Raw genomic sequence first — 70,383 nt, 5'->3', positions numbered from 1 at the left:
TACCTGCTCAACCATAGAATCAATTTTTCTTCTTCTGGCACCAGCCATGAAACTCCTTAAAAGATAACATTCCTTTCTCAGTCCCCTAAGGGGTAATGATGACCCACTCACCTCACATGTGTAGCCATCTTTGGTGAATTTTATGTGCAAAGCCAATATATCATCTCCATTAAAGATAGAGATTGGTGGAGTTCCCTGGTGGCTCAGTGGGTTAAGGACCTGATATCACTGCTGTGTCTCAGGTCACTGCTTGTGGTGTGGGTTCAATTCCTAGCCTGGGAATTTCCACATTCCTGGGGCAAGGTCAAAAAATAAATAAATAACTTGAAGATAGAGGCTTCGTACAAAACGGACTGGTCAGATGACCTAAGGAGATACGAGGCCACATTTAATGGAAGTCCTTAGCTTAAGTACTTACTTAAGACCATATTAATGTTACTAACTATATTACTTGTGCCCTGCCTTTTTTTTTGGGGGGGGGGGGAAATAGCTATATTGCTTTGCCCGGCAAAGGAGAGTCACACCAGGCTAATGCCTCAAAGACTGTGCCTCCCTTAGGAGAGATTGGGAGGTGGTTTCATAGTTTGGGAAATAAGAAAAGAGGACTGCAGATAAGGATCAGGGTAGAGGCAAATTGCATTGTTTTCAAAGTTGGTGTTCAGTAGTTTGGTGGTCTTCTTTCTGGAATAAAGACCCCCTCATTAACATCTTCCATTTGTTGGGGGGTTTGCTCCCACACACAGGACTTACAGAGCTTTTTATCTGCTTGTTCATTTTCTGTCGCTTCTGGGGCTGAAGAGTGACTCTCCAAACATGTCCACTGCCTAATCCCCGACCATAACCTCCTGGTGTCTGGACTCACTGAGGTTCAGTTTCTTCATGCCTCTGCACAGAAGGAATTCAGTGAGAGACAAAGTGATAGGTAAGATATAGATTTATTAAGACAGGACGCTTGTGAGAGAGGCCCTGCCTATTTTATAAGATTATTGTTTTTTTGCAAATGATTAACTAACCCTCCAATTAAAAATAATGATGGGAGTTCCCGTCGTGGCGCAGTGGTTAACAAATCTGACTAGGAACCTTGAGGTTGCAGGTTCGGTCCCTGCCCTTGCTCAGTGGGTTAACGATCCGGCGTTGCTGTGAGCTGTGGCGTAGGCTGGCAGCTACAGCTCCGATTCGACCCCTAGCCTGGGAACCTCCATATGCCGCAGGAGCGGCCCAAGAAATGGAAAAAAGACCAAAAATAAAAATAAAAATAAAATGATGACTAGGTGACTTGAAATGATTGATAATATACAGTTCTATAAAATCAATTATTATAATAGTATGACTCTAGATATGAGAAGAAGCATCAAGAGAGAACCATTTCCTCGACCATAGAAGGCTAGTAACACAGGTGATCCAAAAGCTTTGGGGTACTGTTTCGTCCAGCAGTGGATGGGATTTTACATAAAAGGCATTCCCATTGTGGCTCAGTGGGTTAAGGATCTGATGTAGTCTCTGGGAGGATGCAGGTTTGATCCCTGGCCCCATTCAGTGGGTTAAGGATCTGGGATTGACAAAAGCTAAGGAGCAGGTCACAGATGCAGCTCAGATCCAGTATTGCTGTGGCGTAGGCCTGCAGCTGCAGCTCCAATTCAACCTCTAGCCTGGGAACTTCCATATGCTACAAGTGCAGCCATGAAAAGAAAAAAAACTAGAAGAGAAGCCATAAAATGGGAGAATATTTTTGCAAATGAAGCAACTGATAAGGGATTAATCTCCGAGACATACAAACATCTCATGCAGCTTTTCATCTAAAAAGCAAACAACCCAATCAAAAAATGGGCAGAAGATAAAAAGATATTTCTCAAAAAAAGACAGCCAAAAAGCAAATGAAAATATGCTCAACATCGCCAATTATTAAAGAAATGCATGTCAAACTACAATGAAGTATTACCTTACACCAGTCAGATGGCCATCAACAAAAAGTCTACAAACAATAAATGCTGAAGAGGCCATGGAGAAAAGGGAACCCTCCTGCAGTGTTGGTGGGAATGTATATTTGTGCAACCACAATGGAAAACAGCATGTGAGTTCCTTCAAAAACTAAATATAGGAGTTCCCATCGTGGCTCAGTGGTTAACGAATCCGACTAGGAACCATGAGGTTGCAGGTTCGATCCCTGGCCTTGCTCGGTTAAGGATCCGGGGTTACCGTGAGCTGTGGTGTAAATCGCAGATGCAGCTCAGATCCCATGTTGCTGTGGCTCTGGCGTAGGACAGCAGCTGCAGCTCCGATTCGACCCCTAGCCTGGGAATCTCCATATGCCATGGGAGGGGCCCAAGAAATGGCAAAAAGACAAAAAAAAAAAAAAAAAAAAAAGCTAAATATAGAACTACCATATGAGGAGTTCCTGTTGTGGCGAAGTGGTTAACGAATCCGACTAGGAACCATGGGGTTGCGGGTTCGATCCCTGGCCTTGCTCAGTGGGTTAACAATCTGACGTTGCCGTGAGCTGTGGTGTAGGTCGCAGATGTGGCTCAGATCCCTCGTTGCTGTGGCTCTGGTGTGGGCTAGTGGCTACAGCTCCTATTAGACCCCTAGCCTGGGAACCTCCATATGCTGCAGGAGCAGCCCAAGAAATGTCAAAAAGACAAAAAAAAAAAAAAAAAAAAAAAGAACTACCATATGACACTGCAATCCCACTCCTGGGCTTATATTCAGAGAAAACTGAAATTTGAAAATATACATGCACCACGATGTTCACTGCACTTCTATTTACAATAGTTAAGACATGGAAGCAACCTAAATGTCCATCAATAGGGAAATGGATAAAGAAGATGTGGAATATTACTCAGCTTTAAAAAGAACAAAATGGGAGTTCCTGCTGTGGCACGGTGGGTTTAGAATCTCACTCTAGCAGCTCAGGTCACTGTGGAGGTACAAGTTCAATCCCCAGCCTGATATCATATGGTATCACTTATGTGTGGAATTTTTAAAAACAATACAAGTGAACTTATTCACAAAACAGAAATAGATTCGCAGACATAGAAAACAAACTTATGGTTATCATAGGGTAAGTCATGGGGGAAGGGATAAATTAGAAGAATGGGAATCACAATACTACTAATAATAATAACTAATAGTAATAATACACAGTACTGTATAAAGTAGATAATTTGCAAGGACCTACTGTATAGCACAGGAAAATTTACTCAATAGTTTTTAATAATGTATGAGGGAAAAAAGAATGGATATATGTATATGTATAACCAATTCACTTGCTGTACACCTGAAACTAATACAAAACTGTGTCAACTACGCTCCAGTAATTTTTTTCTTTTTTTGTTTTTCTTTTTCTTTGTCTTTATTTCTTTTTTTTTCTTTCTTTTTTTTTTTTTTTTTTTCTTTTTAGGGCTGAACTTGTGGCATAGGGAAGTTCCCCGGCTAGGGATCAAAATTGGAACTGCAGCTGCCAGCCCACAGCCACAGCAACACAGCATCTGAACTGTGTCTTCGAACTACACCATAGCTCTCAGCAATGCCAGATCCTTAACGCACTGAGCAAGTACAGGAATTGAACCCACATCCTCATGGATACTAGTCGGATTCGTTTCCACTGTGTCACAATGGGAACTCGCTCCAATAAAATATTTTAAATGTTTGTTTTCTTTTTCCATAATCCACTGCATTACTATCTAACACTGAATGATGTTTCACAAAAGATAGCCATAATGGTTAATTTTATGTCCACTTGATTGGGCTAAAGGTTGCCCAGAGAGCTGGAAAAATACTGTTTTGCATGTGCCTGTGAGGATGCTTCTGGAAGAGATCAGCATTTTAATCAGTAGACTGAGTAAGCACGATTACCCTCACCATTGCAGATGGGCATCGTCCAATCTCTTGAGGGATAGGAGAGAACAAAAAGGCAGAAAAGGGGCAAATTTGATCTCTCTGCTTGAGCTGAGATTCATCATTGCCTGCCTTTGGTCATCAGAACACCTGGTTTCCTGGATTTCAGACTCAGCCCTTCAATTCTCAGGCCTTTAGATTTGGACTGAATTATACTACATGATTCATGGTTCCCAGCTTGCAGAGAGCAGATTATGGAACTTCTCAGCTTCCATAACAACATGAGCCAACTCCTATGATATCTCTATACAGATCGATAGATCGATCTCCTATTGGTTCTGTTTTCTCATTTTCTTTGGCATTTTTCAGTCACATCCAAGTTGTAACAGGACCTCATTTCCAAACCATTAGGGATGTTAAGTCTTTTTTTTTTTTGGCCACAGCGTGGCAGCAGTTTGATGTGGGATCTCAGCTCCCAGACCAGGGATTGAAGCCAGGCTGCAAAGGTGAAAACACTGAGTCTCAACCACTGGACTAGCAGGGAATTCCTAGAACTGTTAAGCCGTTAAGTCAAAACAGAAAGAGGGGAGTTCCCACTGTGGTGCAGTGGGTTAAAAATACAACTGCAGCGGCTCAGGTTGCTGTGGAGGCACAGGATTCTTCACCAGCCTGGCACTGTGGGTTAAAGGATGTGGTTTTGCAGCAGCTGCAGTGTAGGTTGTGGCTGGGACTCAGATTCAATCCTTAGCCCAAGAACTTCCATATGCAGCCATTAAAAAAAAAAAAGGGGGGGGGAGTTCCCATTGTGGCTCAGAGGAAAAGAATCTGACTAGTAATCATGAGGTTGTGGGTTCAATCCCTGGCTTCGCTCAGTGGGTTGAAGGATCTGGCACTGCTGTGGCTGTGGCGTAAGCCGGCAGCAACAGCTCCAATTAGACCCCTAGCCTGGGAACCTCCGTATGCTGCCCTAATTGCATTGTTATTGTCTACAAGCATCATGCCCAAAATGAGGAGACACAGACATTCCATTCCATTCAATAAATGATAAAAAAAAATGTTAATAAGGAAGATCATGTAAGATAATTATAGGAATTTAGGATGTAATTGTCAAGAACTGTGAAAGGTCTGAGATTTTTTTTACTCCTTTCAGACTAATAGGTTAGCCTGCCACAGTTTTATGGATGCTGGTAGATATATGAGACTCCTGGGTCAGAGACAAGAGATAATTTATTACTCAGCCCAGCACATTAAGTGAGTACCAGCTTGTCTGTGTCAGTTCCATTGGCTCAAAGTCCTGCAGAGGCAACGTGAAGGGCCCAGATGAACCCACACGTTCCTGAGCTTAGTAAGGAACCTGACCTTCTCTAAAGGGCATAAACTTGCCTGTTCTTTGCTGTGAAAAGAGACCACTCTTTCTCAAGTTTTGATATGTGTGTTTATACAATCTCCTTGAATGATCGTCTGGAAGAAAATGCAGTAAGTACCTTCATCACAAGATATATGGAAACACTATAGTGAATTAGCTTCCAGTAGTAATCTTGCAGAATCTAAAGAAATTATTTTTTCCAAAAATCTTTGAAAACTGAAACATGAGTTCATCCTAATTGCTTGAAGAATTCAGCTCCAGGTGGGGTAGTCTTAAGCCCAAACTAGAATAACTTATTCATTACTCAGTGTGTAATTTACTGTATCTTTATTTTAAATCTATCAATCTATATCTATCTGTCTATCCTGATATATTATACCACTAACTATCCAATACTCTCCCTTAATAGAAAATATATTATTTTATGATAATTATATACATCATCTTATTACACTTTGAGTTTATTTTTTAAATTTTTCTCAAAATATAGTTGATTTATGATGTTGTGCTAGTTTTAGGTGTATGGTAAATTACTTTAGGTGATTTATGTATGTATTCCTTTTTTTAACATTCTCTTCCATTGTAAGTATTACGAGATATTGAGTATAGTTCTCTGTGTTAAAAAGTAGGTCCTTGTTGCTTATTTATTTTACTAATAGTAGTTTGTATAATTTAATCCCAATATCCTAATTTATCCTTCTCCCCTCTCCCCTTTGGTAACCATAAGTTTGTTTTCTATGTCTGTGAGTCCATTTCTGTTTTGTAAATGAGTTCACTTGTATCCTTTTTTAAGATTTCCCACATAAGTGATATCATGTGATATTTGTCTTTGGTTTACTTCACTTAGTATGATAATCTCTATGTTGCTATAAATGGTATTGTTTTGTCCTTTTTATGGCTAAGTAATATTCCATTGTACATATGTACCACATATATACATATATGTGCCATTTCATTCATCTGTCAGTGGGCATTTTAGGTTATTTTCATGACGTCTATTGTAAATAGTACTGCTATGAACATAGGGGTAAGTTATCTTTTTGAATTATATTTTTTTCCAAATATGCATCCAGGAGTGGGATTGCAGAATTATGTGGTAGCTCTATTTTTTTAAGGAACCTCTGTATTCTTCTCCATAGCAGCTGCACCAATTTATAGTCTCACCAACGGTGTAAGAGGCTTCCTTTTTCTCCCACACCCTCTCCAGCATTTAACATTTGTAGACTTTTTGGAGTTCCCGTCGTGGCTCAGTGGTTAATGAGTCCAACTAGGAATCACAAGGTTGCAGGTTCAATCCCTGGCCTTGCTCAGTGGGTTAAGGATTCAGCATTGACTTGAGCTGTGGTGTAGGTTGCAGATGCGGCTCGGATCCCGAGTTGCTGTGGCTGTGGTGTAGGCCGGCGGCTACAGCTCCAATTACACCCCTAGCCTGGGAACCTCCATATGCCACAGGAGTGGCCCTAGAAAATGCAAAAAGACAAAAATACTAATAATAATAAAAAAATTTTTTTAAATACTTGTAGACTTTTCGATGATGGCCATTCTGACTGATGTGAGGTGATACATCATTGCAGTTTTGATTTGCATTTCTACAATAACTAATGATGCTGAGCATATTTTTCTGTGCTTTTTGGCCATCTGTCTGTCTTTTTGGAGAAACGTCTATTTAGATCTTCTGAGCCTGAGAGGTCTTGAGGTGACAGCAACGGCAACTGCGACTCCAGCAGGAGGAGGATAAGACGGACAAGAGGAAGGCCAGGCAATGGCGAACTTCATCCGAAATCGTCACAGAAGGAAAAAGGAAAAAGTCTTCATCTTCGAAGTTACATAAGGGCCACACCCGGGGCATATGGGAATTCCCAGGCTAGGGATTGAATCAGAACTGCAGCTGCCGGTTTACACCACAGCCGCAGCAACATAGGATCCGAGCTGTGTCTGAGACCTACACCACAGCTCAAGGCAATGCTGGATCCGCAACCCACTGAGCAAGGCCAGGGGGCCTCGTAGACACCAGTCAGATTTGTCTCCAATGCGCCACAACAGGAACTCTTGGATTATCTTCTTTTTTTTAAAAAAAATTCATTAAAGTATAGTTTATTTACAATGTTAAAAAAAATAGATCTTCTGTCCATTTTTTGATTGGGCTCTTTGTTTTTTAGATATAAAACTGCATGAGATGTTTGTATTTTTTGGAGATTAATCCTTCGCCGGTTGCCTTATTTGCAAGTATATTCTTCCATTTTGTGGGCTGTCTTTTAGTTTTTTTATGGTTTCCTTTGCTGTGCAAAAGCTTTTAAGTTTAATGAGGTCCCATTTGTTTATTTTTGTTTTTATTTCCATTCTTCTAGGAGACGGATCCAAAAAGATATTGCTGCGATTTATGTCAAAGAGTTTCCCTGCCTATGTTTTCCACTAGGAGTTTCATAGCACCTGGTCTTACATTTAGATCTTTAATCCATTTTGAGTTTCTGTTTGTGTATGGTGTTAGAGAATGATTGAATCTCATTCTTTTACATGTAGCTGTCCAGTTTTCCCAGACCACTTATTGAAGAGACTACCTTTTCTACATCGTGTATTCTTGCTTCCCTTGACATACATTAATTGACCATATTGTGTGGGTTTATTTCTGGGCTTTTTATCCTGTTCCATTGATCTATCTTTCTGTTTTTATGCTAGTACACACTGTCTTGATTATTCTATCTTTGTAGTATAGTCTGAAGTAAGGGAGCCTGATTAATCCAGCTCAGTTCTTCTTTCTCAAGATTGTTTTGTCTTTTTGAGGTCTTCTCTGTTTCCGTATAACTTTCTTTTGTTCTAGTTCTGTGAAAAATGCCATTGGTAATTTGATAAGAATTGCATTGAATCCGTAAATTGCCTTGGGTAATATAATCATTTTGACAATATTGATCCTTTCGATCTAAGAACATGGTATATCTTTCTATTGTGTCATTTTTTATTTCTTTCATCAGCATCTTATATTTTTTGGAATATGGGTTTTTTGCCTCCTTAGGTAGGTATATTCCTAGGTATTTTATTTTTTTTGATATAATGATAAATAGCATTGTTTTCTCTCTTTTTTTAAACTACTCAATGAATTTTATTACATTTATAGTTATGCAACAATCATCACAACCAAATTTTATAACATTTCCATCCCATACCCTCGGTGAATTCCCCCCCCGCCACCTGTCTCACTTGGAAACCGTAAGTTCTTCAAAGTACGTGAGTCTGTATCTGTTCTGCAAAGTTCATTGTGTCCTTTTTTTATTTTTTTAGGGCCGCACCTGCGGCACATGGAAGTTCCCAGGCTAGGGGTCTAATCAGAGATGTTGCTGCCGGCCTATGCCAGAGCCACAGCAATGCCAGATCCGAGCCATGTCTGCAACCTGTACCACAGCTCATGGCAACACCGGATCCTCAACTCACTCACTGATCGAGGCCAGGGATTGAACCCACAACCTCATGGATACTAGTCGGACTCATTTCCACTGTGACACGATGGAAACTCCTTGTGTCCTTTTTTTAGATTCCATATGTAAGTGATGGCATTTGATGTTGGCATCTCATTGTCTGATTGACTTCACTTAACATGATAATTTCTAGGTCCATCCATGTTGCTGAAAATGCCATTATTTCTTTCCTTTTAAAGGCTGAGTACTATTCCATTCTCATATGTGGTATTCTTATATGTACCACATCTTCTTTATCCACTCCTCTGTCACTGGGCATTTAGGTTATTTCCATGTCTTGGCCTTTGTATATAGTGCTGCAATGCACGTTGGAGTACATGCGTCTTTTTGAGTCGGTTTTCTCTGAATAGATGCCCTGGAGTTGGATTGCTAGATTAGATGGTAATTCTATTTTTAGTTTTCTGAGGAGCCTTAATTTCTCTTTATGACTTTCCATTGTTAGTGTATAGAAATCCAACAGATTTCTGTGTATTAATTTTATATCCTACAACTTTACCAAATTCGTTGATGAGCTCTAGTGGTTTGCTGGTAGCATCTTTAGGATGTTCAATGTATAGTATCCTGTCATCTGCAAAGGGTGACAGTTTTACTTCTTTTCCTATTTGGATTCCGTTTATTTCTTTTTAGTCTCTGATTGCTGTGGCTACGACTTCCCAAACTATGTTGAATAAAAGCAGTAAGAGTGGACATCCTTGTCTTGTTTCTGATCTTGGTGGAAAGGCTTTCAGCTTTTCACTATTGAGTATGATGTTAGCTGTGGGTTTGTCATATATGGCCTTTATTATATGGAGGTAGTTTCCCTCTGTAACAACTTTCTGGAGGGTTTTCATCATCAACGGATGTTGAATTTTACTAAAAGCCTTTTCTGCATCTATTGAGATGATCACATGGCTTTTATTCTTCAGTTTGTTAATGTGGTGTATCACACTGATTGATTTGTGGCTATTTAAAAAAATCCTCCGAGTTCCCGTCGTGGCGCAGTGGTTAACGAATCCGACTAGGAACCATGAGGTTGCGGGTTCGGTCCCTGCCCTTGCTCAGTGGGTTAACGATCCAGCGTTGCCGTGAGCTGTGGTGTAGATTGCAGACGCAGCTCGGATCCTATGTTGCTGTGGCTCTGGCGTAGGCTGGCGGCTACAGCTCGGATTCGACCCCTAGCCTGGGAACCGGGAGCGGCCTAAAGAAATAGCAAAAAAAAAAAAAAAAAAAAAAAAAAAAAAAAATCCTCGCCTTCCTGGAATGAATCCCACTTGATCATGGTGTATAATTCTTTTACTGTATTTTTGGATTCAGTTGCTTTCTCTTTTTTTAGGGCTACACCTGCAACATATGGAAGTTCGCAGGCTAGGGGTTGAATTTGAGCTGCAATTGCCAGCCAATGCCACCGCCACAGCAACGTGGAATTCAAGCTGCATCTATGACCTATACCACAGCTCCCGGCAATGCCAGATTCTTAAACCCCTGAGCGAGGCTAGGGATTAAACCAGACACCTCGTGGATGCTAGCCGGGTTCATTACTACTGAGTCACGATAGGAAATCCTCTATTGTTTTTTTAGTCTCTATTTCATTTATTTCTGCTCTGATTTTTTTTTTTTTCCCTTGGGCTACTCCCACGGCATATGGAGGTTCCCAGGCCAGGGGTTGAATCAGAGCTGTAGCCACCGGCCTACTCCAGAGCCACAGCAACTCGGAATCCGAGCCGCGTCTGCACCGCAGCTCAGGGCAACGCCGGATCTCGTTAACACACCGAGCAAGGGCAGGGACCGAACCCGCAACCTCATGGTTCCTAGTCGGATTCGTTAACCACTGCGCCACGGCGGGAACTCCTTTTTTCTTCTTTTTTAGGGCAACACCTGAGGCATATGGAGGTTCTCAGTCTTGAGGTCGAATCAGAGCTGTAGATGCCGACCTATAGGACAGCCACAGCAACGCCAGATCCAAGCCATATCTTCGACGTACTCCTCAGCTCACGGCAATGCCAGATCCTTAACCCACTAAGCAAAGCCAGGGATTGAACCTGCATCCTCATGGATCCTAATCAGCTTCGTTTCCACTGTGACACGACGGGAACTCCTCTGCTCCGATCTTTAAGATTTCTTTCCTTCTACTAACTTTGGGTATTGTTTGTTCTTATTTCTTTAGTTGCTTTAGGTGTAACTTTATGTTGTTATGCTTTGAGTTTCTAATGTTGTAAATATTTAAGGCGTCTGTGCAGTAGTCACAAAGGTGAACAGAGTTGAGATAGGTTCTTAACTCCACCAAATGTAAATACTAAAGTAGATTCTGTCTGGAGGACAAGATTAGTCAACTTTTTTTAGTGATTTCCAAACATGAACATCACCAACCATCATGACTAATTTCTCATATCGACATCATAATACCTAATACGCTCTTTTCCCCGCTTTTTCTCCGGAGGCCCTGAGGAATCCAGTTTGGTGAACTGGGATTCATCCTATTCACTGTTGCCCATCATGTTTATAGTGGGGTATCTGGAACAGTGCAGGTCCAGGGGTTTAGAGGACATTTTGGCTGTCTGGGCATTCTGCCCTCTCTGGAAACTATCTTCGCCTGCTTCTTCATCTGGCGGGACTTGTCGAAGATTATAATTGCTCTTTCTTAATTGTGATTATTTTATTTATTTGTTTGTTTATTTATTTTTAAATGTGACCCCGCCTGCAGTATACGGAAGTTTCCAGGCCAGGGATCGAACCAGACCCATTGCATAGGCAACACCATAAAGAGTTATGATGTGAGCCACAGGGGAAGTCCTATTGTGATTATTTTAGCATGACCTTTTCTGTAGATATCAGTATGATGTTTTAAAAAGTGAGTTTTCTTATTATTCACATATGGTAAAACCAACAGATCAGGTGACAGTTTGCCATTGAAAAGATAGTTTGGGAGTTCCCACTGTGGTATGACAGGATTGGCGGGTCTCTGGAGTGCTGGGATGCAGGTTGGATCATGGCCCAGCACAGTGGGTTAAGGATCTGGTGTTGCTGCCATTTCAGTGTAGGTTGAAACTGCAGCTCAGATTTGGTCCCTGGCCCAGGAACTCCATATGCCATGGGGTGGCAGAAGAAAAGAAGGAAGGAAGGAAGGAAGAGAGAGAGAGAGAGAGAGAGAAAGAAAGAAAGGAAGAAAGAAAGAAAGAAAGAAAGAAAGAAAGAAAGAAAGAAAGAAAGAAAGAAAGAAAGAAAGAAAGAAAGGAGGGAGGGAGGGAGGGAGGGAGGGAGGGGGGGGAGGAAGGGAGGAAGAAAGCAAAGAAAAGAAAAGAAAAGTTTGTTACTCATATTTTCCAAGAGGAGCGGGGGTCCACCTTGCCCTGAGGGGCCACATGAGAAAGCACCAGGACGGGTCAAAAGGCTGAAGAGCAAGAGGAAAGCAAAGACAGAAGTCTTTACTGTGATTTTCAAGGAGAAGGCAAGACAAAGCAGCCTAAGCAGACTTAGAATAATTTCAGGCTTATCTCTAGTTCTCTGGTACTTGCCCCTGGGATGATGAGGGCAGAGGAACATTGCCTCCTGGAGTTTAAAAGCCTGATCCTGCAGGTGATTTGGAGCACAGGCTCTGGCTTGGTTGGTTTACATGAGAAAGGCAGACTCACAGGGGAGAGGATTACTGTCTCTAGAAGTTAGCTAGCCCTGGGAGTCTCTCCAGAGTCAGCCAGGCCCCAGACAAGAGCATCAGGAATACAGAAAATAAGAAAATAGAGTTTATACACGTAGATTATGAAGTTGCCCATCATTGTGGGTCCAAATGAGATAGAGGAGTGAGGCTCCTGTGTTCTGGTGACTCAAATCAAATAAAACGACTCAAAAGAAGAAAACCCACTCACAAATACTGGAAAATCAATGAAGGCAGAGGAAAGATATCCAGCAATTTGGTTCTGCTTCCACATTAAAAAAAAAAAAAGTCTGTTCCTAAAAAAGTCTTTAAAGGTCGATAAAGACAAATAAAGATGGGGACTTACCACAAAGTATTACCTACCTATCTGTGTCACTGAATATGAAACATCCTTAAATAGGCCCTCAAAATGGTTTCTGCCTCCACCACTGAATTCTTCTAGCAATGTTTGTCACAGGTGTTCTATATTTTTGAAATTGGATAATATTTTTGAATATTTTGGATGTTTATTTTTATTTTGTGTGTGTGTGTGTGTGTTGTCTTTTTGGGGCCGCACCTGCGGTATATGGAGGCTCCCAGGCTAGGGGTCACATTGGAGCTACAGCTGCCGGCCTACACCACAGCCACAGCAACACTGGATCCCTAACCCACTGAGCAAGGCCAGGGATTGAACCCACATCTTCATGAATACTAGTCGGTTTCGCTAACTGCTGAGCCACGACGGGAACTCCTGGATTTTTTTTTTAATCTTTTATTTCCAGAATTGTTATCCAAGTACCAATCAAACTTTAATTTAATATACATTTTTTAACATCCTTCGACACAGATATCTCTGCACACTTTCATCTCTTAAAATTTAATTTTAATTTTTTTATTTTTTGCTTTTTAGGGCCACACCTGTGACATATGGAAGTTCCCAGGCTAGGGGTCAAATCTGAACCGTAGCTGCCAGTCTACGCCACAGCCACAGCAACGCGGGACCTGAGCCACATCTGCAACCTACACCACAGTTCATGGCAACACCGATCCTTAACCCATTGAGCTAGGCCAGGGATTGAACCTGCATCCTCATGGATACTAGTTGGATTTGTTTCCCCTGTGCCACAAATGGGAACTCTACTCTGCACCCTTTCAGAGTGTTGGAACTGGTTAGCTGAGGGAGCAGGGAGCCGGAAAGGCCTCTTGATCCAGGGGCTGCTCTGGCTACAGCTGTGGTGGAGAGGAGGCAAAGATCTCCCACACTTTCCTGTCTCTTTGTTTCTCTCAATCCAGCTCATGTTTTTACAAAGTCCACTTAACAAAACATATTATCATAATCTCCATAAACATATAAAAACAAACTAAATTGCAGTTCCCTGGTGGCCTAGTGGTTAAGAATCCAATGTGTCACTGCTGCAGCAGTGGCGTGGGTTCAATCCCTGGCCCTGGAACTTCTGCATGCTGTGGGCACAACCAAAAAAAGAGAAGACCAAATTTGGAGTTCCCACTGTGGCGCAGCAGGATTGGCAACATTTTTGTAGCAGCAGGACACAGGCTTGATTCTGTTCTGCAGCACCAGGACACAGAAACGGTGTGGTAAGGGATCTGGCATTGCCACAGCTGCAGTGCAGGTTGCAACTGTGGCTTGGATCTGAGCCCATATGCCACAGGGTGGCCAAAAAAGAAAAAAGGGGAAAAAAAGACCAAATTATGGATTTTACTTTTTAAAAAATTTTATGAACCAATAGAACATGTTCATTCAGAATAACAATATTAGGAGTTCCCGTCGTGGCGCAGTGGTTAATGAATCCGACTAGGAACCATGAGGTTTCGGGTTCGATCCCTGGCCTTGCTCACTGGGTTTACGATCCGGAGTTGCCGTGAGCTGTGGTGTAGGTCGCAGACGCGGCTCGGATCCTGCGTTGCTGTGGCTCTGGCGTAGGCTGGTGGCTACAGCTCCAATTCGACCCCTAGCCTGGGAACCTCCATATGCCGTGGGAGCAGCCCAAGAAATGGCAAAAAGACAAAAAAAAAAAAAAAAAAAGGAGTAACAATATTAAAAACTACAGCTCCCTCCCTTACTACTCTGTAACTCAGGGCAAAAAGCCTAATCTCTATAAATACACAAACAAGAAGGGTACAGTATAAGCAGTTTTAAAATATATTAAAAGAAAAATAAGGTAAACTGTGTGAATGGATTTACATAAACTGTGTAAATCTCCTTTTTATCATTTCCTGAGGGTCTTCAGGAAGTTCGAAACTATGTAATTGAGTAACTCTGGAAAATAATGGACTGGATTGTGTTGCAAGAGAACTGCAGTGACTCACTCACTCCCAGAAATTGGAAACAGACACAGACCATGTCCCAGATTGTCCTTTGGTGCTAAGTCTGCTTTTGGACTACAGAAAAAGAATTCAAGTTTTGATTGTAAGAGTGATAAAAATAATGGAATCAGTTGCTGCAAAAGGAAATATGTCAAAGTTTGGTGTCAAAAGTACTATTTTGTGTGAGAATAATGATAATTTTTATTTTTATTTTTGCTTTTTAGGGCCACACCTGCCGCATATGGAAGTTCCCAGTCTAGGGGTCAAATCAGAGCTCCAACTGCCGGCCTACACCATAGCCACAGCAACTTGGGTTCAGAACCATGTCTACAATCTACACCGCAGCTCAGGGCAAGCATGGATCTTTAATGGAGGAGGCCAGGGATTGATGGAGGCCAGGGATTGAATCTGAATCCTCATGAATCTTAGTCAGGTTTGTTAACTGCTGAACCACAAAGGGAACTCCCAATGATATATTTTTTTGTTTTGTCTTTTTGCCATTTCTTGGGCCGCTCCCACGGCATATGGAGGTTCCCAAGCTAGGGGTCTAATCGGAGCTGTAGCCAGCGGCCTATGCCAGAGCCACAGCAACTCGGGATCCGAGCTGCATCTGCAACCTACACCACAGCTCAAGTCAACGCTGGATCCTTAACCCACTGAGCAAGGCCGGGGATCGAACCCGCCGCCTCATGGTTCCTAGTTGGATTCGTTAACCACTGAGCCATGACGGGAACTCCTCCCAATGATAATTTTTAATATACTTTATACACTTTGTTTTCTATGTATAAAAATTTCTTAGGAGTCCCCTGGTGGCCCAGCAGTTAAGGATCCAGTGTTGTCACTGCTGTGGCACAGTTTCCATCCCTGGCCCAGAAACTTCCACATGCCACGGGCAAAGCCAAAAAAACCCATTTTTTAAAAGAGAATATCTTCTCCTATCTGAAAGATTATCTTCAAAGAACATCAAGCATCTAATGTGCACAGAAATAAACTGTTTGGTTTTTGGCCGTAGCATTCAGCAGCTTGATGTGGGATCTCAGCTCCCAGACCAGGGATTGAACCCAGGCCACAGGAGTGCAAGTGCCAAGTCATAATCACTAGACCCCCAGGGAAGTCGCCACGCTAGGCTTTGACAGTTCTGCTAGATTTGAACTCTTTTGAAGACAAGTGAAAGAATAATGGAACAACATGCAGGCCTCTTTGGGGAGATACAAACTATGCCACCAACTTCCCCACCTGCTTTTCCTTTCAAATATACTTTGGAACCTAATACATATATTACTAATTCAAATTACACAGATGCACATATGGCACAGGTTCTGACCGTCAGATTTGATTTGTGTTTAATCCCAGCAGTTTGAGACAGAATGAAAAGGCCAGTGATTGCAGTTGAAACCCACCAGCAGGTGAGACATCATTGCACAAACCACTTGCCCGTTCTTAATATTGTTGGGTATCTCAGAGTAGGCAAGGAATTAGTTAAATGACTGCAGTTTACTGTTCAAAGATCTTGTAGTTTACCCTGGGGGAAAGGGTTGTTAAGAGGAAGAGGAACTAAAAGAGAAACAGAGATTTGTGTTTTTAACATCAAAAGTTTTATGTTTTATTTTTATTTATTTATTTATTTATTTTTGTCTTTTTGCCATTTCTTGGGGCGCTCCCGCGGAAAATGGAGGTTCCCAGGCTAGGGGTCGAATCAGAGCTGTAGCCACAGCCACAGCAATGCAGGATCTGAGCTGCGTCTGCAACCTACACCACAGCTCACGGCAACACCGGATCCTTAACCCACTGAGTGAGGCCAGGGATCGAACCTGCAACCTCATGGTTCCTAGTTGGATTCCTTAACCACTGAGCCATGGGGAACTCCCAAAAGTTTTATTTTAAAGAAACACTGTTTCTAACTCTGCCTGAATGGCAACACCTCCAAGTTCTTCCCTATGCAATCCTGTTAACACGAAATGCCTAAATTTCTTGGCATTTTCTCTGTTAACCTTAAACATAAAATAGCTAGTTATTTTACCATCAAAATGAGTTTATTTAGAAATAACAGAAGAACTGCAGTAAAGGCCTTGCAAAGTAGGTGAACCGGAAATTACATTGCAGAACAAAGGAGAGGGACTGGCTTTTATAGAGGAAAGGGGGAAGTTGGGAGGGGCTATTTTGAGTAAAAGTCCTTCGGAACAGAGCAGGAGTTCTAACTTTTTTTGGGGGGGGGCACACCCATGGCATATGGAAGTTCCCAGGCCAGGGAATGCGAGGCTGCAAGACCTACCTGGATCCTTTAATCCATTGTGCGCAAGGAGGAAGGAACCTGGCTGTAGAGATGCCACCACTCCCATTGTGCCACAGCAGGAACTCCTCTCAGGCTTTATTTTAAATGGAGTTTCTCCTATTTATTTTCACATCTGCTTTAAAGGGTTTCATAAAACAATTTTTCAAAATTTTTATTATAGTTGATTTACAGTGTTCTGTCAATTTCTGCTGTAAACTGACCCAGTTATACATATACATACATTCTCTTTCTTACATTGTCCTCCATCATGTTCCATCACAAGTGATTAGGTATAGTTCTCTGTGGATTAAAAAAAAATTTTTTTTTTAATCTGATGGGGGGAAGAAAAAAATCTATCATCTCCAATTTATAGATTAAGAAACTGACCAGAAAGGCCCTGAGAGCTCAGGGGGCCCAGCTTCCAGTGGAGAGTGTTGTTCCCTTGGGTTGCCAATGATCCTCAACCTTGGCACAATAAATCACTTGGGGAAATTTGAAAACTACCAATGCCCCAGTGGCAGCCCAAACTCATTAAATCAGAAGCTCCAGTGCCCCCAAAGACACCAGCATTGGTAATTTTTATTTGTTTATTTATTTTTTCTGCCTCACCTGAAGCATAAGGAAGTTCCCAGATTAGGGGTCCTATCTGAGCTGCAGCTGAGGCCTAAAGCCACATCTGCTGGATCCACCCCACGCCCTCCCCCTATGCTTTCCGCCCCCAGCTTTTGGCTACACTGGATCCCTAACCCACTGAGGGAGGCTAGGGATGGAACTTGCATCTTCTCATAGACAACAGTTGGTACTTAATGCGCTGAGCCATAACAGGAACTTCTAGAATCAATTTTTTTTGGGGGGTGTCTTTTTAGGGCCGCCCCTGAGGCACATGGTGGTTCCCAGGCTAGGGAGCTGTAGCTGCCGCCTAAGCCAGAGCCACAGCAATGTGAGATCTGAGCTGCTTCGTCTGCAACCTACACCGCAGCTCATGGCAACACCGGATCTTTAACCCACTGAGAGAGGCCAGGGAGGGAACCAAGTCTTCATGGATGCTAGTTGGGGTGAGTTAACCGCTGAGCCACGACGGGAACTCCCGGAATCAGTAATTTTTAAACGTACTCAGGCAATTACCAAGAGCAAACAAAGGTGAGAAGTACCTATTTAATAAAATTTCTCCTCAAACGTGATATACCTTTATTAATATGTTTACAGCAGTGTTCTCATATATTACCATATTTTCACTTTATAGATATGGATAAATACACACAGACATAGCTATATCCATATACAGTATACATTAATTCAAAAATAATGGCAACGAAAATGTTTACACTCAGTTAAGGAAATTCTCTCCAAATCAGAGGGCTGGTTTAAGGGCAAAAACAGACTTTCTGAGACTTGACCCCGCCCCTAACGTTGCATCGTGGTCCTGCAGCCCCGGACCTCTGAGGCTCTCGGAGTCTTCCGGTCCCGCCTGGCTCTCGCCCCACCCCCTCCAAGCCCCGCCCCCAGGAGAGGCTCCGCCCCTCGGGCCAGCTCTGCCCTCGGCTCCTTGTTGCCCGCTGACCCCGCCGCCCCCCACCGGCCGGTCCAAGATGGAGGGCGCTTCGCGGGCGCCGCTGGCCCTCCAGCTGCTCCTCCTCGCGGCCCTGCCGGCCGCTTGCTGGTTAACCAGGGGGACCCTTGAGCCGCCGCTGCCTCCCGGAGCCCTAAAGGTAGGGCCAGGCGAACACGGCTCGGCCGTACCTCCCCCGGGATCCTGGGAGGAATCCCGGGCCGGGTATGTGGGACTGCGGCGTCCCCATGGACACCCTGCACCTCTGGCGGGCGGGCCTGGCCTCGGGGACCGGCCTCCAAAGAGGGAGCGGGGAAAGGCGCCCCAGGAGATGGGGACGGCGGGGGAGAGGCGACGCGAGAGAGCCAAGGGGGCTCTTTAATGTGTGGTTAAGTCCGGCGCAGCCGCACTGGTTGTTACTGCAGTCCAAGTTGTCGCCATCCGGAAGGGGTTTTTCTGTCCAAAGTAGCCGATCAGAAGTGATCTCGACCTTTTGTAATGGCGCCTTCTTGGGGTAGAGCCAGGCTCTGGGGCAAGGCAGTGTTTATGTGCCGAGGAAATGTGGAAGTTGCTCAATGAGAGGGCGTGAGAGCATTTCCAGGCCACCTGTCTGCTCCCACGGGTGGCGGGAAGGGATGCTTTCCCCCGGCGCGCCGGGCTCCGGGGTGCAAGCAAGCCGGGTCGCCCGGGCGGGAGAGGGGCAGAGGTTGAAGACGCCAAACTGACCCCGACGCCGTCCCTTTGGCGGGTGGTGTTAGAGGCATGCCTTGGGAACCTGGTAGAAACGGACTCATCCGAGCGCTGGGTGGGGACCCAGCCATCTGTTTCAGCAAGGTCTCCAGGTGATTCCGAAGCCGGCTAAAGTCTGAGAACCACTTCGTGCTTGTACTGAAGGGTGGCTGGTTCTCACTGCTTTCTCCATGCTTTCTTACTGCTTTTTCTCACTGCTTTCTCATTGCTCTCGCCATGTGGAATCCGGCTGTTCTTAACCAATATTTGCCTTTTCATCAGTTGAATGTGTGGTAAGGAAAAGTCTGGACTTTAAAATTCGATTTTCCCAGAGAAAAGATACGACATTGGTGCACCTTTTCTTACTCATCAAGACTTGAATACTCAAAACTCAGGAGTGGCGGACACCATAAATACCACCTTTTTTACTTTCAGTGTATTAGAGTTTCGTCAGCCTCTTGGGTATAATAATAGTATATCTGGGTTTCAGTTCTATTGGGACATTCCAAGAAGCCACACCATCCTAAGCTCGAAGAACCACTTGTATCTGAGATATGTCACTGCTGTTGCAGCTGTTCAGAAATATGAATGTGAGACCAAATAAAAGTGAAGTAATTTCCTAAAGTTCTGGAAATAGAGACATAGTTTTCCCCTTTAACAGATTTTAAACATTCATCACAGTGAAAGACAAATGTCCCTAGAATCTGAATGGAAAAAAAATGCATTTTGACTGCAAGCTGAAAATACACTACATTGTGGGTTCTTAGCGAGTTTCATTTCAGTTCTCCTAGTGACTTTATTGCACTTTTGGAAAGTCCAGACTTACACTCAGAATTTCATAGATTAAATGAATGTTCTGCAGCTAGAAGGAGAATCTCATTCCTTGGGAATGTGTATATGGGAGGCTGAGACCTCTTGATCTAGACATTTGTTAGTGTTTGTGAAAATTTTCAAAGGTGCAGAACATTGAAAAGAATTTCACAGGAGTTCCCATCGTGGCACAGCAGAAACAAATCCTACTAGTATCCATAAAGATGCGGGTTCGATCCCTGGCCTTGCTCAGCGATCTGTACTTGCTGTGAGATGTGGTGTAGGTCACAGAGGAGGCTCATATCCCTGTGGCTGTGGCTGTGGTGTAGGCTGGCAGCTGTAGCTCTGATTCAACCCCTAGCCTGGGAACTTCCATATGCTGAGAGTTTGGCCCTAAAAGGCAAAAAAAAAAAAAAAAAAAAAAATTACAGTGGTCACCCATATTAGATTATAGCTGTCCAAAAAATGGAAAAAAAATTTTTAAGTAGATAAGAGCTGTCCAGTTGACCTTGGTACAGTGATGATATGTGTCTGCTCTTTCCATTTGCAGTAGCCTCTAGACTGTTGTGGTTTTTGAATGTTTGAAAAGTGGCCAGTGCAATGGAGGAGCTGAGTTTTTCGAACGTTATGTAGTTTTCATTAACTTAAATGTAAATAGCCACATGTTGTTAGTGGGTACCATGTTGAATAATCAAAAACTTAGACTCCATTTATATCACTATACTTTATTACACATCTGTTCACTTGTTCATCTCTGTATCCAGCCTGATCTAAGTGTGTAAAAAACTGGTTGAAGTGAGGAAAATATTCCCTGTATCTTTTCAGTGACACAGATTTACTGAATTATAAGCACTTTTCTGTTTTGTTTACATGTGTAGTCAAGTCAGAAGTTTAGTTTACACACATTGTGAAATCATACAAGTTTTTTAGTACATTCTTCTAATGTTAAAATTACTCGATGGAATTCCCCTTGTGGCACAGCAGAAATGTATCCACGAGGACATGGGTTTGATCCCTGCCTTGCTTAGTGGATCAAGGATCTGGTGTTGCCATGTCCCAGACGCAGCTCAGATCCTGAGTTGCTGTGGCTGTGGCCTAGGCTGGTGGCTGCAGCTCCAATTTGACCCCTAGCCTGGGAACTTCCATATGCCACAGGTGCAGCCCTTAAAAAAGCAAACAAACAAAAACCCACAAAAAACTTGATCACCAAAGAGATATCCAGAGAACACTTATTTTCTTGTACGTGTAAATCTTTATTTCCTATATTTCCCTTAGACTTAACTTATTTTAAACCGGGTATCTATTACCTTTGTCCTTAGAAAGCCATTTTGTCCCAGATGGGCATCCTGGGAATGAAGGAATTAGGGAATTGAAAATGAGCAGGGATGGGAGTTCCTGATGTGGCACAGTGGTTAACGAACCCGACTAGGAACCATGAGGTTGTGGGTTTGATCCCTGGCCTCGATCAGTGGGTTAAGGATCCGGCATTGCTGTGAGCTGTGGTGTAGGTCGCAGATGTGGCTCAGATCCCGCGTTGCTGTGGCTGTGTTATAGGCCAGCAGCTATAGCTCCGATTCGACCCCTAGCCTGGGAACCTCCATATTGCCATGGGAGTGGCCCTATAAAAAGGGGAAAAAAAAAAAAAGAGCAGAGAGAAACTTCCGTTCTGCCACTCACTTGTTAAGTATACACTGCCCTGGCCCACAAGCCTGAACTTCCAGTTCAGTCAGAGGCTCTTAAGAACAAAAATTATGACCTGGCTCTGAACTTTGCGTCAGGAGGCAGTAAGGGATAAGAGTTTCTCCTGATATGAAATCATTCAGCAGGACCAAACGAATTTAATTGAACTTGGTTCTCTGGAAAATATAGTGTACCAGTGTCTGAATTGTCTGTCACAGATTCCATATTCTCCTGGGCAGGTGATCCATGTAAGTAATCAATTGCTAACAATATAGTGTGTGTTCTCTACTGAAAGGCAGAAGCTGTAAAAAGGTTTCTTAGAGCATATCATTTGAGAGTTAATCTGTGGGCTGTTAAAAGAACGACAGTCCAGGAGTTCCCATCGTGGCGCAGTGGTTAACGAATCCGACTAGGAACCATGAGGTTGCGGGTTCGGTCCCTGCCCTTGCTCAGTGGGTTAATGATCCGGCGTTGCCGTGAGCTGTGGTGTAGGTTGCAGACGCGGCTCGTATCCCGCGTTGCTGTGGCCCTGACGTAGGCCGGTGGCTACAGCTCCGATTCAACCCCTAGCTTGGGAACCTCCATATGCCGAGGGAGCGGCCCAAGAAATAGCAACAACAACAAAAAGACAAAAGACAAAAAAAAAAAAAAAAAAAAAAAAAAAAAAACGACAGTCCATAGTTAACAGATCCTTTAGCTTGAAAAGAGGAATGAATTCTTGGCTGGACTTTGGGCATAAAATGATACAACCACCAACTTGGTGGTATATTGAATGTTGGTTTGTTCTAGCCCACACTTCATTCTAGGTGAGGGTGGGCCAGGCGAAGGCCAGGCTGGGATCTGCAGACTCACTAGTCTTTATGCTTCCTGGGCTCCTGTGGGAATTGAAAAGTATTCCAAGTCATCTAAATGAATGGTCTGGGCTTCCATGTTAGAATCCTCGACCTCAGGTTGTCCCAGAAATCAGTCGACCTCATAAAATTGCTTCAGTCTTAGCCTCTCATTTGTTAGAAATATAGAAGGCATTAGGGTTGCTCACCATGCCAAGAAACACACCTGTATATTAGTTTGATGTTTATGAATGATTTTTCTCTTTTTGAAATTAAGAATGTCCACTGAAAAATTATTTAAGAGGAGTCTTGTTTTTATTCTAGGATAATGTCTGTCTGTGAATAAACTCAGGAAAGAATTTGACTTACAAATGACAAATTATAGTTCCTGTGATCCTGAATACTTAAAATAGTACTTTCTTCTCTGTAGGAAGTGTATCATGAATAAACTTAAATATTTGACTGGACTTTTGAGTATACCAATGAGAGGCACTAAAACTGATTGTTTAGGTCCTTGTCCATGGGCGGGAGGGGACACAATTAAGAAGAGTTGGAGCACCTTTGTGTATGAAAACAATAAAGTTGGAAACATTTTGAATGTTTCAAATGATAGTGGAACAAATGAGTAAATTGATGGTATATTACATCAATATAATATGCATCACACAATTGATACGTTACACACACTGTAAATAAATGTCTATAGCTGCAGGCATTAACTTTTATTCTATTATAGTTGATTTGCAATGTTGTGCTAACTTATGCTGTATAGCGGAGTGACTCGGTCATACATATATACATTCTTTTAAAAAAATGCATATATAATTTTCTATCATGGTCTCTTCCAGGAGATCGGCTATAGCTCCCTGTGCTATATAGTAGGACCTTGTTGTCTATCCATTCTAAATGTAATAGTTTGCATCTACTTATCTCAAACTCCCAGTCCATCGCACTCTCTCCCCCCTTCCCCTTGGCAACCACAAGTCTGTTTTCCATGTCTGTGAATCTGTTTCTACTTTGTAGATGGGCTCATTTGTACCATATTTTATTTTTTTATGAAAAAATTTTAAATTATAGTTGATTTACAGTTTTGTGTCTGTTTCTGTTGTACAGCAAAGTGACCCAGTCATACATATATGTACATTCTTTTTCCCATATTACCTTCCATCATGTTCTGTCACAAGAGACTGGCTATAGTTCCCTGTGGTGTGAAGTAGGATCTCATTGCTTATCCATTCTAAATGTAATAGTTTGCATCTATTAACCCCATACTCCCCATCCATCCTACTCCTCTGCCCCTCCCCCTTAGCAACCGCAAGTCTGTTCTCTATGTCTGTAAGTCTGTTTCTATTCTGTAAATAGGTTCATTTGTGCCATATTTTAGATTCCACATATAAGTGATATTATATGATACTTGTCTTTCTCTCTGTGATTTGACTTCGCTTAATATGACAATCTCTGGTTGTATCCATGTTGCTGCAAATGGCATTATTCCATTCTTTTTATGGTTGAGTAGTATTCCATTGTATATAGGTACCACATCTTCTTAATCCATTCGTCTGTCAGTGAATATTTAGGTTGCTTTCATGTCTTACCTATTGTGAATAGTGCTGTAGTGAACATAGGGGTGCATGTATCTTTTTGAATTCTGGTTTTGTCTGGATATATGTCCCGGAGTGAGATTGCTGGGTCATATGGTAGTTCTATATTTAGTTTTCTGAGGACTCTCCTACCGTTTTTCATTGGTGGTTGCACCAGTGTGCATTCCCACCAGCATTGTAGGAGGGTTCATTTTTCTCCATACCCTTTCCAGCATTTGTTACTTGTAGTCTTATTAACAATGGACATTCTGACCAGTGTGAAGTGGTACCTCATTGTAGTAGATTTGCATTTCTCTAATAATTAGTGATGCCAAGCATATTTTCATGTGCCTACTGGCCATCTGTATGTCTTCAAAGAAATGTCTATTTAGGTCTTCTGCCCAGTTTTTGATTGGGTTGTTTGGTTTTTTTGTTGTTGAGTTGTAGGAGTTTGTATATTTTGGAGATGAATCTCTTGTTGGTTACATTTTTGTAACTGTTTTTTCCCATTCTGTAGGTTGTCTTTTAGTTTCTCTCTCTCTCTCTTTTTTTTTTTAATGGGTTCCTTTGCTGTGCAAAAGCTTGTAAGTTTGATTAGGTCTCATTTTATTTTTGTGTTTATTTCTATTGCTTTGGGAGATGGCATTAACAATTTTAAATAAAAGAAGTTCCAGAAGAATACATACTGTATTATTCCACTTACATAAAGTTCAGGAACAGATAAAACTAAACAATATGTTGTTTAGAGACAGGTACACAGGTGAAGTATTAAAAAAGCAAGAAATGTTAACAAAGAAGATGATATAGGGATTCCTTCTGAGGCGCAGGAGGGAAATGTGGCAGAAAAGCTTATGCAGGAGTTCCTGTCATGGCTCAGCGGTAACGAACCCGACTAGTATGCATGAGGACGTGGGTTCGATCCCTAGCTTTGCTCAGAGGGTTAAGGATCCAGCGTTGCCATGAGCTGTGGTGTAGGTCGCAGATGCAGCTCGGATCCTGAGTTGCTATGGCTGTGGTGTAGGCTGGCAGCTGCAGCTCCGATTGGACCCTTAGCCTGGGTTCTTCCATATGCCTTGGATGTGGCCTTAAAAAGACAAAGGAAAGGAAGGAAGAGTAAAGGGTCATGCAGGGAACATGTAGAGTGTGGATGATATTCTAGGCTTGAACTTAAGTGGTAGATGTGTGAATGTGAATCTTTTTTGTTTTTTAATTATAGTTGATTCATAATGTTGTGTCAATGAATCTTTCCTCGTAAACTGTATTTGCATATTATATGCTCAGGTGTGTGATATATTTCATAATTAAATGGAAAAGTATATAGATTATGGGAGTTCCCGTCGTAGCACAGTGGTTAACGAATCCAACTAGGAACCATGAGGTTGTGGGTTCAATCCCTGGCCTTGCTCAGTGGGTTAAGGATCCGGTGTTGCCGTGAGCTGTGGTGTAGGTTGCAGATGTGGCTCGGATCCCGCGTTGCTGTGGCTCTGGCGTAGGCTGGCGGCTACAGCTCCGATTCGACCCTTATCCTGGGAACCTCCATGTGCTGCGGGAAGTGGCCCTAGAAATGGCAAAAAGACAAAAAAAAAAAAAAGCATATCTTTAGAAAAAAAAGTATATAGATTATGAAAAACTGGAATTGTGAATAAAGGCATTTAAAAGACTGCAAAAATGGAATTGATGAGTTTTTAAAAGTGTTCTGTTAATGTTGCTGTAAGTGATCTACAGTAAGTGTAACTGAGGGAGAAGAAAAAGACTGAATTATTCTCAGTTTGGGAAATACATATCTATCCAGTTGTGTGATGCTTGTTTTGCAGGACAGCATCAGGATTAACGTAACGACCCTGAGAGACGATGGGACGGAATCCAAAGAACAGGTCTGTCTCCTTTGGTCGTGTTTTTATTCTTTAGCTAGGTACTATGCAGCCTCTTTTCTTTTTTTTTAATCTGCATATCTAATTTAGTTAGATGTTGTGTTTTTGACATGAAGAGTTTGTCATCATTTGTAAACCACTGGAATTAATGAATATGCTGCTTTATTTTAAGGTTGTTCTTAACATAACCTATGAGAGTGGACAGGTATATGTAAATGACTTCCCTGTAAATAGAGGTGTAACCCGAATAAGCTGTCAGACTTTGATAGGTAAGTACTATTACTGAATTACTTCCATAATTGTTTTGTTTTTAGTAACACTAAATTAGTGAAGCACAATTTTTTGATGTTACATATTCCCACTTTAAATTAATAATATACACTGGGAGTTTCCGTTGTGGCTCAGTGGTTAACAAACCCTAGTAGGAACCATGAGGATGCAGGTTCAATCCCTGGCCTCGCTCAGTGGGTTAAGGATCTGGCGTTGCTGTGAGCTGTAGTATAGGTTGCAGACGCGGCTCGGATCCTGTGTTGCTGTGGCTGTGGTGTAGGCTGGCAGCTGTAGCTCCAGTTCAACCCCTAGCCTGGGAACTTCCACATGCCACAGGGGCAGCCATAAAAAGACAAGATAATAATAATAATAATAATAATAATATACATAATTACTAGAGTATATAGTAACACTAATGTGTTTAAAACTTTTCCCTTTTACATTGGTTATTTCTGGCGTATTCGCATTTTCTCTGTCATAAGATAGGTATTGCTTGGAACTGCGTGTCTGGGAGGTTGATAACAATGTGAGATGTGCCTATAGGTAGTAAATGGAGCTTTACAAGCAGGAGGCAAAACCTCTGGAAGTATGCTTATTACAGCTGTAAAAGATAAAGAGAAAAGTGTACCGTCTTTCTGATTCTCTAGTTTTCAATTCCTTCTACCTTTATGTCCATATGTCCATATATAACATTTTCTTTTTTAACTTTTTAAAATCTTGAATTGTTTAAAGACAAACAAACAGGTTACATTGGGATGTACTATTATTTGAATGAGATAAAGAATATGAGAATTTTGTATAGTATTCTTTTTTTTTTTTTTTGGTCTCTTTCAGGCCACAGCCGTGACTATGGAGGTTCCCAGGCTATGAGTCAAATTGGAGCTGTAGCTGCCGGCCTATACCACAACCACAGCAACGTGAGATCTGAGCCGGGTCTGTGACCTACACCACAGCTCATGGCAACGCCAGATCCTTAACCCACTGAGCGAGGCCAGGGATTGAACCTGTGTCCTCATGGATACTAGTCAGATTCATTGCTGCTGAGCCAGAATGGAAACTCCTTGTATGCTATTCTTATTATCTGTTTTGATATACACATTTAAGGTGGTAAATGTTTCTCTGAGCACTTGTATCCTATACTTGATTCATTATATATCTTTATTATCATTCCATTTATGGTGCTTTCTAAGTATTTGTGATATTTCTGGAAGTATATTGTTTAATTTTCAAACAGTTGGGGACTTTTTTTTTTAAACTGATTCTACCTCTATCATCAGAGATATATTCTGTATAATTTTAAACCTTTGAAGAGACTTAATATATGGTTAGTTTTAGTAAATACTGCTTTCCATGTATACTTGCTTAAAAAAAAGAAAGAGGCATGAACTCAGAATTCCTGCTAGGCGTTGTTGGTTAAGGATCCAGCATTGTCTCTGCAGTGGCTCAGTTTGCTATTGTGGTGTAGTTCAGTCCCTATCCTGACACAGTGGGTTAAGGATCCAGCATTGCTTGGATTGGATTCTTGGCTGGGAACTTCCACATTCCATGAATGTGCCCCTCCCCCCAAAAAAGGCAGGAACTCAGCATTGTAGGGCCATGGTATCTAGAACTTCCTAAATAGGAGTTTTTAAAAAAATCTTTGGGGAGTTCCTGTTGTGGTGCAGTGGTTAATGAATCCATCTAGGAACCATGAAGTTGCAGGTTCGATCCCTGGCCTTGCTCAGTGGCTTAAGGATCCGGTGTTTCAGTGAGCTGTGGTGTGTAGGTCGCAGATGCAGCTCAGATCCTGAGTTGCTGTGGCTGTGGTGTAGGCTGGCAGCTGCAGCTCTGATTAGACCCCTAGCCTGGGAACCTCCATATGCCGCAGGAACGGCCCAAGAAATGGCAAAAAGACCAAAAAAAAAAAAAAAAAAAAAATCTTTAGGAAGAGGAGTTCCCTGGTGGCTTACTTGGTTAAGGATCTGGCATTGTTGTGGTTTAGGTCACTGTTGTGATGCAAGCTCAATCCCCACAGGTACTGGCCCCCCCAAAAAGCAAATAAAATGTATGGGAGGAGCAGTTTAGATCAAGGGAATAGCTCTATAAAGGCACAGAATCAGTTTAAACAGCTGAATTTCCCAGCACAGCGTCCATCTGGGCTCCTTTTTGGCAAATAATCCTCAGATGACAACATTTGAGGGACAGAAATAAAATACTTCTTTTGCAAAGCAGTTTCATTGGTTTATATTGCTTTATCATTTTCTATAGCACTTCCAGCTTTTTTTTTTTTTTTTTTTTTGATAGAAGTTCCTAGGCCAGGAATTGAACCTAAGCCTCTGCAGAGACCTGAGGCACTGCAGTTATATTCTTAACCCACTGTGCCACAGCAGGAATTCCTGTTTTCATAGAGTAGCCATTGGCTTTGCAGACCAGCTGCAGCTGCTACCACCCATTGTCACTGGGGCGAGGGTGGGAGTTTTCAGCAAGAGAACATGGCCAGTAGCTAACCCTACCCCCTCGTCCATTCGTGAAGAGTAGTTACAGGGCTTTCCCACCCACTTCCCCATGCTGCCCTGTTGACAGTGATGAGTACTGCCTGGGCCCTTCTACCACTGGCTTTTGGGGATGAATGGATGGGTGGATGGATGGAGGTCCTCACTTTGCTAAAACATGGGATTCTGTCTTCTGGCCTGCTTTTTTTTTGGTAAATAGTTAAGCCTTGTAGGTTCATTGACAGCCTGTTTAAGAGAGTGGGAAAGATGTTGCCAGGGTGGCGTTCTTTACAAGATCTACAAACCATCCAACATTTTTCCCTTTTCAGATGAGTATAGGCATTGTAAGGCTTTGTCAGGTTGTCTTTGTTTTCATAAATCTGAAACATCAGTGAGGTCCGAGAGGAAGAAGGCAAAGATACTGATGTGCAGCTGTCTTGTTCCACGTAAACATCATCAAAATAATCAAATTCAGTAACTGATTTGGTGGCGTTTTTTACTCAAAGCTGTCACTCCTTTTTGTTTTTTTTTTTTTTATAGTGAAGAATGAAAATCTGGAAAATTTGGAGGAAAAAGAATATTTTGGAATTGTCAGTGTAAGGATTTTAGTCCATGAGTGGCCTATGACATCTGGTTCCAGTTTGCAACTCATTGTCATTCAAGAAGAGGTAGTAGAGATGGATGGAAAACAAGTAAGATGGTATATTCTTATTAATTGGGAATTAAATTATAAAGATTTGTGTTCAGTGTCAGGCATGTGTTCAGTTATTTTGTTATTTATTTCTGACTTGATAAGGAAAAACGTCCACTAATGTCATCTGTATCCAATCATTTAGAACTTTTTACTTGTTTTAAAATGGCATTTACTTGTTTATCATTAAAGTCCTAATTTTTATTTATTTATTTATTTTTAGGGCCACACCCCTGGCAAATGGAAGTTCCCAGGCTAGAGGTTGAATCAGAGCTGTAGCTGCCAGCCTACAGCACAGCCACAGCAACGCCAGATCCGAGCCACGTCTGCGACCTACACCACAGCTCATGGCAACGCCAGTCGAGGTCATGGATCGAACCTGCTTCCTCTTGGATACTAGTCAAGTTCCTTACACTGAGCCACAACAGGAACTCTAAGTCTTGATTTTTTTTTTTTTTTTTGTCTTTTGTCTTTTTGTCTGTTGTTGTTGTTGTTGCTGTTGTTGCTATTTCTTGGGCCGCTCCCTCGGCATATGGAGGTTCCCAGGCTAGGGGTTGAATCGGAGCTGTAGCCACCGGCCTACGCCAGAGCCACAGCAACTCGGGATCCGAGCCGCGTCTGCAACCTACACCACAGCTCACGGCAACGCCAGATCGTTAACCCACTGAGCAAGGGCAGGGACCGAACCCGCAACCTCATGGTTCCTAGTCGGATTCGTTAACCACTGCGCCACGAAGGGAACTCCTAAGTCTTGATTTTTTAAAAGGTCATATTTATACATGTTTTAAAATATTGCGAACACCATTAACCAGAGCAAGTAAGTGAAGAGGCTGAATTTGGTTGGTAGCTCTGCTACCATTTCCTCTGGCTGAGTCTCTCTAAGTCAATGAAATGGAACTGAGAGCAAGCTTACATAGTGAGAACCAGAGCACACAGGCATATGATTCAAGTTGCAAATTAAATGCCTTAAATGCAGTGGAGGGTGATAAAGAGGAATTGTGTGAATAGGACAAGTTTTTCAGTTTCAAAAATCAGGGAGGAAAGTTCAGTTTTTTTAGATTCTTACCAGATTGTGCCATTATTTAAAATAAACTGTTAATTGCCTATCCTTTTTTCATAGGCTCAACAAAGAGACGTTACCGAAATTGATATTTTAGTCAAGAATCAGGGAGTACTCAGACATTCGAACTACACCCTGCCCCTGGAAGAAAGCATGCTACACTCGATTTCCCGCGACAGTGATATTTTATTTACCCTTCCCAGCCTCTCTAAAAAAGGTACTTTAAAAGACTGTTATTTAAAGTATTAAGGAAATTATTGCTTTAGTTGCTAAGTTTTTAATCCTAGTGAATATGTTTGGAAGTAAGCTTCTTTTAGAAATGCTTTAGGGAGGGGGAGGGCGTGGGATGGTCCAGGAGTCTGGGGTTAGTAGATGCAAAGTATTGCATGTGGAGTGGATAAGCAGTGAGAGCCTGCTCTGTAGCACAGGGAACTATAGTCACTTATGATGGAGCATGATGGAGGATAGTGTGAGAAAAAGAATGTATATATGTGTGTGACTGGGTCACTTTGCTGTATAGTAGAAAAATGACAGAACACTGTAAACCAACTGTAATAGGAAAAAACTCATTTTAAAAAAACAAAATGCTTTATTATAACATGTATCGCTTTACAAATCCATCTGAGGCCCTCATAGATTGTGATCAATGCTGATTACATAGCGACATTTTGCTGTAATCATCTGTCTACTCTTACTTGGTAATGATCACAAAATACATGGTAAGAATATTGCTCATTTAGAGGTGGAAGTATCCATTTTTTTCCATTGAAAAACAGAACTTTAAAAAATTTGACTTTCTATGTGACAGAATTGTGGCTGCTGTAGCTCCCTAATAACTGTCTTAATTTGGAATTCCTTTGGGGCATTTAAATACAGACCATCAAATGTTTGTTTTTCTCCAATGGAAAAAAGTATGTTCTTGCTATACAGTAAATGCCATTGGGGAGTTCCTGTTGTGGCTCAGCGGTCAATGAATCCGACTAGCATCCATGAGGATGCAGGTCCAATCCCTGGCCTTGCTCTGTGGGTTAAGGATCCTGCGTTGCTGTGGCTGTAGTGTAGGCCGGCAGCTGTAGCTCCAATTAGACCCCTAGACTGGGAACCTGCATATGCCATGGGTGTGGCCCTAAAAAGCAAAAAAAAAGAAAGGTCATTGGCATAGTGACCTTGGGACTAGTGGGAGAGATTCCAGCACGTGCCTAGCGTTTTGATAACTCGGCTCTTCCTCCTCAGGAGAAAGTGTTAGTTCTTTGCAAACCACCAGCCAGTATCTCATCAGGAATGTGGAAACCACTGTAGATGAAGACGCTTTACCTGGCAAATTACCTGAAACTCCTCTTAGAGCAGAGCCTCCGTCTTCGTATAAGGTAAATCAGGTATTTGGGATTATCTCTATCTGCATTACAAGCATTTACGGTTATAGTAAAGAACATTTTTTTTTTGTCTTTTTGCCATTTCTTGCGCCGCTCCCGTGGCATATGGAGATTCCCAGGCTAGGGGTCGAATCGGAGCTGTAGCTGCCAGCCTATGCTAGAGCCACAGCAACTCGGGATCCGAGCCACATCTGCGACCTACACCACAGCTCTCTGCAGTGCCAGATCCTTAACCCACTGCGCGAGGCCAGGGATGGAACCTGCATCCTCATGGTTCCCAGTCAGGTTCGTTTCCACTGTGCCACAACGGGAACTCCGAAAATAAATATTAGCATTTAAAATGAGGTGGAAAGTATGAGGATTGGATCCAGAGGATATCGCTAATAGTGAACTCATCAGTGTTTTAATGTGATGCTTTTAGGTATTCCTGTTTTGAAGTTTCACTTCAAAATGATATAGTCAGATAATGATTATCAAGGCAATGGATTTCATTTTGTTTGGGGTTTCAAAGTCTTTCTCATATCCCCATTTGTCTGTTTATTCTGTAACTTCAAACACACACACACACACACACACGCACACGTGGTCCATTCAGCATCTTTTGCAGTGACTAAGCAATTCTTGGGCTAGCAATGTGGGGTCCAAGCTGTGTCTGCGACCTACACCACAGCTCATGGCAACACCAGATCCTTAACCCACTGAGCAAGGCCAGGGATTGAACCCGAAACTTCATGGTTCCTAGTCGGATTCATTAACCGCTGAACTCCCCCCTAGCCTTATTCTAACTGCAGTTCCTTACCATACGATGGGACCCACACTCAAGTGAGCAGGATCTGTGGTTGGTCTCAAAGGATTCCAGAGCTGGTTCTTTGAAGAGGTTCTCACTGAGGGTTAGGATTACTTACTGGGGCTGCTGGAGAAACCTGAGTCACTTTTTGCACCAGAAGGATAGTGCCCTCTTTGTCCCCATTTCCCTCAGAGCAAAGCAGCCCAAGAACAGATTCTTCAAAGCCCATGCCAGCTGCAGCTCCACTTCGACCCCTAGCCTGGGAACCTCCGTATGCCACGGGTGTGGCCCTAAAAAGCAAAAACAAACAAAGGCAGCAAAAACAAAGCCCATGCCATCACTGCATGCCTGAGCTTCCTCTGTCACTCTTTAAGTATAGAAATACGTTTGGCGCACAGTGAAATCTCCATCTGTTCCAAAAGCTACTAGTTTCTTTGTGTTTCTCACCTTCTCTTGCACTCTGACTATTGGAAACACATAGCTGATGGGTCCGTTTTGTGTAAGTGGCCACCCTTCTTGTGAGTTAGCGATTATTTTCTCCGGGTTTATAGTTAGACCACAGTGTAAATAATTGTAAAGGATAGTAACATTTCTGTGCCTGTCTTGTTACACATAATTTTAAAAATTGTAAATAGCTTTGAGGTACATTTGAAAATAAAATGTACCCATTTAAATGGTAGGGTTACCTTAAAAATAAAATGTAGCCATTTAAATGGTAGGGTTAGATGAAGTGGCGCAGTGGAAATGAATCCGACTAGGAACCATGAGGTTGTGGGTTCGATCCCTGGCCTCACTCAGTGAGTTAAGGATCTGATGTTGCCGTGAGCTGTGGTGTAGCTCAAAGACTCGGCTTGGGCGGCTTGCATCCAGCGTTGCTGTGGCTGTGGTGTAGGCTGGCGGCTGTAGCTCTGATTAGACCCCTAGCCTGGGAACCTCCATATGCTGCAGGTGCGGCCCTAAAATGACAAAAGACAAAAAAATAAAAAAGAAAGGTAGGGTTAGATAAGTTTTGTCAAGTGTAGACATCCAGGTCACCGCCAGGATAGTCAAGATATGTGATATTGGAGTTCCTGTCGTGGCTCAGTGGTTAACAAATCCAACTAGCATCTATGAGGACTCGGGTTCGATCCCTGGCCTCGCTCAGTGGTTTAAGGATATGGAGTTGCTGTGAGCTGTGGTGAAGGTAGAAGACGTGGCTCTGATCCCACGTGACTGTGGCCGTGGTGTAGGCCGGTGGCTACAGCTCCGATTCAACCCCTAGCCTGAGAACTTCCATATGCTGAGGGTGCGGCCCTAAAAAGACAGACAGACAGATACACACACACACACACACACACACACACACACACACAAAAGATATGTGATGTTATCATCACCCCAAACAAGAAAATAATTTTTAAAATTTCTTAGAGCTGAAATGAAACTTGCATATCTAATCAAAACTCTTTTTTTTTTTTTTTCTTGTAGGTGATGTGTCAGTGGATGGAAAAGTTCAGAAAAGATCTCTGCAGGTTCTGGAGCAGTGTTTTCCCAGTATTTTTTATGTTTTTGAATGTCATGGTGGTTGGAATTATCGGAGCAGTTGTAGTAATAACTATCTTAAAAGTGCTTTTCCCAGTTTGTGAATACAAGTAAGTATTTCTTATTTTTGAACTACATTAGTATTTTTAAAGATTAAAAAGTAATTATCTTTACTATATTTTAGAGTAGAAAATACAAAAACTAGGAGTAAGACAAGTGGAAGGGAAAATAATCATCTTTTTTTTTCTGGCCCATCTTTCAACTTGAGCAAAATTAAAAGACATTTATTAGATACCTATTATGGTCAAGACACCTGTCTTGGGAATTCAAATATGGGTGGGCAAACTCTACTCTGTAAGAACCTAGTTTATTAGAGAAAAAGGAAACCAACGTCTTTAATGGAAAACACAGTGTGTCTAATAAGGAAGAAATGAAATAAGAAGGTTCCCTCTGTATTTTCAACCTCAAAGTGTCAATTTAAAATGATATAAATTTTTGGAGAGTAGCAGGATATTCACTGCAGCACTGCTTGTAACAGAAAACAAAAGCAGAAGAGGAAACTCTGAACTATGTATCAATGAGGGCTGACAACTAATGGTTCACAAATAATATGCAGTGGGGATTTCGTGCAGCTTGTAGGAGAAAGAAGTCCAAGATGTATTAATTAGATGGGAAGAATTCTGTAACTTGGGAGTTCCCATTGTGACGCAGTGGAAACAAATCTGACTAGGAACCATGAGGTTGTAGGTTTGACCATTGAGCCACGACGGGCACTCCTAAAGTCTTAAAAAGTTTATCTTCTCTGTGGTGCCCCTGGGAGCCATCCCAGGGGTCTCAGTGCAGTCTGGGAACTGTGGCTTAAGATCTTTTCCTTTCAGAACATCTGTGGGCTTATTCATTCTCTTTATGGCTGCGTAGTGTTTCACAGTATGGCTGTGCCATAAACCATTCCTCTACTAGACATTTGGGTCATGTCCAATGTCATTTAACTTCTACAAATGCTCTAATGCATATTCTTAATGTACATATATCTCTGCACAGGTACATTAATGTAGAATAGAGTCCTAAAAAGTGAAAGTACTGGATCAAAAAGTATATGTATTTAACATCTTCTCAACACCTGATAGCAGTCTTTTTTGCTTTTGTAACTGTGGGGAAAAAAAAAATCTCATTTTAATTTCCATTTTCTGGAGCTCCTGCTGTGGTGCAGTGGATTAAGCATCTGCAGTAGCTCAGGTTGCTACAGAGGCACGGATTCAGCCCTTGGCCTGGTGCAGTGGGTTAAAGGATTTAGCATTGCCACAGCTGCGGCATAGGTCACAGCTGTGGCTTGGATTCAGTTCCTGGCCTGGAAACTTCCATATGCTATGGATGTGGCCATTGAAAAATAATAATAATAAATAATTTCCATTTTTTTCTTAATGGCATCTTTCCCTATCTAGGTCTAGCCAAGTCTGTCATCTTTGTAATAGTTGGCTGTGTGGATTTCTCCTGTGACATGCCTATTGATATATACCTTTGCCCATTTTTCAGTTGTATTGCCTTTTGTAATTATCACTATGTAGGAGCTCCTTTGTCTATTCTACATACATAATATATATTGCAGATATACGTATATTTTTAAATCCCAGATTATGATTTGCCTTTTGCTTTTATATATGGTATTCTATATTACACAGAAGTTTTTCATTTGGAGAAAAAGCAATTCATGTTGTTCCTTTATGGCTTTTAGGGTTTTAATTTTTTTTTTAATAGGCCTTTCCCATTTTAAAATTACATTGTTTTCTTAAAACTTTTTACCATCACTTTTGTGTACAGTTTGAGCTAGAGTTGATTTTCTGAGGCCATTATTCTGTTAGTAATTTGCCTGTTGACTTGGAATTTACTGTCACCTACATTCCTATGTGTTAGTTTTGTTTCTGTGCTTTCTTCTTCCACTGATCTACTTGTCTGTTCCTGTGCCAGTACCATGGTTTTAATTACTATCATGCTTTAACAAAACCTCTGATAGCTGCTTAGGTCTGCTGTCTTTTCACTGCCTTTTTCTTTTTTTAAAAAATGTTATGGGAGTTCCCCTCGTGGCGCAGTGGTTAACGAATCCGACTAGGAACCATGAGGTCGCGGGTTCGGTCCCTGCCCTTGCTCAGTGGGTTAACGATCCGGCGTTGCCGTGAGCTGTGGTGTAGGTTGCAGACGCGGCTCGGATCCTGCATTGCTGTGGCTCTGGCGTAGGCCGGTGGCTACAGCTCCGATTCAACCCCTAGCCTGGGAACCTCCATATGCTGCGGAAGCGGCCCAAGAGATAGCAACAACAACAACAACAACAACAAAAAGACAAAAGACAAAAAAAATGTTATGGCTATTGCACAGTTTTTTCTTTGTGAAATTTAGAAATCAGCTTGTTTGGTTCTATAAACAGGTAACTTCTGTTGATGTTTTTGTTTTGACGGCACCCATGGCACATGGACATTCCCCAGCCAGGGATCGAACCCACCCATAGCGGCAACCCAAGCCGCTGCAGTAACAATGCCAGATGCTTAACCTGCTGTACCACAAGGGAACTCCTATTGATGTTTCGATGAGGGTAATATTGAACTTGCAATACAAGATTTTGGATCCAATCCAGAGGTCTCCCTGATCAGGTACTTCAGCAGCAGAAGGAAAAATGCTGTCTAAAGATCTGCGTAAAGGCTGCATTCCAGAGGAGTGGTGCTTAGAAAGCTGCTGGGGCTTCGCCTTTTTTGCCCAGCTTGTGCAAAACAAGGTCTTTGTTTGCCTTGGGGATCTTTACCTCCCCTGTCCTCTTGTCCTCTTGTAAGGAGCTCCCTCTTTTTCCTTTCTGTTCTCTCAGTTAGTTTGGTTAAAGTGAACTTTGGACCTAAGAGTTTATACAGCCATCATAAACGAAACCAAAAGAAGCAAACGCACCTACCCCCAGGTATAAACTTAATTATAACCTCAATGTAGCCCTGTTTTACTGCCAAACTAGACAGAAGAAACATTTAATTTTCCTTTTTGTATTTCAGAGGAATTCTTCAGTTGGATAAAGTGAATGTTATACCTGTGACAGCTCTCAACTTATATTCAGATGGTCCAGAGAAAACAGCAGAAAAACCTGGAGATAAAACATGTATTTAAGACACCACCTCGAATCATGGACTCTGCATTAGACTGTTGGTTCAGATTTGCCACTCGAATATAATTTTCTTTAAATCATTAAGAATCAGTTTGTATACTAGAAAAATCCCTAAACTCCTAAAACTGCCAAAAACTTGACCTTTAAAGTCACAAAGCTCATCTTATTCTATAATAGGGCTGGCTGTTCAGATGATGAATTATTAAGGGAAATTAAAATGAAATGGAAGACATGAAGAAACTCGAAACAACCAAAAAAAAAAAAAAAAAAGGCAAGACAAATGCCATGTGCCAATACTTTTCAAGGTGCCTTTTGTTAGGGAAATTATATCCACTTAATTACTATAATATATGACTTTATGAAAAGCACTTTATGAAATTCTAATTTAAAAGCTCAAGAACTTAACACTTATTTTTTTATTCAGTAAAATGTGCCTTTATATTAAGTATGTGACTCAGTATAAAAGCATTGAAGCGTATCATGATTTGATTGTATCCTGTACCAAGACTACTTACCTTCAATGAACCAGGATTTTAAAACAGTGACATGTTCTCACTCTAAAATAAACTTTTCTTTTTTTTTGAAGGAATAAAAAAGTCTTTTTGGAATAAAAACTTTGCCCAGGTGACAATTACATATATAACAGCTCCTTTCACATAACACTGGCTGAAACCAAGTTTCAAATTAGTTAATGAGTCCATCAGTGTCATGGAATTAGAATGTGCCTTTGCTCCTGTGGTTCCAAGTATAATCCTATTGACCCTACAGTGGTGTTTGGTTTTTTTTAAACCATCACCCATATTGATGTATATTTTACAATGTGATCTGGTACATAATACATATCTTTACTCCATGTGATAGATACTTTGTTTTAATAAAAAAATTTTTTTGATTGCAACCTTTCATTTAAAACATTGTTTAGGGACTTCCCATTGTGGCTCAGCAGTAACAAAACTGACTCATTTCCATGAGGATGGGTTTCAATCCCCGGCTCTGCTCAGTGGGTTAAGGATCTGGCATTGCTCTGAGATGCAGTGTAGGTCACAGATGAGGCTCAGATTTGGCATGGCTGTGGCTGTGGCTGGCAGCTGCAGCACCGATTTGACCCCTAGCCTGGGAACTTACGTATGCCGTGGGTGCAACTCTTAAAAAAAAAAAAAACACACACATTGTTCAAGAAAGAAATGATTGGGTTTTAAAACCACCTTAGATTTCTGCTAAATAGGTAAGTATAGAGTGGAAGAAGGATGGCAGGTAGTAGAGGGAGGGAGGGAGGTTTCATTCTGCTTGTTTTTGTTGAGGAATAATAGCCCTGTGTGATGGACTGTCTCAATATTCTAGATGAATAAATAATAGTATACCGTTCAATTTAACCCTAAAGTCACCTAGCTAGTAACACTTTTTCCCATGTCCTTCATCATTCTCTAAGTTGCTAGAAATCACTAGTTCTAACTTTAAATGATGGCAGAGTCTTGGTTAATCAGTTAAGCAGGAGCTTGTAGACTCTTGGAAGAACAGTGTAGGAGGTTTTCCTTGGAGAGTGCAGGCTTGTGGGCAATGATTCCTATCCCTCCTTCTCTCCTTAGCTGTGAGACCTGGGGCCTGGCCAGTCTCCCCGAGGATCTGTTTTCTATGGCTGGGATGACACAGTATTTTCTTTTTTTTAGCAAGTAATTATAAATGGAAATCCTTCCTAAAATTTTATACCATACACTTTATCTCATTTATTAACTTTCACTTGCACCCTTAACTATTATTTTAATTACGCTTTGTATCTGTGAGTGATGGGTTAATGAGTGCCATTAGAGTACAGCCAACAGCATCCACCTGCCTACAGTGCAGCCTCTTACTCAGGCAGAATAAAGTCAGACGGATAAGGCTGTGTATAAATGTATTTTTTTCCTTCCTTTTAAAAGCACAGGAAAATGAAGAGCCTTTTCAAGTTCTCTCAGGAGGAGGAGGAGGAAGTTACCACAACACCAGGCAGGAAGGAAAGTATGCTGGGTGTGGTTTATACATCAGTTGACTGTGTGTTAAAACGTTCAGGAATTTTCAGTTATCCACTAGCACCTAAGGAGCTAGAGCCAGTCTTATTCCCTGGAGGAATGGCGGGCAGTGGAAGAGAAGATGATATACTCTGAAGTGCACATAAAGACAGTTTTCCAAGCTAAGTGATAGAATTTATGGCAACATCTGTCGTCAGTGAAAGAGAAATAGAGTAATGCTAAAGTAAAACAAATCTACTTCTAGCTTTAAAAAATTGTATTTATTCAGAATCATACTTTGTTTTTTTACTCCTACCATTATGAAAGTTTAAAAAAATATAGCGCTCGGTGCAACGAAATACTAATTTTAATTATTATTCAAACACTTAATGCAGGTTTCCCACATGTGAAAATTCAGCATGATCCAAACTCATATATCCATTTCTCATATCTTTCAATGTCTGCAGCAGACACCGATTTAGAAACCTTTTTTAAAGCCATTTCAAAATCCTCCATAGTTGTAGGCATGTGCATTTCTTCTTTTGAAAGATTTCTGATTTCTTCTGGGGTCAAACCTTCAATACGCCTTCTCATTGCCATCAAGGATGCATCCCTGGGTTTTAAATTAAAACAAAAATGGAACAAAACCAAGAAATCATAAAATTACGTTTTGCTTGAATAAAAACCTGTGAACAGAATTTTCCAGTGTGTGTGTGTTCTTCTGTAATTATCTTATTACACACACATATGTGGTACTGCAGAGAATCCAGTGTTGGACTACAAAGCGTGTTCTGAGTTATTTTTTTTAGCAGTTCAATCTTCCATTATGAAATGCTACTCATTTTAAAGAACTGACACTGAGCCAAAAGCCCAAGAAGTAAAAGGATATAATAAAGAGAGCAACTGAATTTTATTAAAAGTGTAACATAAAGTAATGAGCATCACAGAGACAGTACAGAATCTGTTAGCTAGAAAATTAAATATTTCCTGGAGTTCCCATTGTGGCTCAGTGGTTAACGAATTCGACTAGGAACCATGAGGTTGCGGGTTCCATCTCTGGCCTTGCTCAGTGGGTTAAGGATCTGGCGTTGCCGTGAGCTGTGGTGTAGGTCACAGACGTGGCTGGGATCTAGCGTTGCTGTGGCTCTGGTGTAGGCTGTTGGCTACAGCTCCGATTGGACCCCTGGCCTGGGAACCTCCATATGCCGTGGGAGCGGCCCAAGAAAAAAAAAAAGGCAAAAAGACAAAAAAAAAAAAAAAAAAATTAAATATTTCCTACTACATGTGTAAGAAAAGCTGATCAGGTTAGGAGGTCTCTCCCTTCCCCCCTTTGTATTAGTGCTATTTTTTCTTAAAGGAGAAACTTCAGATTCAACTCTTTTCTTTCATTCAGTTTCATCCTTAACAGCGGTCACCATTTGTGCAAAAGGACGGCAACAAAGCTGTTTCATACACGTTATTGCTAGTCTTAACAGCCCTGCATGGTACACTTAACTTTAGAGATGAATAAACCAGTGTAGTCATTGCTACACATTGCTAATAGGTGCCTGAACTAATACTTAGAAAAAAACCTACCTGAATCAGCTGGATTAGAGACTGCCTTTCCTTTTTACTGCTGTTCCTATTACATTTGGGACACTCACTGAAAACGAGATTGTATTCCCCTTCAATATGCCACATCAACCTATTTCAAATTATATTTTCTGTGTAACAGTGTGCTGAATGAATGCACTAACATGAATCTTTCTGATCCAAGACAATTATTTTCTAAATTTTACACCAATTGTTCAAACATTAGGTTCTTGAACTTGTAGCTTTTAAACTGTAGCTACTTCACTGACATGCAAGACACCCAAATGACCTATCAGCACTACCTGACCCTAACTTAAAACCAAAACTTAGGTCTCTAACTAGATTATAATATGGGTCTTTATTCTTCATCTTAATTCAGCATGAAAACTATTGTGAGTTTATACCCACAAAAGCCTATGCTTCCAAAACAGTTCATACCTGCACACGTTGGTAATGTCCGCACCAGAATAACCTTCCATGTTTTCTGCTATACTTGCAAGATCAACATCATCAGCCAGTTCCAGCTCACGCAGACTGATTCGTAAAAGCTCCTCCCTGCCTTTTGCTAATGGTAGAAACAAATTTTAAAATGTAAGCCTTCAACGTAAGTAATGTTTTACTTTTCTCCAGTCCACCTCGAGAATTTGTCTTCCAATTCTTACAGCTTATTTGCTTCAAAAATTTAAGAGCTGTTCCTCAATGAATTTATTTTAAAATTTTTAATTAATTTTTTTAAATAGAATTATTTCATTGAATTTTATTTTTTTTTTTTTTTTTTAAATGTTATCTGTCTTTTTTTTTTGTCTTTTTGCTATTTCTTTGGGCCGCTTCCACGGCACATGGAGGTTCCCAGGTTAGGGGTCGAATCAGAGCTGTAGTCACCGGCCTACGCCAGAGCCACAGCAACGCGGGATCCGAGCCGTGTCTGAGACCTACACCACAGCTCACAGCAACACTGGATCATTAACCCACTGAGCAAGGGCAGGGACCGAACCCACAACCTCATGGTTCCTAGTCGGATTCATTAACTACTGTGCCACGATGGGAACTCCTTTACTGAATTTTAAATTCCCTAGTATCAAGGCTTTAGGCTCCAGATATAGCCAAACCAGTTAATATAAGGAAAGACATCCTATATTTGTCTTTTAAAGGAAAGTTCAGAAATTCCCTTTGTGGTACAGTGGAAACGAATCCAACTAGGAACCATGAGGTTGTGGGTTTGATCCCTGGCCTTGCTCAGTGGGCTAGGGATCCGGTGTTGCTGTGAGCTGTGGTGTAGGCTGCAGACATGGCTTGGATCTGGCATTGCTGTGGCGCTGGCGTAGGCCGGCAGCAACAGCTCTAATTCGACCCCTAGCCTGGGAACCTCCATATGCCGCAGATACGGCCCTAAAAGGACAAAAGACAAAAAAAAAAAAAAAAAAAAAAAAAAGTTCATTAATACCAAAATTCTTAATTTCTAAGCAAAACTAAGAGTTAATATGAGCTTTCTGATTCAAATGAAGATACCTGATGGTAATGGGATATAGATTCTTTTTTCAAGACGTCTTCTTAAAGCCTCATCAATATCCCAGGGAAAATTAGTAGCTGCCAGAACCATAACCATTTTGGAAGGGTCATCATTTTCAGAAGCACCTCCAACACCTTAACGAAGGGTAAGAATATGGTAAAACAGACACAAAACAAAGCTCAACTACTTAAAGATCATCAGATACTTAGCACAACAATAAAAGGAGTATAATCATCAAGCCTCCTTAAGACTTAATAAAGCTAACTAGTACATAAATGAATTTGTGGTCCTGAGAAGCATAAGTTTTTGTAAGTATGCGAAAAACATGACTTAAAATAGTTTTAATCAAAAGACTAATTCATGAGTTCCCACTGTGATGCAAGGGGTTTGGTGGCCTGTCTGCAGTGCCAGGACACAGGTTTGATCACCAGCCCGACACAGTGGGTTAAAGGATCTAGCATTGCCACAGCTGTGGCATAGGTCACAACTGTGGCTCAGATCTGATACCTGGCCAGGGAGCTCCATATGCCATGGGGCAGCCAAAATAGGAAAGGAAAAAAAAAAAAAAGGCCAGTTCAGCTTAGTTACACAGCAATTTAAAAAATTATTCAAAACCAAAACCATACATCTCCCTTTCTAAGGCCAATTTATCTGCATTTATTTCAATTTCATGGCTAAAAATGAGATCAGTGTGTGTGTCCTATGAATGAAGAGCCATTATTTCCGGTGTGTCACCGCTGTCCATCTCCAGGACCTACTTGGCAGCCCCTCCCGTTATCTGGATGTGTGGGTTGGCACTAGGAGGAGAGCTCAGTCAGTTCACGCAGATACACATGCATACCATCCATCTGAACCAGCAGCTCGGCTTTCACCCTTCTGCTTGCCTCGTGCTCTTCAGAAGTCCCTCTGCGACTGCAAATGGAATCTATCTCATCAATAAATATGGTGGCTGGAGAATAAAATCGAGCCTAAAGAAAGAAACCAGGTTTTTATTTCATTCAAAAGTAACCTATAGGAGTTCCTGTCGTGGCGCAGGCGAAACAAACCTGACTAGGAACCATGAGGTTGCGGGTTCGATCCCTGGCCTTGCTCAGTGGGTCAAGGATCCGGTGTTGTTGTGAGCTGTGGTGTAGGTCACAGACATGGCTCGGATCTGGCGTTGCTGTGGCTCTGGCGTAGGTTGGTGGCTATAGCTCCAATTAGACCCCTAGCCTGGGAACCTCCACTGCCTCGGGTGCAGCCCTAAAAACGCAAAAACAAAACAAAACAAAACAAAAAACCCCCCAAACCCAAAAGTAACCTATAGTTTAGCAATTAGAAAACAGCTCAGGAGTCTGCCACACTGGGCAGCTGTCTCTTTTGTCCTAATACTGGGGAGGGAAGACAGAGCTGGAAAAGCTAAATTACAGCTGCTAAGGTGGACTTATTATATACTTAAATATTAATGGCACTTTTTGTGCTATTGAATACTGTAACTGGTTCTATCTATTTGTTTAGGAGTCATAGGAATACAGGATTATCTGTATACTACAGTGACAGGGATAACAATGGTGGGAAGACATTTACAGACACTGCTAAGTGTTCTGAAGTTCCAGGGAAAAATTTGTTAAAGAGAACCACTACCTTAAATAAAATCACACAGATTCCCTCTAAGAAAGTTTAATTACATTCATTTTTCTTTCTTTTTCTTTTCTTTTTTTTTCTGTCAGCACCCAGAGCCTGTGGAAGTTTCCAGGCCCAGGACAGAACCCGTGCCATAGCAGTGACCCGAGCTGCTGCAGTGACAACACTGGATCCTTAACCTGCTGAGCCACAAGGGAACTCCACTTTCTCCCCTTTTAGTAGTAAAGAATCATTAGCGCCGTCTCAAACACTTGCCATTTCGAACAGAAGACGAACAAGCTTCTCAGACTCTCCTCTGTATTTGGAAGTCAGGGTTGATGACGAGACATTGAAGAATGTTGTCTTGCATTCCGTAGCCACCGCTTTGGCGAGAAGGGTCTTTCCTGTACCAGGTGGGCCCACCATCAACACTCCCTGTTGGAAATAGAAGAGCATCAGCAAAAGATTTATCCACCATTGTTCTAATTCACAGGAATTCCATTACTAAGGATCAGTTTTCAACCAACTTACACATAATATTAGGACAAAAGACAAAGAAGGATACTTTATCACAAATGTAATTTTTCCATTATAAAGGCAAGGAAGTCATACATTATTATTAATAATCTGGAACTAAGAGAAGAAATATAATAAGTATTAATGTACTGATATTATATCATACCCTAACACAGGTGCCATTAGTATCTGGATCCATTTCCTACTAGTCTTTTCACTCAAACAAATTAGATACTGTTTTTTTTACTTAGTTGGACTCAAAGTAGGTCTATAATTTTGTATTCTGCTTTTCACTGAACATTTCAAGAATAAAAAATAAGTACAGGGAGTTCCATGGTGGTGCAGTGGAAACAAATCCGACTAGTTAGTATCCATGAGGATGCAGGTTCAACCCTGGCCTTGCTCAGTAGGTCGGAGATCCGGCGTTACCGTGAGCTGTGGTAGACACAGCTTGGATCCCGAGTTGCTGTGGCGTAGGCCAGCAGCTACAGCTCCAATTCAACCCCTAGCCTGGGAACTTCCACATGCCGTGGGTGTGGCCCTAAAAAGCAACCAATCAATCAATCAATGTACAGCGTTAGTCATTAGCACATTTCCCAAATCCAAGAGTGTTTTGGAGAGTCTTTTTTTGGACCAGCACATGGTTTTTAAAAAGTACTCATGAGGAGTTCCCGTCATGGCTCAGTGGTTAACGAACCCAACTAGGAACCATGAGGTTGTGGGTTCGATCCCTGCCCTTGCTCAGTTGGGGAAGGATCCGGCGTTGCTGTGAGCTGTGGTGTAGGTTGCAGATGCAGCCCGGATCCCGCGTTGCTGTGGCTCTGGCATAGGCCGGTGGCTACAGCTCCGATTCGAACCCTAGCCTGGGAACCTCCATATGCCGCGGGAGCGGCCCAAGAAAATGGCAAAAAGACAAAAGAAAAAAAAAAAAAAAAAAGTACTCATGAGATCCAAATATGTCTTATTAATTTCTTAAGAACAATTCCAAGAAATACAGATATAAGTTCTACAACATGACACATAAAATGGATTATTTTTGGATTAGGCAACGTGTTCATATTTGCAAATATAAGTTCATTATAAATCTGCTGTGTGTCCAACTTTCCAAAGACCTCACTCCACCTGTTTCTTATTCTGGGAACCTTGCAATAGCTTTCAGTCGAAAGTTCTGAATAACACAATATAGTTTTCAAGTTGAAATTTTCTTTACCTACTCTTTTCTCCTCTCACTTACCCCAATACAGATAAATAATGGCTTTCTACAGCCATGCACCTGCCATTTGCTTTGACGATGCCATAATAGTGGTAAACTTACTTTCCACGGTCTCCTAATGCCCTTAAAGAACTCTGGCATCCACATTGGTAACACCACAGCTTCCTTAAGCAACTTTTTAGCTTCTACTAAATCAGCAATATCATCCCTGAAAGAGAAGATATTTTACCAACAAGCTTAGGTTATATGCTTAACTCATGTAGTCATTTTTGAGAATCACTGAATCACACAATTTTACACTACTGACAGAATGCTACGCTTCTTCTAGGCACTTGTGAACTGACACCCGTGATGAGCCCTGCCACGCCAACCAGTATATGGCCAGAGCCCTATCTGAGACTTCAATTATTGGCAGTAATGATTTTCAGCTTGGTGGATGAGAACACAGGTCTACGGCCGACCCTTAAGTGTTATGATGCCATCTCACTTTAAATTCCTCCTCTTAGGGAGTTCCCGTCGTGGCGCAGTGGTTAACGAATCAGACTAGGAACCATGAGGTGGCGGGTTCAATCCCTGCCCTTGCTCAGTGGGTTAACGATCCAGCGTTGCCATGAGCTGTGGTGTAGGTTGCAGACGCGGCTCGGATCCGGCGTTGCTGTGGCTCTGGTGTAGGCTGGCAGCTACAGCTCCGATTAGACCCCTAGCCTGGGAACCTCCATGTGCCGCAGGAGCGGCCCAAGAAATGGCAAAAAGACAAAAATAAATAAATAAATTCCTCCTCTTACAAGGCTCATTCCTCAAACTCCATGATTTAAAAATAATGAACCTAAGAGTTCCCATCGTGGCTCAGTGGTAACACATCTGACTAGTGTTCATGAAGATGCACGTTTGATCCCCTAGCCTGGGAACTTCCATATGCCGTGGGTTTGGCCCTAGAAAGCTAAAATAATAATAATAATAAAAAAATAATGAACCTATTAAAAAACCATAAAGAATAAAAAGGGCATAAAGCAGACACAGGCTGCAAAACTGCCTCTTTGACCTCAATGCTATAAGAGGTAGACACCAAGGTTAGAGAGCACCATAGAGACTGCTGTGAAGTCATCTCCAACCACTAGAACACAACCACTACTACAACTACTGGTACACATGGCATGCTAATATATTATGATATATGATAGGACAATATATTTTAAGATGCCCCCCAAATGTACCTAAAAATAATTAAAGTTTTAAAAAATATACACCAGAATGTACCTAACTTTGTGGGAAAGAGTGCTTTATAACTCGCTGTGATAAATTACAGGTATAATATTAACAGAGAACCACTGCTCTGAGTAATAGGAAATAAAAACAACATATATTAGATAAACCTAAAGATAACAGCAACACACATGCATAAGAATGACTGCCAGAGTTCCCTCTGTGGTGCAATGGGTTAAGAACTGACTGCGGGAGTTCCCGTCGTGGCGCAGTGGTTAACGAATCCGACTAGGAACCATGAGGTTGCGGGTTCGGTCCCTGCCCTTGCTCAGTGGGTTGAGGATCCGGCGTTGCCGTGAGCTGTGGTGTAGGTTGCAGACGTGGCTCGGATCCCGCGTTGTTGTGGCTCTGGTGTAGGCCAGTGGCTACAGCTCCGACTGGACCCCTAGCCTAGGAATCTCCATATGCCGCAGGAGCGGCCCAAGAAATAGCAAAAAAAAAAAGACAAAAAAAGAACTGACTGCGGCAGCTCAGGTCATTACAGAGACACAGGTTTGATCCCTGGCCCAGTGCAGGAGGTTAAAGGATCTAGCCTTGCTGCAGCTGCGGCACAGGTCAGAGCTGCAGCTCAGACACAATCCCTGGCCCAGGAACGTTCACATGCCACAGAAGCGGGTATTAAAAAAAAAGAATGACTACCATTTTACCATTAGAGAGTGTCCCAAAAAGAAGATGAAATTTCTGTGACCTTATTTCCATTTGGTATATAGGATTTTTTTATTTAATAAAAACGTTATTTTATTGTTATCATTTATTTCATCAAATTTAAAAATCTGAGACAGAAACTGGCACAGACTGAAGCAAAGTGAAGTTTTTTCATTCATTATGTGCCATGCCAGATAGTATATATGTACTCCATCCAGTTCAACCCTCAAGGACTGATCCTCAGTACATGCTCACATTTGCTCCATTTTCTGTTCCAAAAAGCATCATCAGCACCCAATTATTTTCTTGTGATATAACTTACCATCGAACATTGGGGTTCTGAGAAATTATATCTCTTTCCAAAGCTTCTACTAAGTCCTTATCATATCCAGTACTATCAAATTTATTTGTCTCTGGTTCTGTAACTGCAGCAGGAGATTTGTTCTACACAAATAGAGGGAAAAAAAAGTGCTTTTGATTGACTCACAAATTATATTTTGTTTCTATGAGTCAGAAGAAAGACTGGACTCAAGTGACATTTTTGAAAAAGTGACTAGAACAGGACAAGTAATAAGGACAGAGTCAAAGACTGTTAAGTCATCCTTCTACATCAACATCAGTTTCATACTCAACTTATTTTTACATAAAAGTGACAAGTATTAAAGAAAAAAGAAAAATATTATGCAAAAGAATTGACAAGAACAGAAACAGTTAATACTGACTGAGATCAGAGTTCCCGTCATGGTGCAGTGGTTAACGAACGAATCTGACTAGGAACCATGATGTGGCGGGTTCAATCCCTGGCCTGGCTCAGTGGGTTAAGGATCCGGTGTTGCCATGAGCTGTGGTGTGGGCTGCAGACGCAGCTCAGATCCCGCATTGCTGTGGCTGTGTTATAGGCCAGCAGCTATAGCTCCGATTAGACCCCTAGCCTGGGAACCTCCATATGCCGCAGGAGTGGCTCTAGAAAAGGAAAAGAGACCAAAAAAAAAAAAAACTGAGATAAACCGTAGTTACTAACGAATACTGATATACTGATATACATGACATTCATCTCAGAGCTTTAGAAGAGATAAGGTTAAACACAAATGGTTTATTTAGCGAACGCTATGGGAACGCTATGGCTCGATCTTAACACCCCATGGATGCTCCTAAAACATCCCTTTCACTATTCCCACACCCCTCCTAGAGACCCCTAAGTTCTTGGCTGAGATTTCCCGCCCCCCTCACCCCATGATGAGCCATTAGGGCGGCATTCCCAAGGTGACACAGAAGCACTCCAGGGCGCAATGACAAACCCACAGGGCACTGCAGGACGTTATCACATTTTTGAGGGAAACACAACACCTGTTTGCATACTGGGTGAACACCAGCTTGAGGTAGTTCACAGTTTCTCCATTCAGACTGCTATATTCATTTCAATAATGTCGTGTTTTTGCGAAGCTGGGTTTGGGACTGTTGCTGTGATAAAACAAATACTGGGAAAGAAATCACTGTGGAAGAGGAATGAGAGAAGAAGGTTCACGTCAAGGTCTGAGAAACCGCAGTGTCCAACAGGGGTTCTCAGGACAAAAACAGCTGCTGGAACTTAACTTCATAAACGGACAGGTATTCTTTTAGTCCTAGAGGTCCTGCAGAAAAACTACTCAGACACTCATGAATTTTGAGTTAAGAACATTTATAAAACTTCTTATTAGTGTAAATAATCACTTACTTAGTCTTATACTAGGATTGTTACCCCATCTCCGTAACATTTTTTTGCCCACAACATGATTTGTCAATTTTGCTGTCTAAAATCAGTAATAATTATGATAATCAAAGTCTTACACTAGAATATCAAATAAGCTCCTTTCTCACAATTTACACATTTAGTACCCAACAGGAAAACAGAGAAGACGCAAGGAAGGTGTTGTGTAAGCTTTAAAAGAGGAGGTGATCTTTTCTTAGTATTTATGAAGTTGTTATTCATTCACAGATATTTATCAAGGATCTATTCTGTACCGGCAGCTTCGGGGACAGAAAGAAGACACTGTCCTTGACTACTGGGAACTTCCACTGCCAGCCCAGAGAGACCCGAATATAAGGCACTTTCTAGTTCTCGTTCTCTTCTCCCACAGAACACACTGCTGAGGGAATGTTTGCAGACAAAGCAAAACAGATTTAAGTGAGGCAAAAAGGGGAAACCATTCTGTAACAGGTCAGCCAACGGGAGCTATGGAATTTCAAATTTGGAAATTTTGCTCTAAGAGAAAATACTAACAACTACTAGGAGGTAAAAGAATGCAGGAGAAAGGGGAAAAAGAGTGTAGACTCCATTTTGGTGCTCAAAATAAAGCTGAAGATGGACCAATACACAGGAGGAGATAAAGAGCTGGGTTTAAAGCCAGTTATTTTAAAAGCTGGCAAAATTATAAAAACACAATACAAATTCATCAGTCTCAAACAGATTTAATTAAAAATGACAGATAGGGAGTTCCCATTGTGGCTCAGTGGAAATGAATCTGACAGGTATCCATGAGAACACAGGTTCGATCCCTGGCTTTGCTCAGTGGGTTAAGGATCTGGAGGTGCTGTGAGCTGTGGTATATGTCACAGACATGGCTAGGATCTGGCGTAGCTGTGGCTGTGGCGTAGGCCAGTGGCTACAGCTCCTATTTTACCCCTAGCCTGGGAACCTCCATATGCCACAGGTGCAGGCCTAAAAAGACCAAAAAAAAAAAAAAAAAAATGACAGCTAGGCTTCTATCTATAGGAAGATGGAACAGATATTACTCTTCACTGTTCCTCTGCTAAGGAGAACTAAAAACCTTGGACATTATGTATTAAACAAAGATAAGACTTTGAAAGGTATAGAGAAGGCAGACCAGCAAGGAAAGTTGGACATGGTGGTGAATTCTCTGGGTTTTCTTTTCCTTTCATATATTCAGACTAGCAGCTCAAGAAGCTCACAGCCCAGAAACAACATGATCAAACAAAAGACCCAACCAAAGCTTGCTTTCTCTAGCCACAAGACCAAGAAAGGGGTAGGCTAGCAAGAAAACACTTCTAGACAACAGCACTCTACCCCAACAAAAGCACCACAGAAAAATCTATGGCCCCGGTCCGACCCAGGCCAGCAAGGGCCAAGTGAGGAGCCTAGATTTCCATCCTGGGGAGAAATGAGGTGTCCCAAACCCCAACCAGGGTGGCATCAGAGGCCAAGTAGGGAGCTGGAATTTTCATCCCTGCCAACCGGGAGCAACACCCCTAGTCAATCAGTTGGGTCACAGAGGGAACCCGGACTCCATCCCCACCCAGCACTAACGAGGCACTGGGGTTGTGTCAGAAGAAGACGAGCAGAGAGTGGAAACAAGGGCCCCACCACCAGTGTCAGCAGAGTTCACGTGGAGAATGTCTACCACAGCTCAGGGGTAATGAGAAGACACCTCCCATTACTCAGGTGTCAAGACAGGCTAGGGAGTGGGGGAGCCTGGATTTCTACCTTTATCTAAGAGCTCCATTGCCCGAGCAGTGTCAGAACATCACCTAAAACAGTAAGTTTAAATTTAGATCTAGAGTATCGTAACATAATACGCAAATGTCTATCTAGGTCTCAATCAATCAAAAATCACTTTTTATAACAAGAACCAAAAATACCAAGAATCAAAAATCACTTTTCATACTAAAGTTTTCAAACTGATTTTTTTTTTTTTTTTTTTTTTTGTCTTTTTGCCTTTTCTAGGGCCACTCCCGCGCATATAGACGTTCCCAGGCTAGGGGTCTAATCAGAGCTGTAGCCGCCGGCCTACGCCAGAGCCACAGCAACGCGGGATCCAAGCTGTGTCTGCAACCACAGCTCACGGCAACGCCGGATCCTTAACCTACTGAGCAAGGCCAGGGATCGAACCTGCAACCTCATGGTTCCTAGTTGGATTCGTTAACCACTGCGCCACGACGGGAACTCCTCAAACTGAATTTTTAAAGAAGCAATCAACAGGTGCCAAGAGTAAGATGACCGATAGTAGAATTTTCTGACAGATTGTTAAAACTATGCTTCAACACACATTTTTGAATATGCATGAAACAAACTAATTTAACATAGAAAACTTCAGAAAGAATAAAAAAAAACACAAATTAATCCACTCCAACACACATTATAATTAAATTTATGAAAACTAAAGACAAAAAAATTGAGAGTGGCAAAATAACACACTGCTTATAGGGAAAAAAATGATTCAAATAAAACAGATTTTGCTTCAGAAACCAAGAAAGCCAGAAAGGAGTGGCACAGAATTTTTCAAGTGCTCTAAGGAAAAGGACTGCCAACCCAGAATCCTCTACCCAGTAAAAAATATGCTTCAGGAATGAAAGAGAAATCGAAACATTCTTAGATAAAGGGAAAATAACTGAATTTTGCTGCCAGGAGAGACCAACCCAAAAGAATAGTTAAAAGTTCTCTAAATAGAAAAGAAACATATTTAAGAAGGAACCCTGAAATATCAGGAAGGTGGAATGAACATGGTAAGCAAAATATGGGTAAGTACAAAAGGCTTTTTCCTCCTGAGTTTTCTAAATTATGTTTGACAGTTGAAGCAAAAGTTATGATACCAATGGGGCTCTAAATGAATGGAGAAAAAAAATGTTTAAAACAATTATAAATGGGAAAAGATAAAGAGATGTAAGGAGAGATACAATTTCTATACTTCATTCAAATTGTTACGATAGTACCAGTCAACCATTACAAATTCCATATAGAAACTATCTAGAACCACCCCTAAAAAAAGCTAGTACAGGCACATCATTTGCAAATACCTTCTTTCATTCAGTAGATGACCTTTTCGTTTTGATGATAGTTTCTTTTTTTGCTATGCAAAAGCTTTTTAGTTTGATGTAGTCCTATTTTGTTTATTTTGCTTTTGTTTCCCTTGCCTGAGGAGATATGGCCAAAAAAACACTGCTGAGACTGATGCCAAAGAGAATACTGCCTACTGTCTTCTTCTAGGAGTTTTATGGTTTGGGGTCTCATATTTTAAGTCTTTAATCCATTTTGACTTTATTTTCACATACAGGGTGAAAAAGCAGTCTAGTTTGATTCTTTTGCATCTAGTTGCGTCCAGTCTTCCCAACATCATATATGGAAGAGACCATTTCTTCATTTATATTTTTGTTCCCTTTCTCACAGATTAATTGACCTTATAAGTGTACATTCATTTCTAGGCTCTCTATTCTGGTCCATGGATCTATGTGTCTGTTTCTGTGCCAGTACCACACTGTTTGGATGACTGCAGCTTTGTAGTAAAGTCTGAAATCAGGAAACATAGTACCTCCAGCTTTGTTCTTCCTTAAGACTGTTTTGGCTACTTTGGGTCTTTTGTGTTTGCATTAAAATTTTAGAGTATTTGTTCTAGTTCTGTGGAAAATGTCATTTGTCCTTTTTTTTTTTTGAAGTCTGACAAGGACCATTTGGGTAACTTTTTCTTTTTAGGGCCATACCTGTGGTATATGGAAGTTCCTGGATGAGGGGTCTAATCAGACAGCTGACCTATGCCACAGCCACAGCAACACTGGATCTGAACTGCCAGATCCTTTTAACCCACTGAGTGAGGCTAGGGGGTCAAACCTGCATCCTCACAGACACTGTGTCAGGTTCTTAACCTACTGAGCCACATCAGGAACTTCTGATTTGTCTTTGATAGGGATTGCATTGAAGTTGAAGACTGCCTTGGGTAGTTATGGTCATTTTAACAATATTAATTCTTCCAATCCATGAACACAGTATATCTTTCCGCTTGTGTCATTTTCAATTTTTTTCATTAGTGTCTTATTTTTATCTAGTTTTCTGAATACAAGCCTTTTACCTCCTCAGTTAGATGCATCCCTGGGTATTTTATTCTTTTTGATGCAAATTTAAAACTGGATTGCTTTGTAAATTTCTCTTTCTGATAGTTCACTGGCAGTGTGTATAGAAAGGAAAATAATATTCTGTGTATTAACTGTGCATTCCTCCACCTTTTCCTTCCCATGTTCATTTATTCTAAGAGTTTTCTATGGTGTCTTTGGCATTTTCTGTATATAGTATGATGTCATCTGCAAACAGTGACAGTTTTACTTCTTCCTTTTCAATGTGGATTCCTTTTATTCCTTTTTCTTATTTGATTATTTTTACTCCTGGCAATCTACAGAGTCAATGCAACTGACATCACTTTGCCAATATTATTATTATTTTGGCTATGGCATGTAGAAGTTCTTGGACCAGGGATTGAACCTGAGCCACAGCAGTGATCTGAGGCACAGCAGTGACAACACTAGATTCTTAACTGCTGAGCCACCAGTGAACTCTGAAAACCTATTCAATATTCTTGTTCTTTGGCAGTCAAATCCTGAGGATTTTAGCAAGTAAGCAATGTCTATACTCAGCGGCGATACAGATAAGACCTCCTCATAATATAGCTGATTTTAAGTTTATTTATTACACTTTCTCCCCTCACCCTGTTCTTGAAACAGTAGAGAACCAAAGAGTGGTAGAAGCATTATACGTTTCACTCATAAACAAGAACTTTCTTAAAAAGCAAACCTCAGATTTCCCATTGTGGTACAGCAGAAACAAATCCGACTAGGAACCATAGGTTGTGGGTTCGATCCCTGGCCTCACTCAGTGGGTTAAGGATCTGGCATTGCTGTGAGCTGTGGTATAGGTTGCAGACGTGGCTCGGATCTTACATTGCTATGACTGTGACATAAGGTCTGCAGCTACAATTGGACCCCTAGCCGGGGACCTCCATATGCCCCAGGTGAGGCCCTAAAAAGCAAAATAAAATAAAATAAATAGAGGAGGTTTGTTTAAAAAAAAAAGTGAGCCTCCTTTTTGGGTTATTATTATTATTATTATTTTATTTATTTATTCATTTTTGTCTTTTTGCCTTTTCTAGGGCCGCTCCCGAGGTATATGGAGTTCCCAGGCTAGGGGTTGAATTAGAGCTATAGCCGCCGGCCTACACCACAGCCACTGCAACACAGGATCTGAGCGGTGTCTGCAACCTACACCACAGCTCACGGCAACGCCAGATCCTTAACCCACTGAGCAAGGCCAGGGACCAAACCCACAACCTCATCGTTCCATTAACCACTGTGCCACGATGGGAACTCCTGGGTTGTTATTTTTATCCTACTTTTAACCGAATAATTCTACTTTTGCATTTAGATACATTAAAGAGCATTCTGAAAGTAGTCATCAACCTCTAAAATATTGCATTAAAAATTTTAAAAATGCAATGGTGAAATTGTTTAAGCCAACTGCAAATATAACAAAAATCTCAGTTACCCGAAATGTTTGGGAAATAATAGCTAACATTTATTGAGCACACACCAGGTACCAAAAAAATGTTATCTCATTTATCCTATAAAAACTCTATGAGGCAAGTGTTAAAAATAATTTTACATATAAGAAGATAAAATTTAAAAAGACCAAATAGGAGTTCCTCTTGTGGCTTGATGGTAACGAACCCAACTAGTATCCATGAGGATGTGGGTCCATTCCCTGGCCTCCCTCAGTGGGTTAAAGGATTCAGTGTTGCCATGAGCTGTGGTGTAGGCTGCAGACGCAGCTCAGATCCAGTGTTGCTGTGGGAGTGGTGAAGGCCAGCAGCTGGAGTTCTGATTTGACTCCTTGCCTGGGAACTTTCATATACTGCAGGTTTGGCCCTAAAAATATAGCAAAAAAAAAAAAAAGACCAAATAGTTCATGGTAATACATCCAGAAACAGCAGAGCTGCTGCTTAAATACAGGTCTACCTGATTCCAAAGCCCACACTCTTAATCATCACGCTATATTTTTTAAAAGTTTTATATGTTCCTGCTTTAACAAGCAAATCATATTAATTCAATTTAATTTATCCTGGACAACGGATTTGCTGAACATAGTACTTCAGGATCTACATAAAATTTCTTAGGGTATAAAAGTATAGCTATAACATGAAAAAGGTAAAGGACGTTGAGCTCTATAAACCACAGATGGTTGTAAGGCTTACAACCCAAACCTGAGCTGACAGGCCAGGGCAACCCTGGCACTGATAATACTGCCTAAGGCCCGAGGTATCAGTTACCTTTCCATATCCCTTCTTGTTTCAGGAACTAACACAGAACTGCGCTGCTAAGAGTACAGAGATGAGGACTACAGCACTATGGTGAGAGGGACTCGAGGGAACTGATCATTCAAATGTACAAAGGCAAGTGACCTCCAGAAATGGAGAGGAGAGGGAATATGACGATGGCACAAAATCAAGAGCTAAATGCACATGTGGGAGTTCCCTGGTGGCCTACTGGCTAAGGATTTGGCACTGCCACTGCTGTGGCTCCGATTGGATCCCTGGCACAGAAACTTTCACATTCTGTGGGTGTAGCCAAAAAGAAAAAAGAAAAAGAAAGAAAAGAACAAGAAAAAGGAAGAGCTACATGCACATCTGTACTTTTATCAACACAGACAGTTGTGTTCAGAGGTGTCAGCTGGCTGGTTACTGGATGAGGTTCTCAAGCAGAATTACAGAGATTGCAAATTTAGAAAAAAGAACTTTGAGTAGGGGCTAATATAATGTTTTGAAGAGGAACAGATGGGCCACACTGGGGGCTTTACATTCGCTGTGACCCAGTTTCTCCTTTGCCCAGGTGGTGTGGAGTGGTCCTTTTGGTACTGCAAGTCTGACAAGTTATCCTGTACTTTAGCATTTCGCAGGGGACAGGGAAAGGTGGAAGCAGAAGCGACAGAAACTGAGTCCTTAGATTCCCACATGCTTCTGACTCCAAGGGAGTACAAGCCCTCAATTAATATTAATTAGCACTGAAAGCTTAGTTTTTAAATCTCTTTCCCATCAGTAGGAACCAGAGTTTCCTGGGGAAATGGGGGAAATACAGTAAGAGCCCGAAACATCCTATCGTGTCAGAAAATGAGGAGGTGCTCAGAGAACAGTGACTACAATTCAAAAAGACTTAAGATCCAGTTTCAAGAGGCTACTGCTCCTCAAATCTTGAACAATTTTAAGCATCAAAAAGACAGTGACAGACTTTAATTCAGTGAATAAAATAAGAATCCTTGAGTCCATAGTGATAAAATTAAATCAAGGAGAAGGGAGAGAACTCTTTCTTATGGTTCAATGTAAATTAATTAATGTAGGTGAGATAATGGCATTAGGAAATTATATTTCAACTATCAAAGGAATAACTGATTCAGGCAAGAATCACTGGAGGCTAGGACAAGTATGTGAAATTTTTTTTTTTTTTTTTGGTCTTTTTGTCTTTTTTTTGTCTTTTTTTTTTGTTGTTGTTGTTGTTGCTATTTCTTGGGCCGCTCCCGCGGCATATGGAGGTTCCCAGGCTAGGGGTTGAATCGGAGCTGTAGCCACCGGCCTACGCCAGAGCCACAGCAACGCGGGATCCGAGCCGTGTCTGCAACCTACACCACAGCTCACGGCAACGCCGGATCGTTAACCCACTGAGCAAGGGCAGGGACCGAACCCGCAACCTCATGGTTCCTAGTCGGATTCGTTAACCACTGCGCCACGACGGGAACTCCAGTATGTGAAATTTTAATGAGAGATAGGATATTTATATAATCATAAAGTATCTCCCCACAAATTACCATAAGGGGAAAAAGAGTAACTTTACCGTGGAGAGGCTTGGCAAACACCATCCTAACCAAGTGACCCAATTTATCATAAGCAATAGAACAAAGAAACATCCTGTGCTTCATTCATTACATGATAAACTCAGAAGAACAAAACTTCACTTCAGTGGTATTCTTGCCAAAAATGCACCACCTTAATCTAATCATGAGGAAACATCAGGCCAACCCAAATCAAGGAACATGCTACAAAATAACTCTTAAAACACTCGGACAAAAAAGATAAAGGCTGAGGAAATGTTCACACGAAAGAAGACTAAACACACGGATGACCAAATGTAACACATGCTTCTACAGTGGGTCCTGGGATGGAGGGGGCTGGTGAAAACTATAAATGACATTATTAGGATAACTGGCAAGAATTTTATGAAGGTCTGTGGATTAGATAACAGTTCTATATCAGTGTATTTTTGATCACGGCATTGAGTTTATGTGAAAGAATGCCTCAATACCTGGGAAATCAGCCCTAAAATATTTAAGGGTAAAAGGGCATGATATCCACAACTTTTTTTTTTTTTTTTTTTTTTGTCTTTTTTAGCCTGCACCTGCAGCATATGGAGGTTTCCAGGCTAGGGGTCGAATTGGAGCTGCAGCTGCCAGCCTACGCCACAGCCACAGCAGCACAGGATCCAAGCTGCATCTTCTACCTACATCACAGCTCACAGCAACACTGGATCCTTAACCCACTGAGTGAGGTCAGGGATCAAACCTGTGTCCTCATGGATGTTAGATTCGTTTCTGCTGAGCCATGAAAGGAACTCCTCCACAACTTACTCTTGATGCTTTTAGAAAAAAAAAGTATACGCAGAGAGAAAATGATAAAGCAAAAGGGGCTATTAACTAATAAAACTGGGTAAAGAGTATGTGGAAGTTCCTTATGCCATTCTTGCAACTTGTTTGCAAGACTGAAATTACATCAAGATAGAAAGTTACAGGAGTTCCCGTTGCAGCTTAGCAGAAACAAATCTGACTAGTATCCACAAGGACACAGGTTCAATCCCTGGCCTTGTTCAGTGGGTTAAGGATCTGGCATTGCCACGAGCTGTGGTGTAGGTCACAGATGTGGCTCGGATCTGGTGTTGCTGTGGCTGTGGCGCAGGCCAGCGGCTACAGCTCTGATTCGACCCCTAGCCTGGGAACCTCCATATATTGTGGGTACGGCCCTAAAAAGACCAGAAAGAAAAAAAAAGAAAGTTACAAAGAGCACCAAAAAATATTTGTTGAATGGTGAGTGGGAAGAATCCCAGCCTAGGTGGAGAATGGCTATGGCTTTACTATAGCAGCAGATATAATTACTAAAAATTATTAAAATTTGTTGTCTTCATTTTTAAGGATGACAAATAACTCTTTCACTTATGAAAATCAGTAACATTTACCTTTTCTTCCCTTCCTTTATTCTGTTCTTTCTTTTCCCGACAACGAACAGTTTTCCCTCTGTCATTGTGAAGACTGTGTGTAGATGGACGGTGACCTCTGACAGCCGTACTTGGACGATTACCGTGTGCTTTGGCGTCACTGTACTGAGGAGACTGACGTTTTCTAGGTCCTGGGGAGGGTCTAATCAAACACAAGATCATGAAAATCGTATCAGCTCTTGGAGTTGGTCCAACTGTAGGTGAACACACATAGTGTGTAAGTTAAGAGCCTATGAATTAAAGAAGCGAAGGCAATAAATGAACCCAAGAAGAAATGAAAAACCTGAGGTCACTGAAATCTAAGATCTAACATGATAGCAGACACAGCTGTCTGCAGGGCAGTATGGTTACATGGTGGAAATAGTGGAAGGCAAATGACCACCACCTCTCTTTTGAAAGGAGATAGCTGATATCCTTGGATATTGAGGATAAATGAAAAATTAGTCTGTTTCTTGGAAACTTCAAAGAGAGCAATAATCAGAGAAGAGAGTTTTATCAAAATACAGCATTAATCAGAATTCCCTGATGGCTCAGCGGGTTAAGGATCCAGCATTGTCACTGCTGTGGCTCTGGTTACAGCTGTGGCACAGGTTTGATCCCTGGTCCCAGGGAACTTGTGGATGCCAGAAGTGTGGCCAAAAACACCAAGAGCAGCAATACACAACTTGACCTATCTATTATTAGTTCTACTCTGAAATTAAGAAAATGTAATCATAGCAGTTCCCACTGTGGCATAGTGGGTTAAGGATCCAGCATTGTCTCTGCAGCAGCATGGGTCACTGCTGAGGTGTGGGCTTGATCCCCAGCCTAGCACAATGGGTTAAGGGTCTGGCATTGCTGCAGCTATGGCTCAGATTCGATCCCCAGCCCGGGAATTTTCATATGCTGCAGGCATAACCAGGAAAAAAAAAAGTAATCATGAATGCAGGAAAATATTCACTTTATTTCTAACAACAAAAAAGGGAAAAACAACCAATAAGAGCATGGCTAACTATGTAGGTTATATCCATTAAAAGAATATCAAGGAGTTCCCGTCGTGGCACAGTGGTTAACAAATCCGACTAGGAACCATGAGGTTGCGGGTTCGATCCCTGGCCTTGCTCAGTGGGTTAAGGATCTGGCGTTGCTGTGAGCTGTGGTGTAGGTTGCAGACGTGGCTTGGATCCCGAGTTGCTGTAGCTCTGGTGAAGGCCGGCTGCTACAGCTCCAATTCGACCCCTAGCCTGGGAACCTCCACATGCCATGGGAGCGGCCCAAGAAATGGCAAAGAGACAAAAAAAAAAAAAAAAAAGAATATCAAAAAACAACTTTTTTTTTGCTTTTTAGGGCCACACCTGCAGAATTTGGAAGTTCCCAGGCTAGGTGTCAAATCAGAGCTACAGTTGCCAGCCTACACCACAGCCACAGCAACGCCAGATCCAAGCTGCATCTGCGACCTACACGACAGCTCACCGCAACGCCCCATCCTTAACCCACCAAGCGGGGCCAGGGATTGAACCTGCATCTCCATCTCCATGGAAAATAGTTGGGTTTGTTACCACTGAGCCACAACAGGAACTCCCTCAAATAACTCTTTAGAAGCAGCAGAGAATAAAGTCTGAAATGACTTATAAATTATCAAGGTTTACAGTCTGAGGAGTAAATTACTTAACCTATCTAAGCTTAAGTTTCCTCACCAGAAACTGGGGCTAAAAAATTTAGTACCAACGTTCTAAGACTGTTTTGAGAATTAAATAATATATGTAAAGCAATTAACATGGTACTTGGCACACAGTGTATGATAATTGTTGTCTATTATTAATTTTAAAAAAAAAGGGTACAAAGTTATACATTATGGATACAGCACAACTACAACTATGAAAATAAACAATGTATAAAAGACAAGAAGTTGTAGAGTTCCTGTTGTGGCTCAGTGGTTAACGAATCCGACTAGGAACCATGAGGTTTCGGGTTCAATCCCTCCCCCCGATCAGTGAGTTAAGGTGAGTTAAGGATCCGGCGTTGCCGTGAGCTGTTATGTAGGTCGCAGACGTGGCTCAGATCTAGCGTTGCTGTGGCTCTGGTGCAGGCTGGCGGCTACAGCTCCGATTAGACCCCTAGCCTGGGAACTTCCATACGCCTCAGGTGCGGCCTTAGAAAAGACAAAAAAAAAAAAAAAAAAAAAAAGACAAGAAGTTGTGCTAGGGTGACTATATGATTTTTCCCCTACTTTTATGCATTTTCTAATTTTTCTTTAATGAGCAATGGCTGTACTTTTTAAGAAGTATATTCTAAAGTAAAACATAAAATATATATAAAAGTGCCTAAGAGTAGGCAAAAATTTTAGTATATATTCAGAAGACATCAGAGTCAATAACAGAATGTTAGTACTTTTATCTGGAGCTGAAGAAAAAGTGGCTAAGAAACACTCAGTACCCATTAGCTGATTTTAAACTGGAGGAGGAACACTTTGGTATGTATGGTAACTTTTCAAGGTGTGATCCACGGACCACCTCTAACAGAATCACCTGCAGATTCCCAGGCTCTACCTGCTATTATACCAGAATCAACATTCCTTTTTTTTTTTTTTTTTTTACTTCTATTCCAATTTTTTTTAATTACTCAATGAACTTTATTACATTTATAGTTGTAGAATCAACATTCTTAATGAGTACCCCAGGAGATCTTTTAGGTATGCTGGAGTGTGAGAATGACCGGTATGGCAGAGAGTACCTGCTCTGTTATTAAATATATCTTGGTTCAAATCCTGGCTCCACCAGTTATTAGCTTTGTGATAATAGGAAAAGGCTACTTAACCTCATTGTACCTCAGCTATCTTATCCAAAACACAGAGAAAATATGACTTATTTGGAAGGCTTATTGTAAGAAATAAATATTGTGTAGCCAATATTAGTGCTTAGAACCCTGTGAGCACTCAATATCTAGCCCCGTCATAAAATATGAACAGGAATTAACAATTACCATGACAGAATCTTTGAAAAACACCTGAGCAATGTCCTAATACAAGATTCTCAAACTGGTTAAGGGGAAAAGAACCTGAAAGTCAAGGTTCTTTGTAGAATGTTATTACACATTAATACACTTAAAATCACAATTCAAACTGGGAAATCTATCATGTCAGTAAAACAGATAAACAACATCCACTTGCACATCAGTCAGTTAAAAAAATAAGCAGTGAAACTAAGTATAATTGGCTGTTTAGAGCATTTCAGTAAATTGTTCACTAACTGGTTCATTTGCTGGCACCAGGTAATAGGCAGCTGAGGGGAAAAAAATGCCAGAGAAAAACCTACAATTGAGAATACTCAATCTTTTTTTTTCTGTGAATTAAAAAGCCCATTCTTCCATTTTAGCAGCAGTATAGCTTAATAAATAGCAGTATTTTGTGGTAGCTTTTTAAGAACTGCTGTTTTAGTCTAATTCCCTCATGTGACATAAGGAAAATATGGGCCTAGAAAGGGTACATGATTTTTCCCAAAGCTACACAGAGTGGCAAGAATAGAGCTAGAGTCCAGATATTTCAATCTCCAGCTCCATGCTCTTTCTATAAGATAACAGTGTCTCCACTACTTTAAGCTCATTCATAAAAGCATATTTTTGGTCAATTTCCACCTAAATTAATTTATTGAAATGGGTCATAGAGTTATATGATATACAATTTAAGAGTTACAAAAGGTACTCAGTAAAAAATCCTCTCCCATTCCTGTCTCTCAGCCCCCAGTTCTCCCAGACATAAACAATGCTATTAGTTTTCTATGCTAGTCTGTTTCTTAAAGGGTCTTCACTTACCTTCGTTCAACAGGCACAGGCAAGGACCAGACTTCTCCCTCAGATGCTGGAAGCTCATGTTGTGCAGCTTTGAGTGGAGTGCTGTCTAGTTTAAAACTCTCTAGTGTTTTCATGATATCCTTAACATGTTTAGCTTCCACATTTATTTCCTGCCAAACCTGGTTTTAAAGGAGAATATGGCTCTTTAAATTTCTATAATTAATATATCACTGCTAAGATTAAGGTGGGCCATTTATTAAAGATGTTATAAGCCTCCATTTTGACACGAGATATCCTAAGCCATACCAAAGTATTCTGTTGAAATTTTAATAGTGGTTCATGAATCCTTTAATTGGAAAATTAATTCTGAAAAAATAAATATTCTGGCTAATTAAGCCATGATACTGACCTATGGTTCTTGTTCAAAGTGAACATAAAGTTCCAATTTGGCTCAGTGGTAATGAACCCAACTAGCATCCATGAGGACTCGGGTTTGATCCTGGGCCCTGCTCAGTGGGTTAAGGATCCAGTGTTGCTGTGAACTGTGGTGTAGGTCACAGATGAGGCTCGGATCTGGCGTTGCTGTGGCTCTGAGGCAGGCCAGTGGCTACAGCTCTGATTAGACCCCTAGGCTGGAAACCTCCATATGCCACGGATGTGGCCCTAGAAAAGACAAAAACAAAACAAAACAAAACAAAACTTAAAATAAATAAATAAATAAAATGCTGATCAGAATTCACTAATTTCATAATTCACTAATGGATTACATCCCACAGTTTGAAAAATATTGCTCCAGAAGATAAATGGCTAAATTCACATTCAACCAATTTTTTTGACTCAACTTAAAAAACCATTTATATATATACATGTGTGAAATACTGAATGAAGTTGCTAATGTTTGGTTTTAAAACTAAATGATTTAAATATCTTTATAAAAAAGCTTAGACTTTTTAAGTAAAAGTCACTGGCCTAAGTCTCTTAGTGACAAACTTAAGACTATGATATAAAGTATTTTCTCCATCTAATGCAAAATTTTCAGAGACAGATTTAGGGAAAGAGATTCAAAGAGGCAGGATATTTCTGTATTTAAAGCAATTAAGGACAAATATGGAATACTATCAATAAAGCAGTTCAGTAGAACCTGAGGGGTAAGATTCTACCTAGAACACCAGCTCAAAGAGACTAGTAATTTCCATAACATTTTCTTCCCACGACACCATTGAACCTTACTATAAATGCCACATTCAACTGGGCCTATAAATCCTATACTTTCTACCTATGAATTCCTACCGGTCTTCAATGACTAAAGTTCCTCACATGAGATTCAACTGTGGTCTGCTTCATGATCTTCTATGGAGAATACAGTACATACAAGGATCAGGTGTCTGGAGTTCCCGTCGTGGCTCAGTGGTTAACGAATCTGACTAGGAACCATGAGGTTGCAGGTTCGACCCCTGCCCTTGCTCAGTGAGTTAAGGATCTGGTGTAGCCGTGAGCTATGGTGTAGGTTCCAGATGCAGTTCGACTTGGCATTGCTGTGGCTGTGGTGTAGGCCAGCGGCTACAGCTCTGATTCGACCCCTAGCCTGAGAACCTCCATATGCCGCGGGAGCGGCCCAAGAAATGGCAAAAAAAGACAAAAAACAAATAAATAAATGAATGGATGAATCAGGTGTCATCTGCACTTTCAACCACGGCTTAATAAAGTCAATTCTAATCTTATCAGGCAAAAAAAAAAAAAAAAAAAAAAAGATCTAGAAAAAAGATTTTAAAACTTTACTATTCGATTCCAAAAACTGGAATAATTGAGTAAAACTCATCATAGTGATGATAGTGAATATGGACAGATATAACAAATCAAGCATTAAGTAACATTATATACATATCCATGTAATAAATTATTTCAAGGTGTAGCTGGAGAAGCACTACTTAAATCTTTTCTTCTGAATATTTTAAACCATTAAAACAAACAGCAGTCATGATTCTTACCTGTTGCCATTTCTGCTGGAGGTATGTGTCTTTGACTGAGTACAGATACTTGTTCATTTGGTCAAGAACTCCCTGATAATAAACCATTGCAGAATCATAATTTCCCAGTAATGCATATTCACGGGCCAATTTTACATTCTCACTAATCATAAGCAGACTCATGCTCATTCATAAGCTAAAAAAGAAAGAAACATTTCATATTTTATGTCTCTTAAAAATAAGCACTACAGTTTTTTTTTTTTTTTTTAAGTACACTTTCAGAATTCCCTGATAGCTCAGCAGGTTAAAGATCTGGCATCGTCACTATGGTTCTGGTTGCTGCTATGGGGTGGGGTTTGATTCCTGCCCTGGGAATTTCTGCATGCTGTAGGTGTGGCCAAAAACAACCAACCAAAAGGTATACTTTCCAAGGATTCCCAAAGAAGCTCACAGTCACACACACTGTATTTTCCATCTCTGCACACTTGCTCATGCTAATTTCCACTCCTTCAAAGAAATTTCTCAGTTCCCACAGTCAAACCCTACCTATGTGTCAAAGCCCCACTCAGATGGCAATTCTCCCAGTATGTGTACCCTTTGAACTTCTCAGCTTGAAATAGGCTCTCCCCCTTTTAAAGTCCCCCAGCACTGCACTGGGCTTTCACCTCAAGGTGTTTGTCTACCGTGAATCTCCAAGTCTTTTGAGACCAGGATTTACAGCAGAAAGGACCAACGAGGTAACTCAGTACACGACACAGAAGTCTTACTGAACAGCTGCAGAACAAATGTAGAATGCTACATCATTTTTTGGAAGGCAGTGTGAAACAGCAGAAAACAAAAATGTGTTTTGCAGCCCTGCCTGATACCTTGACTATAGCCTGTGAAAGATCCTGAATCAGAGGCACCCAGCTAAGCCATGCCCAGAGCCTGACTGAGAGAAACTGTGAAATTTTTGTTTGTTTCTTTGTTTTGGCCACACCGGTGACAAGCAGAAGTTCCTAGGCCAGGGATCAAATCCAAGCCACAGCTGTAACCAGAGGTGGCTCTCACAATCCTTAGCATGCTAAGACACTAGGGAACTTCAACATTTACTGTTTTAAGCCATTAAGTTTTGGGGTTATTTGTTATGAAGCAATACAGCTAAGAACTGAGGTCTATAAGTAATTCAAGACTAAGCATCTGAGGTCCTAAAGTAAAGGAGAAAAATCCCATGACTTTCCGGAGTCATGACCACTGATAACATTCCACCGCAATAAAAGCTCCATGGCCAGGGACCATGGCTCTTTGTTGTGTGATGGATATGTCCCCAGCACTTTGATCATGCGTCCTTCCACACAGCAGATACTCAGTGGCAAATCTTTGAATGAATGAACACTGCCAGGTTTTGTCAACGACTCCTTACCTTTGTCCAGTTTCTGACCGTCAGCACTCTCACATTCCTTGATCCTCAGAACTGTCAGAGACTGCTTCTGCTCTGAAGCTATTCATCCCTAACAGTGACACCTAGTCTGAGCAGCAGGTTAGAAGAGCACAGCTGGGGCCAGCTGCTGAGAGTATATAGTAGAGCTGGATGAGCATGGACAGCAAGACTCTTGCATCTTTTCCTTCTCTCCCTCTTTTCCCTAACAGACTCCCTCTTTCTTCCCTCCCTACCCCACTAAAAAAAATCTAAAATAAGTTGTTACTTTTATCTAGGTGGTCTTTTGCTTTTTTGAGGGCCATGACTCAAGGTCCAAAAAACTCACAGAAGCTACTCCAGACCTTCTTTAAGGGTTCTGTGCTATGGATACTTCTTTCTGGTCAGATAAAATTCCTTAGGAGCCAATGAATTGCCATTTTCTAACAAACAAATGTAAAGTCAATCCAAGGCCACATTAAAAATGACCTGAAAAATTCTTGGTTATCAAGAAACAATGTGTTTACTGAAAATGTATCAAAGTACCAAGCAATGGGTGGGGGGATGTGCTTGGGTTGTGGGATGGAAATCCTGTGAAATTGGACTGTGATGATCATTATACAACTACAGATGTGATAAATTCATCGAATAATAAAATAAATAAATAAATAAATAGGCATGACAATCTGGAAGAGAAAGAACAAACTTGCAGATTATACTACCAAATTAAAATATTTAATAAAAATTACAGTAATTAAAATAATGTGGCATTGGTACTAGAATAGACAAACCAATAGAAGAGAGTAAAAGTCCAGAAACAGACTTACGCATATGTGGTGGGGGAAAAAATGTTCTTTTCAATAAATGATTCTGGAACAATTGGATAGTCTTATAAAAGGAGCTTTGACCACTACTTCTCTACTTCTTACCATACACAAAAAATTAACTCGAGATGGATCATTTACTTACATGGTAAAACAATAAAGCTTCTGAAGCAGACCAAAAAAAAAAAAAAAAACCATGCAATGACTAAATGTTAGACAAAAATAAATCTTTCTATTCCTTTAGTATCTCTAAGATATTCTTCTTCTTAAATGAATGTCAACACTATAAATTCATGAGATTCTTCAATTTTTAAGAATATATCAGAGTTCCCATCGTGGCGCAATGGTTAACGAATCTGACTAGGAACCATGAGGTTGCAGGCTCGATCCCTGGCCTTGCTCAGTGGGTTAAGGATCCGGCGTTGCCGTAAGTTGTGGTGTAGGTCACAGACGCGGCTTGGATCCCACATTGCTGTGGCTCTGGCGTAGGCTGGCGGCTACAGCTCTGATTCGACCCCTAGCCTGGGAACCCCCATACGCCGAGGGAGCAGCCCCAGAAAAGGCAAAAAGACAAAAAAAAAATATATATATATATATATACATATATATATATATATCTTTATTGTTGCTAAAATTACATTACGAAGACAGAAACTGGGTCTACCCGACCCTGTATCTGGCAATACTTGAATATATGTGAAGAAAAGCCTCTAGACCAAATTTTAACCACAGTGAACTGTAAACATTACCTATTGGTTCAATTAATAGAACACAAATGAGGAAGTCCCTGTTGTGGCTCAGTGGGTTAAGAACCTAACTAGCATCCATAGGATGTGGGTTCGATCCCTGGCCTCCCTCAGTGGGTTAAAGATCCAGTGTTGCTACAAGCCACGGTATAGGTCACAGATGCCGCTCAGATCCTACACTGCAGCTCTGATTTGACCCCTACCCTGGGAACTTCTATTCGCCTGGGATGTGGCCCTTAAAAAAACAAACAAAAACAAAAATGAGATTGCCCAAAAACGCTGACTACTAGTTTTTAAAGAAAGACTATTACAGAGAAAAATAACCAAGAGTTCCCTTGCGGCACATGGATTATAGAACCAGCACTGGCACTGCAACAGCTTGGCTTGCTGCTATGGTGCAGGTTTGATCCTTGGCCTGCGAACTTCCACGTGCCACAGAAAAGAAAAAGAAAAAAAAAAAACCATAGCTGATGTATGTGTTACCTTTTTAACCAGTCAAGAAGCTTAAAAAACAAAAAACAAAACCTCAAACCATTGTTGTAAAAATAAATTCAACATTGTTGTTAATACAGCAAATTCTACAAGATTCTCCAATCCTTAGTATTTGTCAGAATTGTGATACCAGTTTCAAAATAAGATGTGGAATCAGTTGCAGACTGCGTGCCTAGTACTGAATCCACAGAATGTAAAGCCATTTGAATTACAAATGCCATAAAGGAGCATTATATAGCTTTTCATAGCCTGAGAATGTTGGAAAGCCAAACGGCACTGCTTCTTTTTTTCCGGAGGCATGATGTAGGCCACAAGTTATTAACACAAGACAAAGAGTTTTTCTACTACTTCTCTGTGTGAGAACTCACTGATTACAAAAACCATCTCCTCTGGAAAAGGAAATAAGGCTGCACACTAAGATATTTAAGCCTGCATGACCATCACAAGAATCTTTCTTAACACCCTGGTGTTCTATCATTATGACTAGGTGGCAAAGATCTATGGCACACATTCTAAAAATTAGGAATGTCCTCAGCAGAAAAAAAAAAAAAAAAAAAAAAAGAGGAAAACATAAATGAGTGCTTTCAAGAAAGAAGGGTGCAAACAAGGATGTACAGATGGAACTTAGTAACTGATACCAAAACAGCACTTCGCAGTTTAAAGGAAATTAGTTTTGATTAAATACGGGCTTGAGACTATCCACTGCAAGGCATTAAGGATCCACATGCACCTCTAACGTCATTACCACATGGTATACAGTATGAAACAAAGTTTCCAGGGATATGTTTTCTGAAACATATCAACTCTAAACAAGGTATCAACTCTAAACAAAAAGGGCCATAGGCCTCCCAGAGGACGCCCGGCTCCAGATTAAACTAAGTAGAAAGAAATAACATCCTCAATAAAATCACACCTACCTCACAAAATGTAAGAAAGTAAGCTGCATCGCCCAAGTCAAGGCTTTGGGAGTTTTTCAGGAGAGAGGGTTTCAGGCAGAGGAGTGGACGAATTTGGGACAGGACTGGTCAAAAAAGCAAAGAAGTAAAAACAGGTTCTCTGGGCCGAAGACTTCTCTAATGACACAGGCCTAGTGTGGGATTGGCAGAAGCCCCAAAAGTCTCTAGCTGGAGCGGATTCCTCCGTCACCAGAGCCACAGGTGTCAGCAACAATAGCGAGGACCTAAGACCTCGGCGCAGGCACCGTCAGGTTCACAGCAGAATGCGCAGCGGGATCGCATCACAGACTCCCGAGTCCCTTTCCGACCCGGGGTCGGGAGTCCCCCAGGACACCGGGAGGACGAACACTCACCTGTGGCGGCCAGGCTCCTCGGGAAACCGCCCACCGCCAGGCGGAGGGGAAGGGCCGAGCCGGGTTCGGGGCAGCGAGGAAGGAGGGCCCTGCCCTGCCCTGTCCTGCCCGAACCACCTTGCTCTGTGATCACTGAACCAGCACTGCCTGATCCAACCGCCACCAGCCCCTGATGCCGCTTCAGCTCGCCGAGAATTTGAACGCAAACGCGCCACGGCCACTTCCGGTGCCGGAGGTGGCCTCCGTGACTCGGACACTCGCGGGGCACCGCCCCGGGAGCGAGGACGCCGGGCGGCGTGCGCGCGCCGGGCGCCGGCTGGGCGGGGCCGAAGGAGGCGCTGCCGGAGAGGGCGCGCCTGCGCAGTCCCGCGTCACCGCTTCCCCAGCGGATTCGGGGGAGAGGGGCTGAAATTATGCGCGGAGTTGATACTAACCGCCTCGCCGTTCCTCAATATCTTTTTCGAAGTACCTGCTCACTTTTCCTCCAGTTCGATTTTCATCACACTCAGAGGTTAGGAGGTCAGAGTGTCTATTTTAGGAGTGTCGAAGGTTCACCAATTCGTTTATGACAATCCTGTTTTTAGAACCAAGTACTCAGAATTTGGCCGAGGCGCTTGTCACCACAAAACATGAATAAAATAGGGAATGGGTAACAAAGATATTCGGACGCAGTGCTGGTGGTATTTTATTTTCTTGATTTTTGTGGTCACCGTTTCAACACAAACAATATAAAATTACGTTGCACGACGTATGGAAACATATATACTCTAGAGTCTCCAGTCTCAATCTCCATCCTCTACCTGCCACGGAAGATGGAATAGAGGCTCTTAAGACACGTTTTCCTCTAGGGGTGCATGGTAATTAAGATTCTAATTTTAAAGCATCCCATTAACTTAATACAGACTTACATGAAGACAATTCAAGGAAAATACATCCATTCAGTCCACAAATATTTGTTGAGCAACTACTACGTGACAGATAGCATTGTAGGCACTGGGTATATAGTAGTCAACAAAATAGAAATGTCTCCTGGCGTTTAAATTCTTGTAAAATTCGCAACTAAGTAGAAAATAATAGTTTTGCTATGATGAATATGAACTCTATTGTAATGGAGCACAGGAAAGTATAATTAGGATATCTTTTTGAAATTAAAAAAAAGCAATTCAGGGAGGTATAGATTAATTACCCCAGCTAGGCTTCATTTTTTTTTATGAGTGAAAAGGTATGTTGAATTATAAAGGGAATTTATAGTTTAAAAACTTCTCAAAGGGGACAA

At 41.4% G+C, this 70,383-nt stretch overlaps 2 protein-coding genes across 3 annotated transcripts; one reads left to right on the top strand and one right to left on the bottom strand.

The window, feature by feature from the left end:
* GINM1 (glycoprotein integral membrane 1) lies at positions 18,384–37,504 on the top strand. The gene is made up of 8 exons (XM_021086898.1): positions 18,384–18,583; positions 25,867–25,926; positions 26,096–26,192; positions 29,205–29,356; positions 30,476–30,632; positions 31,649–31,782; positions 34,043–34,206; positions 37,123–37,504. The coding sequence occupies exons 1-8, from the start codon at positions 18,464–18,466 to the stop codon at positions 37,232–37,234; spliced, it is 996 nt and encodes a 331-aa protein (XP_020942557.1). The 5' UTR covers positions 18,384–18,463; the 3' UTR covers positions 37,235–37,504.
* On the bottom strand, positions 39,480–69,427 carry KATNA1 (katanin catalytic subunit A1). Of its 2 annotated transcripts, XM_021086876.1 has the most exons (11): positions 69,108–69,427; positions 64,362–64,536; positions 62,395–62,552; positions 58,567–58,747; positions 47,861–47,982; positions 45,733–45,838; positions 44,178–44,336; positions 43,141–43,267; positions 42,299–42,433; positions 41,228–41,354; positions 39,480–39,830 (listed from the first exon to the last, which is right to left on the bottom strand). In XM_021086876.1, the coding sequence occupies exons 2-11, from the start codon at positions 64,527–64,529 to the stop codon at positions 39,632–39,634; spliced, it is 1,482 nt and encodes a 493-aa protein (XP_020942535.1). In that variant the 5' UTR covers positions 64,530–64,536; positions 69,108–69,427; the 3' UTR covers positions 39,480–39,631. The 2 variants fall into 2 exon arrangements, with proteins under 2 accessions (XP_020942535.1, XP_020942539.1); XM_021086880.1 differs by lacking the exons at positions 45,733–45,838; positions 47,861–47,982 and having other exon boundaries at positions 69,108–69,382.

This window comes from Sus scrofa, chromosome 1, assembly GCF_000003025.6.
Source record: "Sus scrofa isolate TJ Tabasco breed Duroc chromosome 1, Sscrofa11.1, whole genome shotgun sequence".
Taxonomy (NCBI): domain Eukaryota; kingdom Metazoa; phylum Chordata; class Mammalia; order Artiodactyla; family Suidae; genus Sus; species Sus scrofa.
Note: the sequence above shows the minus strand (reverse complement) of the source record. Positions and strands in the feature narration are given on the sequence as shown.

Excerpts from the sequence above, each read along its gene's own strand:
- KATNA1 (XM_021086876.1), bottom strand. The coding sequence starts at position 64,529 with ATGAGCATGAGTCTGCTTATGATTAGTGAGAATGTAAAATTGGCCCGT. Across the intron at positions 42,434-43,140 it reads GCTGCTGGTTCAGATGGATG|GTGTTGGAGGTGCTTCTGAA; the intron begins GTATGCATGTGT and ends CCCTTCGTTAAG. Across the intron at positions 39,831-41,227 it reads GACATTACCAACGTGTGCAG|GGATGCATCCTTGATGGCAA; the intron begins GTATGAACTGTT and ends TTTAAAACCCAG.
- GINM1 (XM_021086898.1), top strand. The coding sequence starts at position 18,464 with ATGGAGGGCGCTTCGCGGGCGCCGCTGGCCCTCCAGCTGCTCCTCCTC. Across the intron at positions 18,584-25,866 it reads TGCCTCCCGGAGCCCTAAAG|GACAGCATCAGGATTAACGT; the intron begins GTAGGGCCAGGC and ends CTTGTTTTGCAG. Across the intron at positions 31,783-34,042 it reads AGCCTCCGTCTTCGTATAAG|GTGATGTGTCAGTGGATGGA; the intron begins GTAAATCAGGTA and ends TTTTTCTTGTAG.